Genomic DNA, 72,089 nt, shown 5'->3' with positions numbered 1-72,089 from the left:
GATAAGTTTGGTCCAAATGTGGGTATGGCAGTATCTCATAACTGAATAAATGGAGACTGCTAAGAAGGTTGTGAACTTGGTCTCTTCTGATCAGGGTATCTTTAACCGGAAAGTATGTGTGATTCCTGGACTCGTATTGAGACACACAGGAACAACTGTGAAATGGAGAGAGTGAATGATGAAGACAGGTAGTATTGCAGTTGAGGAAGTAGATAAGGGGCTTATAAGATCAGCCCCTGGCCTGGTGAAAAGGTTCAGGGATACTACAGAAAATTCCTTCTCTTGATCGCTGCTCTCCTGGCTATCAGGTAGGAGCCTGACAACAGTAAAACTATGAAAGTTCATCAGAACAAAGAAATGATGCAGAATCATTTAGAATAATTACAGGTCTGCTTCTGTGAGCCAGGTTTTGAAAGAAAATATAAGCTTCTTAGATTTGTTTTCGATTTTGATGAGAAGGTCTTTGGTTTGAATTCTAGTCAAAATTGATTAGATGTGTTTAAAATAACTTTCATCTTAATAATTTTGATTTAGATATTCTTCCTTATGCTGCTTTGACCGTATCAAACATTGTAATTTTGATTCATCTTTGTCAGAACACTCTTATTATTATCTCTTACTTTCAGTTATGGTTGAAGTGACATTTTCCACAGGAAACTCCTGCTTTCAGCATATCAGTAATTTCCAGAACAAGTAGATATTTCAGGGCTGGATTTTTTTAAAGTTTCATTAAAATAAATTTAAGTATTAAAATAAATTAAGTTCCAACAACATAGAGATAAATAAGTCCTCTAGGAGTTTTGTTACTGTTTTATAAGTCTTGTTTTGTCGTAACACATATACTCAACACTTCACAGTGAATTTAAGAGAAACATATATTTCAATTATTCCTCCTTTCTTCCAAAGCAAAACAAAACAAAGTAACTCCTACATTGTTTCTTTCTTTTTTTTTTTTAAAAAAAAAAAAGATTGATGGAATAATTTATTTAAATTCCAGTATATACCACAATTTTTGTGAGACTCAAAATCTGATTGATCCTTCTTTGAAGTGCCTTTGGCAATAACAAGTACTTATCTCTATTTCTTTCACCTAATTCAGAAAAGCAGTACCTGAAGTCTAAAGTCAGAATACCATTCCTGGATATTATAAGACAATTTTATTGATTGACTGATTTTTATCAAGCCAGATTAAGCAACCTCTGACTTTACATGGAGCTCCTGGTACTCTCCTCTTTCTCAGATTTTTTTTTTTCAGTTCAACCTGAACTTTGTCTTTTAAGAAAGCAGATCTGATATAACTTACTCTACATTCTAGAATGCCAGAGAATGAATCATCCTGAGAAGTCTCTGTGGACTAGTAAGCCCCTATCCTGAAGAAGAGGCAGACAAATCAGAATGGTTTGCCTTAGCAGACTGACAGCATCTGTGTCCCCATGCTTCCCTGGTTCAGCTGTATGTGTCCTTTTGAAGGGCAGCACAGTCAAGGCTGGGGACTTCCCTAAAATACCATATTACCGTATTACCATATTATCATAACTTTGGTGGTGAACATTTCCTTTAATTTATGATGTGTGAACTTGCAGAGAGGCTTATGTCCTTTAACAGATTAAAGCATAGAAATTTACCCACTCAAATTTACCAACAAACTAATCACACTCCAGTACAGATGCCATTAGCAACATATTATGAGAACTTCTCCAGGACGTACTAATTTTGCTTTCAAATCCACCTTGATTTCATGCTCTGTATTTACTGGAAGCTGGTCTGAAATCTAGATGTATGGTAAACTCACACTAAAGTATCAGTCAAAATCTCTTCAAATAGTTGTGCTGCTGAATAGTTAGTGGTTCCTACTGAGAGACAATAGCACGCTAATCTTCCCAGCATTTTCTTTATCACATATTGTTATTTCAATAAAAATCTGATGCTGAAATCAGGATTTGTCTCCAGTATATTGGATGCTGCAGACAGACAAAATCACAATGCCTAAAATCAAAAGCTTACATCCTTGGAAAACAAAACAAAACGCATATACACACACACATAACACAAAACAAAATCAAGAAATAACACAGAAAAAAAACCACAAAGGTTCAAGAAAGTTTCATGACATAATGATTTTTCTATCTTATGTTACAAAACACATATGTGCTCTGAAGCACATGTACCTCAAAGCTCAATTGCAATTGCATCTTTGTAGAATATACTCAGACATTTCCAAGAAATTTTTATTTTCCCTGGCATAAAGTGAGTTACAGCTTCCGTTCAGGCTCACTGTCCAGGCTACAATGTACATATTTACCCTCTGTGCCATTAATATATACCCCAATATCTAAGTGGTTCGGCCAATATCCTTTTCATTCAATATCAGACTCAGATTCAGCAGTATCAGGCTCTGTGATTTAGGTCAATAAAGGGCCTTGTTGCCTTATACCAACACCAAAACATGTTAGGCTTATTACTTTTTTGTTGTTTTTTTTGTTGTTGATTTTTTTTTTTTTTTTTTTTTCCCAGGAGACTGCGATTAATAAGGAATTTCTGAGGTCAAACAAACTAAAATAATGAATGGAGATGGTTATGACTGCTTCAGCTGCAAGCAGTTCTGTCCAGGGGTGGTTGTTGCACTTGACCTAAGTTTAAGGAAGTTGCCAATATTAATTAAATTGTTGAAGCTGAGATGATCTCAAGAGCTGTTCTCATTTGTTAGTTCATGTATTCTTTTATTGCCCTGCAGATCCAGATTTACCTTATGTCCATCTGAATAAATGTTCTAATACTTGTTCATATGCATATATGTCGTGACAGTGCTGGAAACCAGATATAGACACTCTCTATTTTCTTTGTGTTATATTTGGGATTGTTTTAAAATACAAAACATTATTGGAATTAATATGAAATGCCACCAATTACCAATATTTCTCAGATGAAACTAAAAGACTATAAAAATAATGTTCTGATGCTGACAGAAAACACCAAAAATGAATGGCAAATACTTTTGGTATTCAGGGTTGGTTTCTTGTTGTTTCTGCTTTATTATTCTACCACTAAGTGAAACATTTTTTGCATCTTCTCAGTCTCTAGGGATTGCTTCTTTACTTCTCCCACGAAAGGAAATATCTTTCAACAATTCTTACCTTATTTCCATCCAAATCTGTTCAGAGGAAACTGCATTTGAAATAATGAAGAATTAAAGATCATTCAGCATGCATGAAAATATAGAGAATTCCACAGAAGCTGTGTAGATATACGATAAATGTGATAATACTTTATTCAAAATGATAGTAGAGCTCTTTAGAGTTCACAAAACCAAAGCAGATTATCATAGTGGAACAAGGCGTGGAACATTATCATAGTGGAATAAAGTGAACATGGCTCAGGGCAAAATTAGAATATTTTCACAGCTAGATGCATGAGAAGAAAAAGTCTTCCCAAGGATGTGAAAACACACATGGCTAACGGAAGCTAACAAACAGGTTCTGCTAGGAACTGACTGGAAACTGGAAGTTCTTGAATGGAAACTCCGACTAAAAAAAATTAAATTATCCTAAAAAAGACAAGCAAAAAATATCTTTTATTCCCTTCCTCTATGGTATAGTGATTTTGAATTTTCTCTAAAAAAAAAAAAAAAAATTACTGAATTTTTTTACTAGTTTTTCAAGAGCCAGAGTAGACCATGAAGGCTGGAGGCTAGGAGTAAGGTTTTTCTAGAATTAGCAAAAAACTGAACATTTTGTGGACGCTGTCTTTCTGTGTCCCCCAAAAGAATATCCACTGATTTGAGAAAAACTATCAGACTCCACATTTTCTGGAGGAAAAAAAAAGAGAAAAGAATAATTTACTTTAATTTTTCAAATGTGTAGAAAATGAAATTTCCAGTGCAAAATAAATCTTAATCAAAGCTCACATGATCTCTGTCCTTGATATACCTCAAATGCTGAGTTTTACCTGCTTATACTGTAGATTCCTAATAAAATTCATTTCTCATGGGATATGTTCACTCTTGCCAGATCTTTTATATAGTTTGTGAGATTTTAAAATATTGTTCTCGTTCAAGTTAGGTAGAGACCACTACCTAATCCAACCTCAAATTACACAGACACCAAATCTTTGGTGAGATCTGTCGTAGACTCAGAAATAAACATGAACATCAATCCTAGCTGCTGACTACATTGCTAAAACATTTAGATGACTTCACAGTTGGTATTACATGGTGCTTCCAAATACTGAGAGGTTAAGGAAATATTTATTATGCTTAAATCATGTTGACATGCAAACTTCATTTACAGTCTTGTATTTCCTGTATCTTCCAATATTTCTTGTTTTCTGTGGAAAACTCAGGTCATCCACCTTCTGAATTTACATCATTTCAGAAGGTCTCTAGTGCAACCATCTGCTCTAAGCAGGGTCACTTCTGACCTCAGGCTAGGTTGACGAGGGCTTTTCCGTTTAGGTCTTGAAAACCTCCAGGGAAAGAGATTGAGCAGACTGTTCCACTGAATGACTTTGCTCATGATAATTTTTTTTTCTCCTTATGTCAAATCATAAGCTTCTCTGTTTCAGTTTATGATCCCCCATCTCTCATCCTCCTGCCATATGGAAAGATTTGTTCCATCTTCTCAACAACCTCCTCTTAGTTCACCAGATGGTTGGGGTTGTAAGGGATCTCTGGCAGCCAACTGGTCCAAACACTGACTAAGCAGGGCCACTAACAGGAGGTTGCCCAGCACCACATCCAGGCAGCTCTGAAGGTCTCTACTCACTGGGCAACCTGCATCAGTGCTTTGTCATCCACACTGCACAGAAGTGCTTTCTGATGCTCAGAGGGAACTTTCTGTTTTCTAGTTTGTGTCCACTGCCTCTTTTCCTGGCACTGAGCACCACTGGAAAGAGCCTGGCTCCATTTTTTTTTTGCACCCTGCCTTCAGGTAGGTATATACACTGATAAGATCTCCCCCAAGTCTCTTATTGCTGGAATACCATTCCTAAACCCCTCCCAGCCTCTTCTTCTCTAGTTTTCATGAGTTCTTGTGATTATTAACTCTCCTGCAAGACTTTTGACATCAGCTACCTATTAAGAAGCTGTTTTTCTAATTACACATGTAAACATGAAAAATCTGCCTTTAATAAATCCTTCAGATTTTACTGGTTTATTTTTCCTGTAAAATATTAGGAATAAGGAAAATCAAATAAGTACATCTCTACCTTATTTTTCATGCCTGAACTTGTAAAATGTAATGTGTCAATGAATAAAGAAATATCTATGAGTTTGTTTTAATGATGTAATTGATTTTCCTCCACAGTCCACTAAGAGTCTTATGCTATTTTTGGCATGAGAATACTTTCATTTATTTGTCACTACGCTTCTGTTATTTGCTTCTGCTAGACAGAGCCCAGACACAAAATTGTAGTCCTTCAGATGCTAGTAGGAGATCTGCTGCTGACAAAGGGAATCTCACAGCTGGCTTCACATTAATTTTTCAAACTATTGCATACTTTTACATATCAGAGTGCTATTTTTCTCTTCCTAAAGAATATGAAATCCCTGCAGGAAATGGTGCACTTTAAAACATTTAACTTGAAAAAATTACTATGCAGATAAACTTCAACTTGTAGATATTGTGCATTTGACCACGTGGAGCAAGATTTCATCAGCTTTTGCTAGATCTTCTATTTTTATATCCAGACACATAATTAGCAGGAAATAGTTGCCAAAGCTGATGTACTGATGAAAATAATACTGACAGGAATTCTGGGAAATGTTGCAAATGACACTTTTTGAAATACCATATGTGTGTTCACGAGTACACTTTTAATTTTCAGTCACACAGTGTAAAATATATAACTTAAGGAAAAGAAAATCTAGATGCATATTTTAAATTAAATAGGACAGACCTAATTGAGGAATGCTTAATATAGTGGAAGATACACATATATAATTTATTATAAATTATTATTTATAATATAAATATTTATGTAATATTTATATTATAAATATTTTCTCCTTACTCTATTTCTCAAGGATCTATCATAAAAATCCTATTTCCTTAGTTATATTGTTACTTTTTTGTTGTTCTTTTTATTTTTTCCTTTTAAGTCAAGCTGAACATTTATCAATAATAATTTATATTTTCTAGGTGTCAGCTGCATTACAAAGCTGATAGTGAATCCTTCTTGCCATTTGATATGCACTCATTCCTCTTCTCATTATTGCATCGCTAGACTATCCGATTTGTTTATTGTCCATTCACATAATTTATAAAGATAAGAAATTACGAAAGTCATTTAGATGCCTGCAGACACCCCATATGGTGGAGTCTCAAATGGATGTGGTCTTTTTCCTGTCAAATTAATGCACGCTATATATTCACTGCTTCTTTTGCAATCTTTGGTTTTATTTAGCCTCTCACTTATGGATGAGTCACTCACAGAGACCTTCATCAGTCAGTCAGTTATTCCACCATTAGTTATGTTCTGCTCTTCAAATGAGCATCTTTAGGCAAATAAAAACAAATCTGCAATTTCTGCAGATGATAAAAAGGGGGAAATAAATGGGTATGATTTAAAATGTGATTAAAATAGTTTCAGTAGATGACTTAAAATGAAATGAGACAGACTTATTAAAATGAACACACAATACAGATTCTACCATATCAAAGATTCTCAATGCCTCAGAGAACTGTGGTGGCATCTTTCTGCTTCCCATCAAGCCTTCCCATAATAAACACCCCACTGTAATACTTCTCAAGGTTGCTTGCAAATTGAAGACCGAAAATGATGGCCCAAGACTTAAAAGGCTCCTTAAAATCAACTGAAATACTTTGGCAAGCCAGTAGATTCTCAGGCAGCTTTGCTGTCTTAGAACTAAGCAGAAAGCAGGACATAGCAAAGCAATAATGAATAACTGCCATTCTCCTAATTAGAAGTCAAGTTTGAGTTTATTGCTCTAATTAGACTGTAAATAACGAAAGAGGCATGAAGAAGAGCCACAAATAGCTCTTGTGATGACACTTGTACAGATGGTTTGGGCACTGAGGATGGCGTATTTATACATATTTATGTGCATACTATCTCGATGTGAAGAATAAAATATTTCCTACACTTCAGTTTGCCAGTGAAATATTATATTGTCCATAGGAAAAGGATGAAATCAGGGAATGCTGCTAGAGGAGCAGCTGAACAGGGATCTCTCTGTGGAACCTCTCAGTCAATGACTCTACAGAGCAAATAGACTATTCTCTGTGAAGAATTTACTGACCTAATACCCAGGCATATCAGAGAAGATGGTTTAACAAGATGGTTTAGACAACATCAGAAGGGGAACATCATACTCAAGATGAACTGTTCAGAACAAACTTCTGACAGAAAGAAAAGCAGAGGCATATGTTTTCTTTCTAAGTCCACGCATGGAACTAATCTGGATCTACTGGGACTGAAGAAAAAAAAAAAGAAAATAGAAAAAAGAAATGAGGGAAATGCCATGTTTTACTGTTTTAATTAATTTTTTTAGACATCTTGTTCAAGCAGGCTAGAATGTTTTATGGATGAACAGATTGGGACGCTTTTAATCTCCTATCCCAAGTGGTCAAGCACCAATTGGATTAACAGAAGGGAGGAATTCTGGGACCAGTCCTGAACAAAAGCTTCTGTCAATGCCTGGGGCTCCACAGCGAGAGATCTTCATTCCTCAAGCACAACACTTCCCAAGGAGATGGCAACTCTGCAGTCAAATGAACAAGTTCTGGCCTAAAGAGCAAGTGAAGCACAAAAATTGGATGAATGTGACCTGACAAGTGTTGGGGGTACTGATGGAGGTCATATTGCCCCTGAAGTACTAAGAAAGCCAGGCTACAGAATGGCCATGTTTCCAAAAAGTACTTTCATGTCCCATTTCACTGAAATTCTGCAATTCCATTTGATATGCAAAAGGTCAAGATCATAGCCCACAGATTGGTATGTTCTTTCCTGAAGACTCAGAATGGCTAGTGGCACTACCTGACCTTAAATCAAGGAAGAAATAATTTTTAAACTTTCTCCTTCTCAAGGTTTTACATCACTCTGCAGATGCTTTCAATGAAATTGCAGTATACTGTTAAGTATTCAGGGACTGGCCATGTTTTCAGAGCAGTGGTGAACCCAGAACCATGCAGTGTTGCTCTATTTCAGAGGGAAATCTGGAAAACACAAACATTTACACAAGTAAAAGAATGTTTAGAGAAGATCAGAACATGGCACCTCATCCATATCTTTCTGTAGAAAGCAGCAGTCTCTTCTACTGTGTTCTGCAGTCTTTGTGTAGTCCTCTCATTCCCCCATCTCCTTCCATCTGGTGACTGCACACAGGACACTGCCCACCAGACTGCTTCATTTCTGGGCAATGCCAGAGCTTCTTCACCCTGAGTATCAACATCCAAAGCAAACATTTCAATTCTTCTTAATAACAGCTGTGGGAAAAGGAAGGGAATTTTGAATCAGAACTTAAGCAATAGTCCTGGCTTCTTTTCCAAGCAATTTAATTAATATAAAGGAAAATTTTAAAAGGTAGAATTTCTAAGGGGAGCATTTAAGGGAGTTAACATGTCTTTTATAGCTAACTACCACAGTGTAATACTAACTTCCCAGACAACTAAGAATGTTACGAAGAAGGTCAAATGAAATCTTATTTAAAAATTCTTATTAAACTGTCATGTTAATGATGTCCATCTCAACTCTTTCTGAAAACTGGTCAGTCCAATCCAGGGTTTTCTAAAAGCAATTTTTTTGTAGAAAAACATTTTGTCTCAATAAGCCATGCTACCTTTGGACATGCAAATATCCATGTCAGAGAGCTCTGAAATGAGGGTTTATGTTCGAAAGCTGTAGGCCCAGGAAATCCATTATTATGGAAACCTGTCTGTTAAAAGAGACACAAGTTAATGTTTTATGTGAGTCTCTTCATTGTAACCACGATGAACCAATAAAGTCTGTTTTTATAAGGATGGGCGTAAAGAAACATCTAATACAGATAGCGCTTTCTTTAAGCATGTTTGCGTGTGTTTGTGCATACAAAATAATAAATACCTATACGGTAGCAGATTCCATAAATTTATTCTTGCTGTAGCTTCACCTATCACCAGTTAACAGGCTTTCAGTGTTCAGAGCTTATTTAAATCTATCTAAAATTCTTGTTTGAAAGCAAAACTAGTACTGAGGAAAAGGTTTTACCCAAATGCTGTTTTTATGCAACTGTCCCTAACCAGCAAGGTTGCCTGCTGAATTGTAATTCCAGTTTTGGAGTATTATTCACAGCAACAAACTACAAAGTCAGTTTTCAGTGTGTCACTCATTGTTTGGTTAAACTAATGGAATTAAAGCTCATTTTACATCATGTTTTCCTTTGGTTTTCAACATTTACTAGTCACTAGACAATAACAATTGTTTAATAACATAATTAGTCAGGCATCGATTTACAAGACATGTGACTTGAAATCATATGATTTCCAGGATTTCAGTAATTATTTTTATTCAAGCTGTAAAAATTCCATGCCATATTAACCAGCAAGTCTGGGAAAGAAGCCAACAATGCAGTTTAACATTTTATGATTAAAAAAAATCTTCTTTTCCAAACTGCTTAATAGACAACTTTCTGTGAAGATATTTCTGTATTAAAGCTGTGAGGGCTAGTCACCCTGAAAATGAAACAGAAAATGGTGAGTAATGTCTAGACGGAACTTTCATGGACCATCTCCTCTATGGACCCAGTGTGAAATGTTTTAAAAGCTACCAGTTCCAGTGCAGCAACAGAAGGAACTCAGCAAAGCAAGGTATTGTAACCAATGGCTCAGTGAAAGCTTCTTTGAAAGAATTGGCTGAATTTCTGCAGACACAAACAAAATTAAGATTTGCTGAATTTTGTCTACTGCACTGCGAGGGCTCACGAGAATTCCTTTCTCAGATATAGTCCCCTTAGACTGTATGGACATACCTTCCTCACAAGGTTTGATTGCTCTTATTCTTACTGCTTCTCAGTCATTCAACTAAAAATACATATATATGTAATTATTCACATGAGTAGGGAAATGTTCAAAACCCAGGAGTGAACTTTTGTCAGATGTTTCTTCAGAATGTACAGATAAAAAAATCTTTATTTCAATTGATTCAAAGACAATTTTCAGAAAGCATTTCTCCTGTACAAGTCACAATTCATAAGCACTGAACTCATATATGACCCTGAGGAAGCAACTAGTCTAGCTATGCAGTAGTAGTGTGGTGGAAGAGTATTCAACTTGCTCTGTGGGATTTTCAGTGCTCAGAGACCCCAATTTCTTGCATAGAAAGAAAGTACTGCTTATGATACATCCTCAGTAATCAAATTTGTATGGAAAAAAAATCTCACAACCTTAACAAATGCCTTTTGAGGTACATGATTACTTTTTTAATGCTAAACTTGAAGAAAACAATATATGTTCTCAATAAGAACTATGCACATAGAGATATATCCTTATCAAAAGCATGGTGAATTCAATAAGTTCATGTGAAGCACATTGAAAGTTTGGATTTGAAAGCTGAACAGAATTCTACATATGAATGTATGATTTCCACCCATGACCACTCAGTTGCAATTTTTCAGAAATCACTCAATAGAAAAGTTAGCACGACAAAATTCTGTGTGAAAGAGAACTCAAGAAATAAAAAAATATTTACTTCAAAAATGTTTAAGCAAGTTGGTTTTATGTACTCATACTCACTCATCTGCTCCTAAGATTTATTCACTCACACACTCATATCTGCTTATGTACAAGCACCTACACATACACCATGTAGTTAACCCACAGAAGGGCAGGCAATGATGTCTGTCAAGAAGGTTTCTTGATAGGAAATGATAGGTTCCAAGGAGATGTAATAGTAGCCTTCCAGTACCAGAAGGGGGCCTACAGGAAAGCTGGGGAGGGACTTTTTATAAGGGCTGGTAGAGAGAGGACTAAGGGAAATGGCTGTAGCTGGAAAAGGGTAAATTTAGACTAGATGTTAGGAAGAATAATGAGTGTAGTGAGATATTGGAACAGGTTGCGCAGAGAGGTTGTGGATGCCCCCTCCCTGGAAGCATTCAAAGCCAGGCTGGATGGAACTTTGAGCAACCTGGTCTAGAGGGAGGTGTCCCTGCCTATTGCAGGGGGTTGGAACTACAAGGTCTTAAAGGTCCCTTCCAACCCAAACATTCTATGATTTTATGATGATCTTGGACAGACCTTTCATATTTTTCAGGAGATGTCGACTGTGAAGGGGGTCTTCATTAGTTCAAATTTTAATTTACTCCATAACTCTCAGACCATGCTGTGCCAACACATTGTCTGTTTTCTCTTGTTTGGACAATGTGTTTGAGATACTGACCTGCAGTTTATTTTCCTGTAGGGCTAGTGTGAAAAGAAAGTGTGAACAGGTTTTATTGCATCCTTGTTGCCAAGCATGAGGGTGTAGGGTCTCCTGATGGCAAGACATCTGTGCTATGATTTTATCAGAGTACAAGCCCTGTGATATTAACATAAGAATCTCATTCTCCAGTATTAGTACTTGGAGTGGGAGGATGGCAATAATGATCTGGGGTCATAAAAACAGAGGCCATTTTTTTCAGTCTTTCTATTTTTCTTCTGGTACTTCACGCACTTTCCTAATTCCATTCATAGTCATTCTAATTGTAATATTTCTCTTACAAATCTCTGTAGTCTGAAAGAATTGGCAAATATGGCTTATAAATCAAGGGGGTTTTCTCATGTACTTAACTCCTTTGAAATTCTGGCCAGCATCTGAAGTGTGAGTTTGTTGTTAGCTATCTGCGTTTCTAATTATAAGCATCTTGCAACAGGCTGAAACTACAAAATAATCATCTATTTTATATCTTACTGGAGTCTGCTTTTTAGTTCAAATTTAACAAACATCTTTAGATTAAAGACCTTACCTGTTATAGTCTGAATCGCTGATTTATAAATCATTTTTCATGAGTAAATAGATTTTAAATAGACATTAAATAAACAAAAATCTTTCTTTATTATTCCTATAACATAAATTTGAAAAATCCGTTAGGCAGACTTTGAACACGGTATTTTTCTATCTTACTTCCCTTGACCTCAGCCAGTTCAACTGTCTTTAACTTATTCTCTTTAATTTTTGTAAATGTGACAAGTCTTCATTTCTTAGCCAGTTTTAGATAGTACTTGCATATCACTTTTTTACTGTATTTGCTGAGCAGAATAGAATACACATACTTGAGTTTATACAAAAAAAATTGCAAAAGGTTTTGTAATAAAGTGTGTTATTTTATTAAGAATTGTAAAATTATCACTGTACATAAGTTTCACCATATAGCTTATTTTAAATGGGGCAGAATATTTTAATGGTCCAAGAAAAGACATATTTTATAACTTACAACTAGAGATATATCTGTAATTTTTTCCATAAAATATGCATGAATGATTTTCAGCTCCATTTAACTAATGTGTTTTGGAAAGTCTTTGCAATAGCAAATGCAACAAATCTCAGGCAAAGTGAGAAGTAATAAGTAAATGTGGTTAAGGGTAAATTTTCTTTTTGCAATTCAGATTTTGGATCAAGTATCTCTCTAGGTAGATTGCCTCAGCATTATTTTGGAATGTGACAGAGAGATCATCAGGTATAAAAATGCAATTTATGTCAGAAAATAAAAGCGTCCAGACATCGTACATTACTCACAATGCATTTGCTAATGGAAAAAGAAGTATATTCGCCTTTGCACTAACTAGAGATCTTCTGAGAACTATCAGCAGCTATATAAATAGGTGCAAAAGAAAGTGTTGAGTCTTGAGCTGAGAGCTACTGAATATAGAGTGACAGCAGAAGTCACTAAGAAAAAGCAGGTGAGAGTCTAAAAATCCATGAGATACCTACAACTGCAAGGGCACATTGCCCTCTGCCCTCCTCTCACACACCCACCATGAAATCGTGCTTTTTCTTTGATACTATCCAGACACAGTGAAGCAATGCCAGAAACTGCAGGGTTTTGAAATAGTAGGAATAAGCCTGATTCCTAAAACAGAATCAAGAGCAGCAAGTACAGTTTTGCAAATAATTGATGGACATATCAAAATCACTATAAAGATTCTAACAGTAATTGATCTAGTTAAAAAGGGAAAAATGTCTCACCAGAAGCAAATGGTCAGGATTTCAAACTGCAAACAGAATTCCCCATCACAATGTTAGTTATCTCTCTTTACTCAAAGGAATCAGCTCAGAAATGAATGCCTTCAATGTTTGCTTCTGATAAATAACTAGAGCTAATCACCTCCATATATATCTCTGTAGGTCATCTACAGACTTAATCTGCAGGAACTAGGTTTATCAGAAGAGAAATACTTTTTATAAGAGCACAGATAAAAAACAAACACAGTCACAAATAAAAGGGATAGAGGTACAGTTCTGGTCCCTCCCTAATGAATTCATATGCTGGTTTCACTATAATGGCAGGTAAACTGCACCACAATGCTCTTTCACTTTTCTGCCTTGAAGAAAAAAAGGGACAAATACGATGGAAAAGATCTCATGGGCAGAGATAAAAACTAGACAAGAACTACAGGGCATACTTTTGGCTACAGTAAGGTATACTAAAAAGAACATATTTTGGGGACATGAACCTTGGAGGTAGGCTTTTGCTGTAGGACGAATAATCAAGCCCATTAGTTATTCTTCAAATTTATTCTATGGCCAAATGGTACCCTTTTTTTTTTTTTTTTTTTTTTTTTTTTTAAAGAAAGGCTGTGGATTTAAAGAAAAGCCTCATGTAAGAGCTGCAAGGTTTAGTCCTCTGTTTGCCAGTCAGCAACATTTTTGCTATCAAATGCTGTGCGACTGCCTCACAAAAATTCTACATCTGCAAATGTTGTCAATATATGGATTGTTTTCTATGTTGGAAAGTCTATCTTGAAATATTCTGTTTTCAGATGTTATAACAAGAAATTAAGAAACACGACAAGACGGCTAATGTTATGTTTTACTTGATTGGTATTATTGAAGGGAAAACACAGTTACACCGTCTCTTACTTCATTTAAAAAACCCAAGCAATACTATTTATGGAAAGGTGGGATTGAAAATACAGCAAATGGAAATCCAGATAGTAGAAAAAGTATAATACGTGCAGTATCAATATATTATTTATTATGTGCTAAACTGCACCATTAACATAACTTCTGACCTTCAAATATCACTGTAAAGACAGAATAATAGTTCTACCTCAATGATGGCTTGATTTTTGCATTTTATATGGAAAATGACAAGATATCTGGGTTATCTGTCCATTTTAAGACTATCTGTTGCAACTCCTTGTAATGAACACACATTTAGCTTAATCTTTAGGTAAGTAATATGCAAAACAAGGTCAGCTAAACAATATTTGAGCAAACATAGTCTGGAGATTGATCTAAAATTCACTTTTAGGACAAGAAAAATATCTGAGAATTGGCTTTAAATTTGACATGCATTTTGAATGTGTCACCTCTATGCACAACAGGAGTTTAAGATCCAAAAAAGCAAAAGTCAGCACTTCCTGGAACACAGGATTTATGTATGCTTCCATGTACATGTAGCAAATCAAGCCACATTTTCCTCAGGAAAAACAATCCACACATGCATTTGTTTTTCTGTCTCTACTATAAATAATAATTGAGCTCCATTCCATCTACTTTCTAATTAATCCTGCATTGCTCAACTTAGTATTTAGAATTTATCTAAGAATGATGTCAACAATGTTTAATATTTCAGTGCTATGACCGTAAAGAAATGAATGGAATAAAATCATGGTAATCTTTTGCAGCTAGTAATTAATTTAATACCATGGATGATGAATATTGATGAATAATGTGGACAATTTCTTTTTTCTTTCCTCTCCATAGAAAGTCAAAAAACAAGACTCACCAAAGGAAAAATTAACTTCAAGAAGTTAGGTGCAGTACATGACGACAACTGGGATGGAGCCAAGGCAAATGTTCTTAGGCATATTGCCTGGATATATTCAGATTTCAAGGAGGTAGTGTCAACTTCAGTAAGTACTTGGGCAGATGCTCGTGATATGTTAACGGCTTATTGAGATCAAAATCCTGTGTGGCAGACCCTGACCTAATGTCCCTTCTTCCCAGTAAAAACTATTAGCAAAAACTTCTGTTTTATATAAAAATAATTAAAAAAAAGCTCTTGCACAAAGTTTTGCAGCATCAGTATTACAAGATAAAGTTTCAATCGAACTCCCAATTTGATATTCCAAAGACCTTATGTGAGTATGTTTATTCTCATATTTTGTGGGGGAGAGAAAGACTGTGTGTTCCTGCCTGTATATAAAATAAGATAGTACATACAAGGTAGAACACGAAGGTTTAAAAAATAGTAACATTGTACTATCAATTTGAAACTGAAATAAATATAACGTATAAAAATGTCTTTGATACCTCAGGAGTAATAATATTTTATTCTGGACCAAAAAGACACATAAAGCAATGCTACCAACAATTAAATGTGAACTGTATTCCCTCTCTATCACAAGAGAATTGCATAACTTTTTGCTAAGGAATATATTAGAAGGGGTCACGATACAGTTTGCAAATTATACTTTAGAAGATATTTTCATAGTGAGACTGAAAGGTATTAAATACATTAATTATCCACAGATTAAGTTATGGATTTATAGAGGATATAGATCAATTTGGTGAGAGAATGTGAGGCAAGAGTTGTAGGATATGTATCTTAAATTACCTTTATTTTTTTTTTTGCTATCTTACATATGGTTCTAACATATGAGAATTATAATTATTTTATAATATGAGATTGGTATGTCATCCCTTTTCTAAACTGAAATACTGAGCTTCACTGAAGTCCAGGAGAATTTTTATTTCTAATTTAACTAAATGATCACTTCACCTTTGGCTTTTCTAACTCAGATACATCTGATCTAGACAGTTATTACAAGTAGTATCCTTTTCAGTTAGCATACATGTTAAAAAGTTAATTGAATATATCAGACTAAAATTATTCATATTGTTCTCTTCCCCTTATGTCCTCTACGACGTTCAAAAACTTTGTTATTCATATGAAACACACTTGAATATGAGTAGCTTCATTCTTTCTCTACTCACACCCCAGATCTAAGAAGGCATAAGTTGTTCACAAACTCTTGACATACAATCACAACAATTAATGTAAAGTTGGGATTCATGAGGTACCCTGATATTTGCATGAAGTAGAAATATTTGCATATTCCTAAAAGTAATAGAAAAAGTATTTCAAAATAGTGAGGATGTGTTTGTTTATCATTACACTTTTACTCCTGCATACACCTCAACTGAAAGTATTTTATAACCACCATTATCACTATTCAAATTTCACATTCAGTGAAACTTCCTTTACAGAGGTTACGTATGTCATATGAATGGCAGTGTATAGGTGAGAATTCAAATGTGCACTCTTGAAAATTGGCTAGTCACTCTCCACAACACTTGCTTGCCTTGTAGCAGAAAAAAAAACAACATGATCTTTGATCGTGTTGCAATACGAATATGAATGTATAGGTAACTGGATGCATACAGATATACATACACACTGGTGGACTGATTCAAAAGTAATAACTCCTATTTTATTACTATTGGTCCATGAAGTCAAAGATGTGTTGGTGATGTGAAAGTAAAGGCTGAACTTTCCCATCAATTTTTCAATACATTTTGTTGCCATGTTGCAGATGGCAGCAGAGGGACAGTCAAATAAATGGCATAAGACGTGAAAGTATGGATGAAACAAAAGTGTGTCCATTCCTCCGTGAGAAAAAAATTGCAACCATTGACATTCACCTATGCTTGCCAAACTTTTATGAGAATCAAGTAGCAAATGGAACATTTTCATGCCAAAAGCACATTTGAAAATATCTTGGGATGTATTTTCCTCACAACTAGTTTTTCTAAACTGAAATTTATAGAATATTTAATAGTCTAATAGTAATGTTTTTCCATACTACATAAATTATATAAATCCTATCTTATTTCCTTTTAAATTTATAAGTAATATGCCTCTAGCAACCCTTCAAGAAATCATAGGCAACAGTCGTTTCATTCTTTCATCATTTAGGCTTCAAATTTAGGAAAGAATCTTCAGTACAGGCATGACTTTCTTTTTACTAATAATGAACATTTTCACAGAACATTTTATCTAATTTATATAATATATATGAGCATGATTATGATCTCCTTTTGGCGAAGAAATAGAATACACAGAAAATACCAGAACCACCTCTGGTTCTGCAGAGATGTTCCATGGTAGTGAAATGGCTCTGTCACTTCCTACATTCCTTAAACTTTTGTTGTTTAAGCATTCTGCCTCCCAGGAATCGTTTGCCAGAGGTGAGATACATACTGTGCATCTCTGTGTATGCAAGGATTGTTTTTATTGATATTTCTCAGAACAATTTTTTTTATTTAAGAAAAAACATGAATGCATTAGTCAAAGAGTGCCATTGGGTTGTCTTCAAAGGGTGCTTCAAGATAAGCAATATCACCGAATCCCTTCCTAGTTCATTTAATAATTTCAATGAGATAACTCTAACCATCCACTTTCATTAGTAGTGTAAAAGGAGATGTGAATTTTGTTTGAGAAATCAACTTATTACAGGCTGAGCACAACACGAGCCATGTTATGTGCTGAGTTTAGAGCTTTGGGATCAAATATTCCATACTATATCTTAATATGCTTTAAACTCCTGGTAACTAATATTTCATTATAAACAGTCTACTTTATTTATGGTTTTTATCTCAACAAAAAATTACTGACAAATTCCCTCAAAAAGTTAAGCTGGTCACCTACTGGCTGGTTAAATCTAGTAGGAGAGCAGGCAGGAGGCATAAAGGGAACAGTTGTGTATTCTATTTCTGAGGAAAACTAGCTAGGATCATTGAAAAGTTACAGGCAGGACACACTGTAAAATTGCAGTACAACAGCTGCTGTACAATACAAACTCTTATATTTCATCATCATCTTATGTTATTGTGCTCCTCATTATAGAGTAAAAAAGCAGTTAATAATTAAGGCAGGTGCTGAATGCATTGCCATAAATTCTGAGGCAAAACTAACCACTAGCATGTCAATAAAGATCCTCATGGCTGTGTAAAGAGAAGAAATTTGTCTGTCTCTCGCAAGTATTTTTCTTACACACTTTGTGATTATTCTTTAACGTTTTCAGATTGATTTTATTATTTTATTTAGTATTCGCCCTTAGACAGGTTGTAGTAACAACTACCAGGCACAATATGGCCATAAAATATTTCACAACATTTCTTTAATTAGGTTATCCATTAAGATCAATATGATGTATTCTATTTTCTCTATCATAAGCAGAACAGGGATGGCAAACCCTATAATACACTAGCTTATACTACTTAGGTATATATGTAAGAATTAATAAATTTTCCAAATAAATGACACATATTGAAATGTTACAATGTACAGATACAGAATACAGTAAAGATCCAGTATTTATTTTTTAAAGTATGCAAATTGTATGTTTGTCTCAAAAGACTACAAACAGATGGAGCGTTGTGTTCAGCGCATTTCTTCAGAGTTTCTATATCTGCCTGATGGGAATTCTGTTACCTGCACCAGCTGTACACCTGACCTCTCTGACTTCCACTTGCCAGACTCGGAATAAATGAGGCAGCACTGGCTTGTATTTAAAATAAAGTATATGTAAATATGGACATATCTGACATGTTGCTGCAGTGTCTATTTAAAATGTATGCTCTCTGGTATAACCCTTGCACTCATAACTATAAATTTTTTCCAACTGTCTATGCAATAAAATAATTTTATATATCTTTTATTTTTTGGTTACTCTGCTTTACTTTTTTTTTTTTTCCTTAATCAGAATTGGTTAAGATTTCTAATCTAAAAATCATTATTAATTGTAGATCTAATTTATTGCAGGAAAAAAAGAATATTTATTGGAAGTCTCTGAGATGTTAATAACACAGTTAATGTTTCACACACTTAGTTTCTACTCCATTTTCTTGGTGTTATGATTACTCCTTTCAAATAGTGGAAGGTTGCAATAAGGTCTCCCCAGAGCCAACTCTTCTCCAAACTAAAAAGGCCAGCTCCCTCAACCTTTCTTCATAAGAACTGTACATGCAGTACTTATAATTTATTCTCCTTGTTACATCTAAAAGTAGCTTTGTCCAGGTCCAGATCTGAATTTTTTTAGCAGTCCAGGGGTCAGTTATTCACAACCCTGAGGTGTCCAGTGCCAGTCTGTGCCCAAATATCATTTCAATATTCATGTACACCACAGTCTGTCTGAATTTCCCAGTGATTCTACTGTTTTACCTGCCTGGACTACATCACCTCGGCAGTCATAGGTAGCTCACTATATAAATAATAAACACTTAATTTTTGTATCTCAGTAAAACTATGATTGTACAAAGACAAAGAAAATAGAACATGAGCTACAACCACTTGGTTATTAGGAGAATTGTTGTTCAAGCTAGCCTCCATTCAGAGGCCTTGCAAACTCAGTTCAAAAGCTGTGTCCAAATACTATCAATGCTGTATTATAGGTCTATAAGACCACAGAGTTAAGTGCCTGTTTTGTAACAATAACTATATGTCATGAAAAAAACATCAGAGATTATTTTCATTTTGTGTAATGGCAGTCATCTTAAATCACTGCACACCATATCAAATTCCTCTGCTGAATTAATTTCTGGCAAACTTGCACACCCTGGATTTTAACAGAGCTCTATCTGATCAATGTTCAAAGCATACCCTGACCTAACACACCCCATTGCTGCCAAAAGTCCTCTTCTATTTTCTATCTCCAATACACAGTCTGAAAAACACTGCCTCCCTGCTGCAACATCAGCTGGGACTAGAAATTAGCTCAGGAAAGTGAAGAGAGGTATTTAAGGCAACCTTAGAAAAGAATTGAAAAGAAACTGATATGGAGCAGAAATAAAATGTGAAAAGTGAGTAAGCAGGTTTTAGGAATGGGCACTTGAATACAGAAAAGAGGTGGAAAGTTGAAGAGGTAATGAGCTTGAAAGCATTTCTGTGTCTGTATATATGAGAGAGAGAATTCATACTTGTAGAAGTGTCAACCTACAGTTTCACAAACCACATAATTGAGAGAAATATAGAGCATATTCTGTACCAGGTGCCTAATCTCCATGATGTGAAATTTACTGTCTATACTAACTGCAAGAAATTCTACAAATTGACCCAAAATCTGAAACATGATAGATTTCCTGTGGCTAGCACTAACCTTCCCTTTATATTTCTCAGTACTGGTGAATTTAAAAAATGTATTTACTTTCAATCTTAAAAATGTCAGCCAGTAATAATTCTAATCAAGATTTACAAGGATCTAGTAACTACTTATGGAAATATTCTATGGGCTTTGCAGAAACAGCTCATAGTTTACAATAGTATAACAAATGCAACAAGAGGCTGTGCTTGCAGGCCATAAAAATGGAGTAAAAACCTAAGATTGCTATTATGAATTTGAAATAGCCAGCCAATCTCAAGTCCAGTATCATCTCATCTAAAAAAATTGATTGTAACATTTTTATTATAAGGTCTGGATATAGCAGGTTTCAAAAAAAAAAAAAAAAAAAAAGCACACTTTCAAAAGTTTGACATTTGAAAGTGAAAAACATAATTCTTTAATTTACTTCAAAATGTGTTTATTTTACACTATGAAAAGCCAAAATGTGGAAGAGTTTACCTGCCTTTAAAAATAGCTTTGAGTAATAGTAGTTTAATCCCTTCTTAGATGGGGAACACTGATGCTACCTGAAAAACAAATTTCATTTTCCTCACATGACAACTCACTATAATGGAACCCAGGTGTTAGATTAATTTCTAATTTAACCATAAATGAAGAAAAGAGAAATATTAATCCTCAATGCAAGTTGTTGTGGTATTACAGAATCCATCATAATGAAGAAATGACCCCATTTTGCACAAAGGTTAACTGTACAAATGGTACTCTATTGACAAAAATGTTAATGAGTTTGTGTGGCAGCAGGTAAGCAAGAACTGGCAGAAGGAAGCTATTGTGATAGGCAGATAATTACAATGGAAGTCATGTCTTTGGTAATGACTAGGATTCACATCACATATTTTTCCAGTCACAGTACAATTTCACCAGTTCTGTTTATGGTAATCTACAGGATTATTTGACAGCAAGGTGACACCTTGACTTTGGAAAAAAAATTCCTTCATAGATAGCACAATTACTGATATTGTGACATTCAATTAGATATATCACTGCTGTATAATTTTGATTTTAGAAAATATACAATCATGAGGTACATTTTTCATCAGTACATGAAGTTCTTTGTTTCTCCATTTGAATCTCATTGTGCTTTGATTTTACTAATATGTGGGATTCAGGAGAAATTTAACAGCTGTGTATCTTTAACTGTTCAACTGTGGGTTTAATAAAGAAAAAGGATAAATGATACATTTTAAATACACTCTTTTCTAAAAGACAAGGAATATAAATTTTCAGGCAACGTTTGTTGATGGTGTAAACTCTACTATGTAGCAACAAATATGCAAATGCTTTTCAAAAGGGAATTCTTTGACAGTAGATATTAAATCACATGCCAGGCCAAATGCTCAGTTTCATTTACCTCAGTTTCACCAAGAACAGGAAAACAGTCATGTGAAAAATCAAATACATGCCACTCCTCCTACTCTTTATGTAAGCAATGTGAAATAGAGGAGAGAGGACAGGACTGACAGCAGAAGTTCCACAGTATCTTTGGTTCATGGGAATAAGCCGGATCTTATGGTGAACATTTCATTACAAGACCAAAGCCCACAGCATTCTGTCGGTACTTGGATGTAATTAAATAGTATTCAGCAGTCACAAATGAAAAAAGATGCACTCTGGCAAACAGACAGCAGATTTATAAAAAAAATGTTTTCTCTTTGAAATTTACCATGAAATGCTTTGTGCAAAAAAACCCCTTTGCTTCAGGGATGCTCGTGAACATTTTGTCCCTTTGCTTCATGCGCATGTTTCAGTGTCTGAACTTCTATGATCATTTACAGAAAGTGCATTATTTTTATTTAGTTCTTTCAGTGGCTGAACTAACCTTCGATAGCCATCTCATCTAAATCTATCTTGTTTCTTAATAGTGTATCTTCACAAATACAACATTCTAAGTAAGATTTTTTTTGCAAACAAAAATGAAAGAAATAGAAATAAGAATATAAAAAAGGATATGAATATATTAGAAACAAAGCTTGCTTAGAGAAAAAGCTTTCCTGCAGATACTTTATCTTATTGTTACCATGTCTCATCACAGTAGTGATTTTTCTTCACTTTGCTGTGGGTTTTGCAGTCTAGAGTTTGTGTTATCTGCCTTCTTTTTAACTCTGAACCTCTTTGAAAACTTCGTTATTTTAAGGCATGGGATCTAAGCATTAATCAATGAGCAGCATTAAGGTACGACAGTGACTCCTAATCTGCATGGAGTCTGCATCATTCTTCTATTGAATTCAAGTGTAAACTTTTATACTGAAATTGGATTAGAAAAGTTGGCTTAGGTAACTTATTGATAGTCATGATGTGGAAAAAAACAATTTGCTACCAGTATCCCATTATTTCCACTTCTGTTCAGTAATTTGTGACTTGAATTAATAAAATCTAAGGTTTTAATGGGACGAGGATGCTGCTAAGATTTGTTAGAGCAGTGACAGAGTAGAGAACATCATGCTTACTCTCTCCAAGGAGGCAGGCTGCAGTCATAATTACCTTACATTTGTATAGGGTATCTTCATGCCAAAGAACCCCTAGAAGCTTTAAAAATTTATAAATTATATATAAAAATCTTTTTGTTCACCACTGAACTTCAGAAGTCCTTGCTGCAAAAGACTTTAAACAATACACAGAAATGTCTCATTCACTTTAGGAAAAGATACAGCTACTATAAAGCAAGAAGATTCTGCATGCAGACAATAACACTTCAAATGGAAATGTAAAGACCACTGAAGGTAATTTAGTACTTAGGAAGTGTGGGACATTGGTTTAACAACCTTTTGTGTACTAAAAGGACCGCACATCCAATAACTCACTGAGCAAGTCCAAGGGCACTTGATGCACCTGGAGCACAGTTCTTTAAGGTGCCAAGCACTGTGGTTCACAAGAAAACAAACGTTTAGTCTGTAAATATGACATGAATAAATGTAAATAAGTGCCTAATTGATCAGAGCTTGCATTGTTGTATGAAAGAGCCAGTGTCTCTGAGAGCCTGAGGTTCATATCTGGAAGCAAGGATTCATGAAAAGAAACAGAAACAGTGAGAGGACTCAGTACTTTTCACTGGCGGAAATAGGTAATTCCCCTCAAAATCCTTTATTTCACTCATTCCTCAAGAATCTGCTTTATGAGCTACAGGTGAAAAGGACAAGATCTGTTTAAAAAAAAAAAAAAAAAAAAAAAAAAAAAAAAGACTAAAACCAATCAGAAAAAAATTAAATCAGAAAAAATGTCTACGTCTCTAAAAAATGTTTAAAATGTTTACAGTTATTAACCTAACTGTAGAGATACCTATTTCTACAAACATTTCCAGTGCTCTATTAAAGATTGTGCAAGGAAGAGGTCTACCATAAACACTGCTTTAAGAAGTATCTCAGATGGAGGCAAATATTCTTGAGGACAGATAGCTGCTGCAGCCACAGCAGTTGTACTTCTTTGGTAATGGACAGAGCTGGCAGCAGTCTGATGGGACTCCAGGACATGAGTAGTATATCTGAAGGTCTCAAAGAAGTAAGAGGGAGAGCTACCAGAAGGGAAGATGGTTTTGATAGGGAGGTCATTTATCTTAGTCTTCTCCTAAAGTTCACCCAAAGGTGCATCCGTCATCTTTAACAGCTTCGGATTGCTGATCCTCAGAGATCCCTAACCCCAAATCTGCAACCATATTTGCTGTCTTTTACATCAACGTTTGGGTTAGAGTTAGGTTTCCTGTGTTAAATGTATAATGAAAGGTGACCGTTACATGTCTCAAAAAGTACCCAGAAAGGCCAGCACAGCAAAATGAAAGCAACCTAAAGTTATAATGTTAAACTGCAGTACACCCTAGAGTGAAATCTAAAGAAAATGTTTAAAAGTGTTGTCACTGTTTTTTTCACAAGCCAAGACACATTTTCACATTTTTCAAGATTGTATGATAGCTCTCATTTCTTTGTTTTTCAGATACACAGACCCACTTCTGAAGTTAGTATACATACCCTGTCTTTCTATCAAAACTGAAATTGTAGACATACTTTCTTTTTAAAACAGTAGGAAGTAAAGGGAAATGAGCTGTTTTATAAAATACAGTTGTTAGATAACTCATCTACGTAACAGATGACTAAGTTCAAGTATCTGTACCCTAAGATACTGAACTTTTATCTATCATCTCACTAGAAGTCCTAACCAATAAGCTACAAAAGTAATGAAACTAAGCCACACTGCAATTCATTACTGACCAGTCCAAGGCTAAGGGAAGGAATCTCTGTAGATTACCCTGGGAAGGAGTGATCTGCACCCTGGTTTTGCCTTTTCTCTCCCTTCTTTTTCTTTTAACATTTCTATAGTAGATTCACAATAATATCAATAAGCTTTCAAAATATTGAAGACAAAATACCAAAGACTCAGACAAGCCTGGTAATTACTCCCTAAAATGGTTGTGTGAGTGAGTCTAGTACAAAGAAAAGTATAACGTGACTTCAAATACTTCAAACTCTAGAGAACACTTCAAATTTGCAGCCACTAGCAAAGTGTTTTATTTCATACTAACATTAGTTCTAAGGATATTGGTAAGACTTCTCCAGTAGACTTAGTTGCTAAATGGAGAAAAATGTGACATAAAGATCAAGTTACAAATGTCTATAGTGACTCAAGAGGGATTAGCATCCCAAATAGAGCTGAATATGCAGTAGGTGTCACACTTCAAAGTAAGGCAAGTAAGTTAACCACAGTGTGCAAGTTACATGCCTGACCTCTCTGGGAGATGTTAGTGAGTGACTAGAAAGTGTCATCAGAAAATCCCCCTCTCAGCCCAACAAAGGAGATCAAAAAGGTGCAGCCTCACCAGAGCTAATATAGAGGGATGATCACCTCTTTTCTCCCACTGACTGCACTATTTCTGATTCAAGCCAGGATGCTGTTGTCCTTCTCAGCCAACTGGGCACACTGCTGGCTTGTGTTCAGCCAAGCACTGACCAAGATCCCCAGATCCTTTTTCTCCACACAGGTTTCTCTAGCCACTCTGCCCCAAGCCTGTAGCATTGCATGGGGTTGTTGTGACCACAGTACAGGATCTGGTAATTGGTCTTGTTGAATCTCATACAACTGGCCTCAGCCTATCAATCTAGACTGTACGGGTTTCTCTGTAAAGGTTTTGACTATTAAAGATAGATGTAAAAAGGGCATTGGGAATCTCAACCTTTTACTTACCCTCAGCGGTCTTGTTCCCCACTGTATCCAGTAAAGAAGGGAGATTCTCCTTAGCGCTCCTCTTATTGTTAATATATTTGTAAAAATATATTTTGTTGTCCTTTATCACAGTGGCCAGGTTGATCTCGTGTTCGGCTTTAGCTTTTCTGATCTTCTCCCTAGATGGAAATATGTTTGTGAGCTTCTTCCATTACATCACTACAGGTCTAGTCTTCATATCAGATCTAAGGCAGCAAGAATGATATCTAAGAGAGACAGACATTCTCTGATACCCAGGCATACCCACAAAAGAATATTCAGCCCTATCAGGAGTTTGGCTCAGTGTCAGCATGATGTCTGACTGGTAACCCCCACTCCCTACCTTTGCTGAGGAAGCATATTTCCAAACAGATTCTCAGATGGATTCCAGCAGAATGACTAACCAAGAAAGTAAAGCCTGGCAGAGCATCAGCTGGCACCAGCAATGGTTCAGTATGGATGAGGGCAGCCAAGGATGTGAAGAAAGAGTCAGGAGCTGGGGGTTGAAGCAAGTGGGGCCAATGTAATCAGGGCATGTATATAAGCTGATATTTAAACATAGGCATATGACAAGAGTTAAGAGGGAAGCCCTATAAAAATTGTACTGAGGAAAGGGGATTTACCTCCTCCTGTACAGTCTGCTTCTGTGAATTGCCAGATTAGACCCAGCAGTCCAGTCTTCATTGGTCAGAGATGAATCCACTGTTGAGTTAGGAGATGGAAATTAAAAGGGAATATTGGGATGAAATAGCCCTCATGTTTGCACACATAGCAAAGTAGATAGGTTCCCCAAATATCGTTTCCTTTCTGTTCTGTGTGTGCACTGGAGAAGCACAGTGGAAGCAAGAGGAAGTAACTAGTAACAAGAGGAAAATCAAAAACAACATCCTCTATGTGCATACACACACACAGAAGGAAGTTGAGGAGGAAAGTGGAGTGAGTGTAATACCTTCATCAAGAAACAATCCTGAACAAGGAGAAAACAGCAAAAACAGAGATGAAGGAAAATCATTCAATTGTGAAACATAATGGGAAGACATAGACATAGTCCCTCTTGCAGAGGCTGCTTCACTTTGCTCTGATGGAGACAACTAACCAAAATTACAGGTTGACAAAAGCCCCTGCCCCCTCTGCAGCCATCACTGCCCAGGTTGTGTTGCAGCCCTGATTAATTTACTGCCTTTTTTTCGACTTATGCCTGTGAGTGGGAAGCACAAGCATAAATCCAGCAAGTGCTTCAATGCTTTTTACTTAACATTCAGTGGAGCAAGAGCTGAAAACAAGATCTCTTTTCATATATTTTTTCCTTAACTACTAGCACATTGAGTCCTCTGTGCACGCCCTTCTTCTTCTCTTTTTTCTTCTTTCCATCTTCTTTTCAAGAAAAGCAAGAGCGATGATTTCACTCACCCAAATTCTCAACGAGTATCTCACATCCTATTAAAGAACTATAATACAAAAAAACTATTGAATAAAAAGATGATAGAAAGCTGTTTTCTAGTTTTCTTTCTTAGCAAGTTCACAGGTAAGCTGGAGAAAGAATGCTTGTTAGTGAATTCAGGTGGAATTCTGGTGGATAATAAGCTCAGTGCTGAACAGTTCAGCTCTAGCAAGGGTTACTGCTTCCTGCATGTGTCTTGAAAACTTACAAACACCTCAGTAACATTTTATATAGATGATTTTTCTTCTTACTGATGATTTCTATAGTCTTCCCTTATAATTGTTACCATTCTCTATAGTAGTTTTGCAAAACTACAGTCAAGACATGTAGGCTCCTGTTCCAATTCTGGTGCATGTCCATGTAACTGAGGAGGAGATAACACAAACTTTAAAAGTAGCACACCTGCCAAGGAACTATTCTGTGAGATGTGTCATGGTTAGTGTATCTTCCCCAGGAAAAAAACAGTTAAAACCTGTTTATTAAATTACTCTTTTTTGTAAAATAAGTACTTTTTACTGTCTGGACAATGTCACTTTTTAAAATATGCATACATATTTTGCCCAGTTAGCACTGAAAAGCAGCTTGCGGGTATAAGCATCAGCACTTCTAATGATGTTAGAAGGCCTGGATGCTCAGTTGTCATTTGATACTTCCATGAATAGGACGTCACTAGAAATGTGGAATTAATGCAGAACCAGAATAGTACAGTCTTGAACAAAAACTTCCAAACCATTGAGAAATAAGAACAAAATGGAAATACCATGGTAATTCAGGCATGAAGAATAATGAGTGGAGATAATGTGATTTGCATGATCCTTATTACTGATTATGGGACTTCATAGCTTGAAGCTTTGCTCTACAACATGTACTCCAACCTACTCCAACCTATTAACTGTACCTGCAAACACTGTCACAGTGCAGAATGTCACGGATGGCAAAAGCATTTCCATATATGGCTTGAGATGATCCTCAAAAGGAATAATACGTTCTGCAGAGGTAGCAAATGCAGTTGAAATATGTATAATTTTAACCTGTTTTAACATTAGAGTTATGCAAATTTGATTAAAACATGCTTAAATAAAAACTGCACACTGAGCAACAGCAGCACGTGGGCTTCAGGTGGCTTTCTGCAGCACACGCTTTTCCACGCTCCTCCAGCTCCCTCTGGTGCTTAGTCTCTTCTCCTGTTTTTCATAATTGCAATGAGCTCTTGCTTTTTTTTTCTTTTTCTTTTTTGTTTTCCAAACCTCTGTTTTGATGAGAAAAAAATGATGCAGATTAAAATTGTGCCTAATGCAATGAAATGATCGCTTCAATTGATAAACAGTGTGTGAAAAGTTTCATATAATTATTTTCTTATTTTCTCACAAAATGACAAGAAGCCCATCAGATTCTTCTGATTGCTTTCTGGTGAATTGCTGTGCATATATTCTGCCATCTGAACTTCACTTAGTGTAACTGTAATGTATCTGTTGCTCAAGCTGACACATCCTCGTTATGCAATTTTATATTATACCAATCACTTTTTAAAAATAATTATGTTTACACATATCTCAGTGTACTCTTTATTACTAATGTCTCTTTCAAGCATCTCTGGAATACTTTATTTCCCAGATTTTTATGGTGTTAATCTATGAAAAGTGATAAAGAAAGGAAGCTGCAGTTTGTATTCTTGTACTCTATTCGTTATTACTCTTTCTTCATTTCTAAATAAAGTTGACAGAGTTTATCCGACAGCTGTAAATATACAACAAATATGCTGATCAAAAAGCAATATAAGTACAAAGCACTCTCACACACATTCATTAAAGTAGAATTTTGTTTTGTAAGATACAACGAAGGGAAGGAAATACTATCAGGAATGTATGTTGGAAGTATTATGAAACACTCAGCATCATGCTGACTGAAATGGAGATCTGAAAAACAGCAAAGGTTAAGGGAATATTAACATACAAGATTATGCTGTTCTAAGGCATCTCTGATCTGCAGGGGATTTTAGAAAACCCACAAGGTCTAGCTAGATTATGTAAAAGATGGGAAGCTTAGAATTCAATGTGCAATTTTCTCCATGGGTATGTAGGGTATTATATCCTCTTTTTTTTTTTTCCTTTTTTTTTTTCCTGTTTGGATATTCAGCCACGCAATTATGTCAGCCCCTGATAGAATCACCTTGAGAAAATAAGATTATGAAATCTTCATGCGAAATTCTTCAGAACTACTGAAAGTACAGGTTTCTGGAATCTTGGGCAAGATGCTACTTTCTCCAACCAAAGTCACAACCAAAGTGACTTTCTGAGGGATATATATTAATGGTCACCCCCAGAAGTAATGCTACCTGCAGGTATGTATCGTGTTACACCTGGGAATATGTGCAGTCCACCTAAATTCCACCACAAACAGCTTGGACAACTCAAGCTTGATCAAATATTGCAGACACTGTTTGGATATACTGCTTTCTCCTTTGTGAGGGCAGTGCTTACACACAAATATTTTCTATGTATTTATTTACTGTTCAGGAAGTGGTGACACATCACTCTCTTTCCAGGGCACAGTAGAAGTGGCTATCTTTGCTGTCATCTTCTTCGTGCAGCTTGCTATTGAGACACAGATGAGAACCCTAGAATTATAGAATCTTGAGAATTCAAAAGGACCCTTAGATGTCATCTAGCCCAACTCCTCTGGAGGAAACAGAGACACGCATAGCTAGATCAGGTTGCTCAGAACCCTGTCTAGCCTGACCTTGAATGTCTCTGAGGATGCGGTATTTATTCACTACTTCTCTGGGAAGCCTGTGAGGATAGGGTTCAATGGGCTTGAGACTAATTACATGATTGAATCCTTACCAGCAAAAATTATAGAATTACATTTAGATCCAAAGGTGTGTAAAATAAGTAGGTGGGCTGCAGAAGCCCAAAGCTGCAGTCAGAAAATAGTCCCTTCTGAGGCTGCCGAATTCTGGAGGTAGTGGGAGGATATTTCCCTTCCAGACTGAAAGCCTGTCAGGCACATGAAATCTTCTTCCCCTTGAGTCAGCTTTGCCACCATCACAGATCAGTTAAGTGTTGGACAGGCCACCCAGGCATCTTCATTCAGAACAGCAATAATAGCATAATGCTGTGCACTGGTGACCGAAAAGCACAGAACAGTGTCCAGCTGCTCAACTGCTTAAATCCAAAGCAAGCAACAGCTCTATCATGTGCATTTAATTAGGTCTTTATCTATTGTACTACACTGTTTATGGTCTACTCTCAAGCACTACTGCTCTGCTGACATGGTAAGTATGCATGCAGATGCCAGCCATTAGCAGCACTGTATGTTCTGTTGATGCTACATATTGTTATATGTAATATCTCCTACGCTGAGTGTCATGGGTGTCTGGTGTAGACTCTAGCTGGGCTTCTAATGGACTGTAAACAGTCTTGCTCCTAGTCTGGCATTTAACTGTGTCCCTATGCACACAATGCCCAGCTTATCATTCCTTCAGCGCAACTGCTACAGTGACTAATACCTCCTTTTTTCAGCCTTCAGAGTATTGCTTCAATCTCCATACTACAGAATAAGGAAAGAGAGTCATCCCTACCAAATTAACTGGGAGAAAGTTCCTTCCTGATAACAGGTTTGGTGATTAGTTTAATTGTGACCATGCAAGTAAAATACCCTTTTAGTGCCACTTGGGTTTAAGATCTAAAACTCATCATTTCATTCTAAATCACTTACTTATTAATATGGGTAAAAGAATTACTGCAGCCTCCCTAGTGCTGCAGGGGAAGACATAGAAAAACTGGAAATAAAAGTTATATATGAGGGCTGCTCCAAAAGTAATGCCTCCTATTTGATGATGTTGGTCCATGACATCAGGATCGGATGTTGATGGTATGGAAGTAAAGACTAAAGCTTCCTGCTGATATTTCATTACATTTTGTTGCCACGAGACAAAAGGGCAGTCTGGCAAAATAGCATCTGACATAGAAGCAAAGGTGTGTCATTGAATTCCTTCATGCAGAGAAAATTGCACCATTGACATTCGTCAACATTTGCTGAACATTTATAAAGATCAAATAATGGATGCAAGCACAGTGAGGCAGTGCATTTCAGCAGCTGTGACAGCAGGTCACCTCCACTGGTGCAGATTTTTACAGCCGCAACTTTCAGGCTCTTGTTCATTGCTGGCAAAAATGCATAGGTAATGGCGGCGGCTATACTGAAAACCAGTGTTTTGTAAACAATAATTTGTTCTTTTGTATAGTGTTATTGTGGCTTATTGCTTTCTGGGGAAATAAGTAGGAGGCTTTACTTTCAGAGCAACCTATTTTGGGATTTGAAGAAGAAAAACATAGGCAAAAAAAAAAAATCACAAATAATCAAATGCAATTCTAAAACATAGGATTACTGTATGTTGGTACTTGGAATCAGTGAAATTTTGTCTGCTAAGTTAGTTGTGATATCAGGCAAAGTGTCATTAGGAACATCAGTAATCACATATAGGGAAAAAGTTGACTCATCTAACTGGAGATAGGCTCCCTAGGTCTCAAACACTCCTTCTTAGAAAGTAGCCTCCACGCAGATGACAGTGTCTCTTCAGAGGCTAGCCCTTAAATGAGCCCAGGGAGGGGCAGATTCATGTTCATCCCTTCCAGTCACATGGGAAGTACAGGTAAATTGCTTGCACCTGTGCTTCCTGGGCCAGCCACCCTCTTTACCAGGCCCTCAATCATCAGTTCAGGCTGTGATATATCAATTCCCTTACATTGTACCAGAATAAATAAATAAATAAATAAATAAATGTGAATGCACAACAATCTGATTTTCCCTTAGCCTCAAGGATTCCTTACTCAAACGCTTAACATTTCTCATTCTGTGCTCAAGTCTTTCCCTATATTTTTCATTCCTGTATAAAAAATATACATTCCTTGTCCTCTACTCTATTTAGAATACCTTCAATCTTCATTTTCTAATTTTCTAATTAAATTAATGTTGGCCATTTCATAACCATTCTACCTTATAACATGACTTAAATTCTCTGTGATAATATATTTATAGTCATTACTTCCACTCTCATCCAGTTTTTCTGTTTCTTTCCAAACCTTGAGAGAGAACGAAAGCAAGCAAAATGCACATAGCCAAGGAAAGCATGAGCAGAACCACAACATTTTGACCACGTGATAGAGACATTCTCTTGAGAGTGGGTGAAGTGAGTGAACTTCAAATGTGTATGACCTTACATGTTGCCTAAGCACAGCCAGGAAGCAGGTGGCATTCTACTGCTATTTCTTGATAGCTTTAATTCAACAGGTAGTATGACAGAGAGTTGTTTGATTAGTTAGTTTTGTTTTGCTGGACTGAACTCACCGTGAAAAAAACACAACTGGAAAATTCTTGTGCTAAGAGCCCAAGTTCCAGGTACTTTCCAGCCCACACTTGTGCTTGGGATTCCTGTAACCCAGGTGCAGGGTCTTGCATTTGGCTTTGTTGAACTGCATGAAGTTCAGATGAGCCCACCTCCCAGGCTCATTAAGGTTGTCCCCCTGAATGGCAACTCTCTCCTCAGAAGCGTCAACATCATTCAGTTCAAGGAATTGAATTATGCTATTTACATTGAATTGAATTATGTTATTTACAGGTGTCTGGTTGATGATTACCCTGGTTACTTCCACGTTAGGGGCTGAATATTTGAAATACAGATGAAAAGACTTTGAACTTTATCACATATTGTTCCTTTGTTGATTCACATCTAGCCACTGCACAAAAAGACTAATCTGAAATCAGCTTTTAAAACTAAATTAGTACCTGTAGAGAAGTATCTTGTTAGGTGCTTAGATGAATAAAGGAATAATTTGGAGAATACAACAGTAATCTATCTGTACCACTCCATAACTTTAAGATGTCAGGGACTTTTTAGCAGTCCTGTATATACAAAGCACACTTATGAAGAATGAAGCTAAAAGATGAGGAATTAGATATCTGAATGTAGTTGCAGTGCAATGATTGTATTAGGGTCACAGAGATGTAGTGGAATAGCTCACGCAACAGGAGTGCTGATAGTCTCCTTGAGAAGAACAGGCTGAGACAGAGAAGTTATCCTTTACATGATAGGAACAAAGCACAAAAGCATGGCTAAAACTCTCAAACTTATAGAATGGCCTGGGTTAAAAGGCACCTCAAAGACAATCTAGTTTCTACCCCTCTGCCATGGGCAATTGCCACCAACTAAATCAGGCTGCCCACAGCCCTGTCCAACCTGGTCTTAAGCACTCCAGAGACAGGGTATCCACAACTTTTCTGAGCCACCTGTTCCAGTGACTCACCACTCTGAGTAAAGAATCTTTTCCTAACAGCTAAAATCATTTTCGCCTCTTTCAGTTTAAAGCCTTCAAGACAATAGATTTCAGCCTCATAAGGGATCTATTCAGATCTATTTAAAAGAAACAATGTCCTGAAGATGGGCCCATGAGAGCTAGATGACTTATAAGGATTGCATCCTCAAAATTAAAAAATGATCAATCTCTATATGCAAGCTAAGAAAAGATAGCAGACCTGCTTGGATGAATAAGGAGGTTGTGACAAAACTCAAGTGTGAAAAGGAAGCACAGTAGGTGGAAGCAGAGTTGAGTGATTCAGGAGGACTTACAAAAATGCTGTCTGAGCACGCAGGGAAAAGAGCACGCATTAGAAAGAGCAGAAAATAAATAAATAAATAAATAGATAGATAGATAGATAGATAGATAGATAGATAAGAAGTTGAACATGGCAAGGAACATAGAAAGCAACAACACAGGATACAGGAATATCAGCTAAAAAGGGAAGACTAAGAAAAATGTGAGCCCAGTGCTGAACGATGTAGTGGACTTGGTGACAAAGGACATGAAAAAGACTAAATGACTTCATTGACTCAGTATTTACTAGTAGGACGAGCTTTCAGAAATCCTAGGTCTCTAAGATCAGTGAGAAACAAAACACACTTATCCACAGCAGAGGAAGAACTATCTAAGTTTCTAAATATGTAGTTAATAGGCTCATTTTATGATTCTAAGGGTGGAAATAAAGACTGAGCCAGTCTTCTCAGTGGTGCCCAAGGATGAGAGGAAACGAGCAAAAACTGAAATAATGGTAATTCCATTTAAATATTCAATACACATCTACGTACCTACAAGCACTATTAAATACTGGAAAAGATTACTCTAAGTCTCCATCCATACACACATACAAACCCAACTAAACTTGCTCCTGAAAAACCTGACCTAGTTTACCCTGCTCTACACAGTGTGGTTGAAGATAGCCTCCATCAGTTTTCCAATCTCAGCAATTCCGTTGAGGAGAACTAATACTACCAGTATAAATAAATAAATAAATAAATAAATAAATAAACAAACAAACAAATCCACTCACTTCAAGTTGAAGGCCTAAGATATTTGGCAATCAGTATGAAACAATAATAATCAGAAGACTGTTTGATGCTTTAGGTCCCTAAGTATGACACTTCAGTCTTGACCCAGTAACTTGTAGCAGCTATACCAGCAAGCCCTTTGACTGAGGAGCCACATCTCCATTCTTTCAGTGAACTGTACTGTACTTGTGGTAGACTCTTATTTCAAGAAAAAGAAGAAAATGAGGCTTTCTAGGGTGCAAGACAATATAATACCCTGCATTTGGAAATAAAAGCAGAATGAGACAACTTCTCTAAGATTTAAGGTGAAGTTAGGATCTTCTGCCTTTCTCAGATGAAGAGATGAGCTTACCTGCCTTAGAGTAGGAAGTCACACAAACTTTTTGTGTAAGACTGGTTGGTGGAGACTCTTTTAATAATGCTTATCCAGGTTGTAGGTTTGATCTGGTAAGCCTGGTAATTTGACTGTTTTCAAATTTCTAATATGTAAAAGGGTTGTATGTTACAACTGACATCAGACAAGGTGGAATTCCAGTGATTTCAGAGATGCTCAAAGACTGACTAAGATATACACAGCAGATCATTTTGGATTTAGCTTCAGCTGTTAAATAGACATATAGAGCTGTAGTTACATACCCAATTTTTCAAACAGGATGATAACCATAATCAAATTTATGACTATGTATCAAAGATGTTGGAAAACTTTTATGAAACAATTTATTCAATAACTGAATTAAATGTGCACTGAAATACACAGATCATTATTTGCCAAGTAATTTGATATACTAAATGACCTTGCCTGAACAAGTGAGGAAAGACAGTATTTTTAGTCTAGTTCATTTACTTCATTTACCTCAACAGGAGATGGCTCCTGGAAAAAACTTACAAAATGAATTGATACATTCAAAAGAACTGCCCCTTTCCACCAGCACTGTGTGTGTAGACTGTAACTCCAGATGTTACAGAACTGCCAGTTATTAACATAGTTTTTCATGTTTTTCCTTTACAAATTAGCAGTGTAGCGATCTCGATTCAGGAAGTCTTTATAAGCACGTTTTGCATCTGTTTTACTGTGCGGGATTCTCCCAAATGGTTCCAGATCATTGAAGCAGGCATCAAAAACCTCATCCACAGCTTTTTCTGCAGTCTCTCTGCTAACTTTTCTTACAGCCAGAATGGAGCGAATTGCTCTGTCTCGCACACACGTCTAAAATGAAAATCAGATAAAGAAGATCTGTCATTACTTGAAAAAACAGAATACATTCTTTTTTCCTCAAAAAAGATTTTGTCAAGTACTAACTTATACTACACACACAATGATTATTATCACAGAAAAGTCAAGCAATGTCTCCACTAAGCATTAAAATACGTAGTTTTCAATTCTGTTTTGACTATGTATTTTAGTTTTCCATTGCGTACATAAACCTTCAGAAAAGAAAATGAAATTCCATTTAACAGGAAAAAATAAAATTTTAGATTTGCTGTGGGTATTGAATATGTGTATAATTTGACTTGCGCACAAAATATGTCAAAAATAAACAGACATAAATACCAATTAGTACTTTTCCAATTGAAATTCTCTAAAACATAAAAAGGAACGATTCCTCTATTAGCCTTTGTTTTGATATGTTTCTTTATGCCTACTTTTGCTTACACAGTTTGTATACTAAAGGATAAGAATAACATAAGCATCTCCAGCTACAAATGCTGGAGCCAGCATATTGCTGCTCTGGAGTAAACAAGACTAAGGACTTTGGGACAAAACCTGTAATCTTTATTATTAAAAAAATTAATTCCTTCAAGAAGCACTGGTGCAACTTTGCTCCCTAACCCTGGTAATATGGTTACTGTAACCAACAATATGGCAAACATTCACAATTGCAAGTAGGCTGGCCATGTACCACTCTTCCCCCTTATCTCTCCCCCTCTCTGGCATCACAGTGTGAGGATGTCCATTCACAGGGTAAAGTCCTTTTGCATTATCAAGGCCCAGGTGCTGGGTCACTATAAGGATGTGGTTACACCCCTCACATAATATGGAAGCACAAACAGCACTTGGATTTGGGACACAGAACTGGAAACTGTAAAATCAAGCAGCAGCAAGCACCAAGTGGGAGCCAAACCAGAACTGCTGCTGTAAGATCAAACCTATGACTCCTCTGGTGCCTCATCTTCATTTCAGAGGACTTAGTGAGTGGCTCACATTTGTTTAGTCAGAGTTTAGGTTATGATTAGTGCATTACATACTGATTAACAAGAATCTGACCCAATCTGCAGAGGGTCCAGGTGACTGAAAAAACCCATGTGACTAAGAATTCTAGAAACTGTATGTTAAGTGTAAGCTACACTAAGTGACAGAAATTGTAGATAACAACCAATGCTGACTGCTAACATTTTATGTAATTATAAATCTTTAATTATAATCAAAACCCTGTAACCAGCTGTCATTCTTCCAAAGATCTCTAAAACAATCTGCTTGTCCTCGGCAGCATTGGGTGACACGTGGTTATTTAAACCCATTGCAATATCTTTTCCTCCAATTTTCAAACCCTTAAAAGTTTTAACCCTTTGGAGTAGGTGAAGTAATCGTGTTACATTTCCTGTGAATCCTGTTTTTGTTTAGTTTTTATTAACCATCCACTATCAGTGGCAATGCTTTAGAATATGACAAAGTATTCTGGTACTTCACTCTAACAAAAATAATTAAGAAAGCGTTTTAAATTAATTATCTTGATGAGAGGATTGAGTGCACCCTCAATAAGTTTGCAGACAAGACCAAGTTGCTGTCTAAGAGAAGAAAGGCACTACAGAGGGACCTGGACAGACTGGATCAATAGGCCATGGCAAACTGCATGAGTTTCAATAGGGCCAAGTGTCAAGTCCTGCATTTTAGTCATAACAACCCCAAGCAACCCTACAGGCTTGGGGAGGAGTGGCTGGAAAGCTGCCTGATGAAAAGGGACCCTGGTCTACTGATGGACAGTCAGCTGAATATGAGCCAGCAGTGTGCCCAGGTGGCCAAAAAGGCCAGTGGCATCCTGCCTTGTATCAGGAATGGTGTGGTGAGCAGGACTAGGGAAGTCATCCTGCCCCTGCACTTGGCATTGGTGAGGCCTCACCTTGAGTACTGTGTTCAGTTTTGGGCACCTCAGTACAGAAAGGACATTGAGGTGCTGGAGCAGGTCCAAAGAAGGGCAACAAGGCTTGTGAAGGACTTGGAGAATATGCCCTGCGAGGAGTGACTGAAGAAACTGGGGCTGTTCAGTCCAGGGAAGAAGAGGCTGAGGGGAGACCTTATTGCTCTCTTATAATATCTGAAAGGTGCTTACAGCGAGAGCGGGGTTGGTCTCTTCTCACTAGTGACGGGACGAGGGGAAATGGCCTCAAGTTGTGCCAGGGTAAGTTTAGGCTGGATATCAGGAAACGCTTCTTTACAGAGAGGGTTGTTAAGCACAGGAATAGGATCCCCAGGGAGGTGGTTGAGTCACCATCCCTGGTTGTGTTTAAAAACTGTTTGGATGTGATGCTCAGGGACATGATTTAGTAGAGGGTTGTTAGTTAGGGTAGTATGGTTAGGTTGTGGTTGGACTTGATTCTCTTTGAGGTCTTTCCCAACCTGAGCAATTCTGTGATTCCGCAAACCAAAAAACAAACAAACAAAACTAACCATGAACCATTAAAAGTTAATTAAACAAATGTTAATTAAGCAGTAAAATCCATGGCATATGTAGGAGCATTGGTCCTGTAACACTACTGCTCTCCAAAAATGGAATTGCAGGGTAGTACAGAGGTATGAACAGTATTATAAAATGTGGATGAAAAATATCAGAAACCATCAAAAAAGAATGCTATTATTACATGCACATCGGCAGGTACAAGTGACCATGTAAACAGTGAAATTAAATTATAGACTAATGTTTCAGGACTGACTAGTACCTTACATCTGTAAAACAGCGGAAGGAACTAACAATAAACTTCCTCTAGGAAGTACAAAAGTAGGAGTAAGGAGGAGGAAGAATTAAAAATAATGCAGAAAGCTAAATATTAGGAGGCTGCTGCTTTGCAGAAAAACATTCAGTCACCTGCAAGAACGCAGGACAGGCCAGGAATGCGAATGCAGGTTCCTGGATAAACGAAGCAAGATTAAGCTCCTTATGCTTCCCCCCTCTCCAGCCTACCTGTTAAGAACATACTCCAGCTGGAGTAGTATGAGGAATATGCAGATTGTTTAGCTGCATTCTGCTCTCTTCTCACTAGCAGAGAGGTTTAAGAATGGGAAATACGCAAAGAATGCAAGCCAAGAACGAACAAGACTGCAGGAAATAGAGGAATGTGCACAACAACAAAGAAATAATAAGTGCAGCCTGGATATAGATGGTAGGCACAATTAACAGATCATGAAGTACACATCCAAGGGAAAAACTTACAGAGGAAAAAATAACAGGGGCCCTGAGGAAATTTCAGACATAAACAAGCACAAATTGAGGCTCAGCAATGGGAGAATAAAACGCAAAGAGGAAAATGAAGGGTACATGAAAGTTGAACAGAGGTATTAAGGATTGTCAGACATATCAAAGAATCACAGAATTGGAGAGGTTGAAAGGGACCTCTAGAGATCATTGAGACCAACCCCCCTGCCAAAGCAGGTTCCCTACACCATGTTGCACAGGTAGGTGTCCAGGCGAGTCTTGAATATCTCCAGAGAAGGAGACTCTACAACCTCCCTGGGCAGCCTGTTCCAGTGCTCCGTCACCCTCACCATAAACAAGTTCTTACACACATTCGTGCGGAACTTCCTGCGCTGCAGCTTATGTCTGTTTCCCCTTGTCCTGTTTCCATGTACCGCTGAAAAGAGTCTGGCCTCACCACTATGGCCCCCACACCTCAGATATTTATAAACCTGGATCAGGTCCCCTCTCAGTCGTCTTTTCTCAAGGCTGAACAGACCCAGTTCACTCAGCCTTTCCTCATAGGAGAGATGCTCCAGGCCCTTCACCATCTTTGTGGCCCTCCGCTGGACTCTTTCCAAGAGATCCCTGTCTTTTTTGTACTGGGGAGCCCAGAACTGGATGCAGTACTCCAGATGAGGCCTTACCAGGGCAGAGTAGAGGGGGAGGATCACCTCCCTCGACCTGCTGGCCACGCTCTTTTTAATGCATCCCAGGATGCCATTGGCCCTCTTGGCCACAAGGGCACACTGTTGGCTCATGGCCAACCTGTTGTCCACCAGGACACCCAGGTCCCTCTCTGCAGAGCTCCTCTCCAGCAGCTCATTCCCCAGCCTGTACTGATGCATGCAATTATTCCTTCCATCTACTTCTTTCTGTGACATTTTTAGCTACAAAAGGAGGCAGAGATCAAACTGCTAAAGAAGGCTCATTTGTTAATCAGAAGACATTAATATCTACAGTCTTTACCTGATGATGTCCTTTCAGTCCAAATTTAAACCTAGCTATTTCATTCATCAGTGTACAGTCTCCACTGAGATTAGCAGCTCGAATCTATTGAGGGAAACAAAAAAGCCACAAGATAAGAAAAGCGTGGAAGTACAAAATTTATAAAAAAGTAACTAATTTTTTTCTTCCTGGTGGCTGAGGGCAGAAAATATTCCTTTTCAATTTGCTAAGTACAGAATACCCTTTTTAACTGCTCATTCCACTCCATTGGATTACAAAGTAATACTATACAGCCTGCAGGTTTCACTGAGGATTAAAGTTCACCTATTCTCAATGCTTAAATGAATGAGCTGAAAACAAAAGTAGACTCCTAAAAGAAATTAAGTTAATCCTAAAAGCATCTATTTTAGAAACTGATGAAGGAGTCTGGAAGAAAAGCAGGCACCTTTGAATGACTACCACCTGCAATATCTAGCATAGCAGTAACCCAAGCTCTCTAGAAATAGACACATTTAAATGAGTACATCTTCTTTAGCTTGTTAACTCTCTTGTCCTATGCAGTACAATTTCTTCTGTCTGTCAACTGTTCCACACACTAACTCCTGAGTTAAAAAGCACAGACAAAACTAAATTGCCTAAAATTAAGTGAAAACAAATACAGAGAAAATATGAAATGGAAAAATTAAAATATTGACTAAATAAAACTTGGAAACACTATAATAATATAAAATAAGTATCAAAAGAACTGGAGAAAACAGTCTCAAAAAGAGCAAGATCAAGCCCAGTCATGTACCACATATAGGAATAAGCAGTTGTATATAAACAATACTGTACTATTGTATATACAGTGTAAAATGTGCAACTAGCAACATTACAATCAAAAACTGCATGCTATGGAAGACAAAAAGTCTAAATGAAAAGCAAGTTAGCATAGTTCTCAGCAAACAAAAAACTGCAGGAGAGGAAAAAAAAACAGTACAAATATTCAATTAAAATGTGAATGTATTCTAATCTCAAACTATTCTCATTTGGAAATAACCACGCCTTGTTACACTTCCACCCACAGGGACTACATTCTATTTAGCATAACACTGACTTACTACTATTTGTGAAAACAAAATGTTTGTTCTCTGTACGAAAACTGGTTAGGTTGACCAGATAGAAAGAATAAAATATCTCAAGAGCAATAACTAAATCAAATTAATATAACAGGATGTCTAATTGACCCTAGCGACAATCAGCAATGAATTCAATGATAACATCAGAATCATCTGAACTTACCTCTGAGCAGGCCAAATGTTTGACATTTTTGAACCAGTCAACATGAGCACGGCAATGATCAAAAGCATGTATCAATTCATGCGCAACCACTCGGTTCATATGGGACTGGTGGCGAATGTTGTTCTGACACAGAACAATCTGCAGAAGAAGAGATACAGGTAGCTTTTTCATCAAGTTTCAACATCTCCTTCACTTCTTAGAGATCCGCTGCATAAAATCTACAACATACAGACTCTTTAGGTCATCATTTTTCAACATTAGTCCCCATCAATATATTAGCAATGCAAGTTCAATACTGGAGAACAACTTTCACATGCCTTGTTTTCATGACCATAACTCAGATATCAGTACATTTTTTCATTAAGGAAGAAAACATTAAAAAACCTGTAGTCCTCTAAAAGGTCATAGAAAGGCTTGGTTTGGAAAGGAACCCTGCAGATCATCTAGTTCCAGCCACTGCTGCCGCAGGCAGGGTTGCCAGTCATTAAATCAGGTACTAGATCAGGTTCCCCAGAGCCCCATCCGATCAGGCTATAAACACCTCCAGGGAAGAGGCATCCAAGCTTCTCTGGGTAAATTTCTCCCCGACATCTAAACTAAATCTCCCTTCTCTTTGTTTAAAATAGTTCCCCCTTGTCCTATCACCATCCACCTGGGTAAAACGTTGATTTCCCTCCTGCTTGAATGCTCTGTATTGACAATATCTAGTTCAGTGCCTACCTGAGAAGTGGCAGAATCAAAACCTCCGCTGACACAGCCATCGCAGTTTTCACAAGAAAAGTGCCGATCGTTGAAAACAGTGCTAAAAGGTACAAAGTTTGAGAAGAACTTGAGAAAGCCTGCTAATCCCCTGCAATGAAGATGTAACTACACAGAACGGGATGAAGTAGTTTACATACCAGCCAGACTGCTTCATGGCCGCAATAAGCAGTTGGGCATACGGATCTAGAAAAACATTTCTGCAGTCAATATCACTAGACAAAAGTTTTGAAAGTCATCTACAATCAGAATACAAAGACCGTAATGACAGAAAGAATGCACTGCATACGCAAATTTTTGCTTTGCAGTATTCAACCTTCAGGCAATCACTGACACCTCAGTGCCAGAGCTCAGGCTATGCAAAGCAAAGCACTCAAAGCTACTGAGAAGTGAAGTCACCTCTGACTGTCATTTTATAAGTAGCAGGCATGAAGATAGCGGACAAGGTCTTTGCAGGCAACGTAACAGAGCGAGAATCAAGCCCTAAACGTGAACTCCCAAACCCCGCGGCTGCCGAGGCCCCATCCTGCCGCCGCAACTCTCCAGAGGGGCAGCGCCCGGCACCTGGCGGCGGGCAGCCCTGCGGGACGGCTGGAGACCTCGCGACCCAGGGGAGAGCTTACTCGTCTCCAGAGTCATCCTCAGCATCAACTGGCACCTGTTGTGGAAGGTGAAGAGGCTGCGAACCAGGAAGCTCTGCGGCTCCTTCTTGCGATCGGGGAAAAGCCGGTATCCGAAGTCATCCTCCTCCTCCCCACCGTCAGCACCAGGCGGCGAAGCAGACTCCCCGTCCTCCATGGCCGCTCACCACCCCCTCGCTCCTGCCAGCCACCGTCCTCGACTGCGGGGCAAAGGGCGGCTGTGCCGGCGGCGCCAATCGCTGGGCCCGCTTCCAGCCACGTGACGTGGGGGTGTGGCCAAGCGGTGTCCGCGGCTGCTGCCCAGAAGCGGAAATGAGGCGTCTTCTCGCGCGCGTGCGCTGTCCGTTGCTGCGGCGCCGTCGGAGCGCCGTCGCGCTGCAGCCTGGGAGGAGATTGGGCTGTGCAGCGGCAGGCGGTGCGGGTGAGGTTGAGGCGGGCAGCGGAGTGAAGGGCGGGCCGGGGTGAGACGAGCGGGGTCTCCTTTTGTGCGTGTAGGAGGTGTGGCGGTTGCTCCAGCCTGCTTTCGTGCGGTGGCGGCCTGTAGCCCGCCCGGCCGCGTCTCCTTGGCATCCGTGTGGGGATGGTGGGCAGTGTGAGGAGCGGGTGGGCGGCACCCGGTGCTGCTTCTCTGAGGAGGTGGGGAGATGGCGGCAGGCTGCAGAACCCAGAGCCGCTGTTCTCACGGGGCTCCTTCTGAGGCGTGCTGCTTTGTTCACTCGGTAACGGGACGGAGGTAGTGAGAGCCGCCTCGGGGTGGGAAAAAAAGTACTCGTGTTTAAGCGCGCTTATGTTGTCAGAAAGTGTGTTTCAGTGTTGGCTTGTCACGCGCGTTGTTTCTACTCGGGTATAAAGTCGTGTGTAGATCTGTAATCTGTAATTGAGTCTTAGTGTGAACACGTTGATTGTTTTCCTCGTTCTGTCTTCTGGGAAATGCTCCAGAAATTGCTTTAAACTAAGATGACTGCATCATCATTTCCTGGATTTTTCTTGACCTACTAAATCTCATAACTTATTCTTAAGTAGGAGTGCATTTAATCTAAATAATATATTGACTTCTTGTTTTCACAAACGTATTTAACTGTTTCTTGGTTTCTTTATATTTAAAGCTTTTGCCATGCTATTTGAGAAGCATGCCTACAGATTAAGTCAGATTTCTTTGTTTTGAAGTTGCTAGCTTCCTTCAGTACGTGCTTACAAATTCTCCTTAGGAAGATCTCTTGTATTTTGGTAGGTTACAATGACTGCATCAAATAAAGCATTGGAGCTTCAGCTGCAGATAAAGCAAAATGCTGAAGAACTGCAGGATTTTATGAGAGAATTGGAGAGCTGGGAAAAGGATATTAAAGAAGTTGATTCTGAATTGAGGAAACAGAGTGGTGTCCCAGAAGAGGTAAAATCAGTGGACTTGTGATTATAATTATTTATTTATTAGGTATGTCAGTGTTTGTGCTGTAAAAACATACTTGTTTTGCAGATGTCTTATTTCAGAGAACACAGTTAACTTCATCAAATTATGTTCTGAATTAAAATATGAGTAGATGGTAAGAGCTGATTTGTTCTTCATCTGAAGTAGATCAAGGATCCCGCTGCAAATTATTCTGCTAACTCAGCTTTGAATCCATAGCCTGGAGGTCATGAATGCTTGGGGCCAATAAATGTTTAATCAGTTCCTGATAGATCTAATACAGTATTTCTGTTAGCAGCATCAATATTATTTATCTATTTATTGTGCACTGTTAACGTATTAATGAGTGATACTTTGCAGAAAGTTGTCTTCTAAAACTCAGTATTATATCATGCATGTAATACTTGTTATTGCTATATATTGAAAGATTTATGCTCGCTATCTTTTTTTGTAGAATTTCTTGTAGAATTCCTGACAACAGCTTTCTTGATGGATTTATGAAGTAAAAGTAGGCAGTAGATGGGGATACCTATGTGTACATATAGGTACTACAGATTATTCAGTACAAGCAACTTTTGTATCTCTGTTTCTTTTATTATAAAGTACTTATTTCAATACAGAATTTACCACCCATTCGAAACAAAACTTTTAAGAAAAAGAAGAAAAGCAAAAGTAAAGTCCCATCAAAGACAACCACTGAGGAAAACAAGAAAAACAAGATCAAGTCTTATGATTATGAAGCTTGGGGAAAACTCGATGTGGTGAGTTAGAGTAATTGCTTGTTAACATGGTTTGCTTTCTTTTTTGTCCCTAGTTGATTTTGTTTTTAAGTCAGATTTTCTAATAGTGCTGAGAGTTACATTTAGAGGTCAGAATCCTACTCTACAGGAGTATTGTCCATTTTATGGACAAAGAAAATAGCTTTTTCCCTACAAAGGATTATGCATTGGAATAATGAGAAATGCTATAGTTCTTTCGCTCTCTGCTTTCATCCAGCAGATTGCATTTGACTTTCAGGGAGCAAAAATGTTTTAACAATAGGTCTATTAAAAAATTATAATTCTAGTATAATATGACACTAAACACTGCTGTTGGTGTTAGATGGTTTTTTTGTGGAGTGTGGAATACTTCTCAATGAAGAGGACTTTAGTGGTAGAGATTCTTAAACAGATGAAATTCATTTTCCTAAAGTTTTACCTGATTTATTTTGTGTTTTGAAGTTATTATAAAGATAATGGTTTATTTTATCTATTTTCAGGATAAAATACTGGAAGAACTTGATAAAGACGATAGTACTCATGATTCTGTATCTCCAGAATCAGACTCTGAAGAAGATGGAATTCATATAGATAAAGAAAAGGCTCTTGCAGAGAAGGAAAAGGTTAATACCAGTGTTTACTATCTACAAATTATCTATGAAAAAACAACTTAAACACAGGAGCTGTTATAATTGCTTCTTAAAGATTGCTCACTGAGATAAGACTGGAATCTGCCTGCTCTTCGGTTTTTTTTGAAGTCTTTTTTCTGGCCCATTGTTTCAGCGTTTAAAGTTCTGGCTGCATTTCTCTTATCATCACTGATGGCATGTTCTGCTTAATGTACAGTTAATAACAGTCAATATATTGGTGGTGTTCTTATATTAAGAAATTTGAATGCTTTATAGAATTCCTGCATGAATCAAACTGCTATTTTAGTTACAAGAATTATTTCATAGTAAAGCAATATTTTCTGAGAGATATTAAAAACATTCTAAAATACAAGTATTGACTTATATTTTTTTTTAATCAAGAATTAATATATCTGCAATAATTTGCTGAGATTACTCCTTTATTTCTATTCACAGGGTAACAAATACTTTAAACAAGGAAACTTTGATGAAGCTATAAAGTGCTACACTAAAGGGATGCATTCTGATCCATTCAATCCAGTACTGCCTACAAACAGAGCATCTGCTTTTTATAGAATGAAAAAGTAAGAATTTTATTGTGAAGTCATATTTTTTCTTTGACGTGCTACCCTCAGTTGTGTGGCTTTATCATCTAGTTTACCTTTCAGCTTCTATCAGCTCTGTTTCTAAGGCTCTAATTTCTTTTCAGAGAGGAAAGGGTATGAGGGAGTTGGTTATATTCTTTGTTGCAGTAGGTTGTCATCTTCTTTCCTTTCCTGATTTGATGTATTCTGAATCAGAAGTTGTTTGAACACTTGTGCTGTGTCCTTGAGAAGCCTGCAAGATTCTCACTTGAGAAAGAGCCTGTAAAGTTTCAAAGTGTCTTCCTAAGGTTGTGGGTTTTTTTATCTAAATGCGTGCAAACTAACTCATTCATGTCTTTGCTAGGTTTTCTGTTGCAGAATCTGATTGCAATTTAGCACTTGCTTTAGATAAAAATTATACAAAGGCTTATGCCAGAAGAGGGGCTGCTCGTTTTGCTTTGAAAAATTTTCAAGGTGCTAAAGAAGGTGGGTTTTCTTTAACATATTCCTTAAAAAAATTCTCAAAGGAATTTTATTTTGTGTTTTCGTTGCTAACCTCTTATTCCTACCTGAAGTATTGTTTTCTGATTTTCTGATAGATTATGAAAAAGTTTTAGAGCTGGATGCCAACAACTTTGAAGCAAAAAATGAACTGAAGAAAATAGAACAGGTAATACGATTGATATATTCTAACATAAATTAATTCATCCTGTTTACTTTATATCGTTATTAACTTAAACAAGAACCAAATTCAACAAAATTGCACAGGCTTTTTCTAACATTTGAAGATCACTGAGGTCGAAATTTGTAGCTGAATTACATCTAGTTTTGGAGTGCATGTGTAAGTTGTTGTAATGCTGGGTTGGCAGATTAGGACTGAGCTGTCACAGTGAGCTCTGTGGCTTTATCATCTTCCATTGGTGTTTTTTAAACCTCTTGTGTTAATGTTCTTGTTGTTTTTTCTTTTAAGTCATGCATAGCATTTTGGTACAAAGTAGCAGTACATATGAGAGACATTAGGTATCCTCCTGTCTATAGATTAAAGCCTAAGTGCCTATCCTGCCTATAGTTCCACTGTTTGCTGTGCCAAACTAGAAAGTGAGTTTAAGCCTAGTGGAACAGAATATTCTGCTCCCTCTTCGGTAAGAGGGAAAGAATGTTGATTGTGATGAACTTAGTAAAACAGAAGATGACCTAGCATTACCTCTTTAATTGTGGTCTTGAAAATTCTTTGAAAATTTCATTTCAAAATCAAGACCCAGAATCTCCAATAATTGAAGAAATAAGTGACATGTGAGTTTGGAATATGCCTCAGAAATTATATTCCTTTATTTACCAAGTAATATTCCTATTCAGAAGCCCACATAGAAATGCAATTTCAAGAACAGTTTAGAATGATCTCTTCAATTTGTGTTCTTACTGTAAGTTGAACTAGTGTTAAGATGCTTGGCTGACTTTTACAGTTTGGAAATACTCTAACTTCTGTTCTGAAAACGCATAAGTGAGGGAAATGCATACTGAAAAACAATGATACCTTTGCAGGCTCTATCATCTGAAAGCTCAAAACAAAAAGAGTTTGAAGAAGCAGCCAAATCAGAATTAACAGACAATGAGAGAAGGTGCATTGAAGAAGAGCAGCTCAAGCAGAAGGCTGTTATAGAAAAAGATTTGGTAAGTTGCATCTTCTGATTGGACAGATGAACTAGCAAAGTAAAATGTTGTAGTGTGCTATTAATCATACAAATGTGCAAATTTAAACTTGATTCTGTCCTGAATTTCCTAAATACAGGGTGGTTGGTATGCACTGTAGGAAAAAAAATCACAGCATACATTTTTGTAGGTAGGATAAAAAAAACAATGCCACAATGAAGAAATCATACAGTGGGTTAGGTTGGAAGAGACCTTAAAGATCATGTAGTTCCAACCCCTGCCTTGGGGTCAGGTTGCCCTGGGCCCCATCTGACCTGGCCTGGAGTGCATCCAGGGATGGGGCATCCACAACTTGTCCCAGCAGCCTTTTGCAGTGCCTCAACACCCTTTATGTTATTAACTTTCAGTAGGGAGTGGCTTGTACTGCTCATCAAGAGTAAAGAACTGTCATCTCTGCTACCATTCTTTTCACTATCAAAAAAAGGAAAGGTTGCAATTCAGACTTGACAAGTTCAGTGTTGCCAGTCACAGCCGGCAGTCATTCAACTCTGCTATGCTGCACTTCACTAAACTAAGATTTCTTTACTGTCACCTCTCTTTGTTCCTTTTATCTACCTAATGTATGCCCCTAATCACCTCAAACTGTACATGTAGCATTTTTGCTTTAGTCCTTGAAGTACTGGAAAAGTAGATTTTTGTAGTCTGTCTGCACAGATTGTATAAGAGTAAGCAGACCATAAATGTCTGCTTTAACCTGTGTACTGTTTGTCATCTTGATATTGTGACCTTGTCTAAGAAAAGCCAATTGCACTACATCTTGCTCAACGTTACTTTTTCTTCTAAATATAACAGGGTAATGGTTATTTCAAAGAAGGAAAGTATGAGGCTGCTATAGAGTGTTATACACGTGGTATAGCAGCAGATGGCACCAATGCACTTCTGCCAGCTAACAGAGCCATGGCCTATCTCAAGATACAGAAGTAAGTAGGATTGTATGCACCATACTGTTGCTTTTTTCTGTGAATCAGAAGAAATAATGATTTTCACCAAAGTTTCATTACAGTCACTCCAAATCTTCCTATTATTCAGTCTAAATCATGCTGAAAGCAGTAAAGGATTTTTTTTAAAGAAGACAACTGAATGTGTGATCTTCAAATGTATCTCACAGGAAAGAAGTTCTGAGAAAATAAAACGTCATCCGTTTGAAATTACAGCAAAAACTAAATGACTTTTAATTTTTTTTTCATTCTTTCACATGTAAAATTCTACATATTTATCTTCTTCCAAGAGCATACCCCTAGCTTAGTCTTTACTGATTATTTAAAAAAAAAACACAAAAGTCAGCTACTAAATATTGCACTGAATAAATAAGTAGGTTCTAACTTGGTTGAATAGGAGCTTTTTCAGAGAAGAGTCATCTTTTAAAATATTTCTCTAATGCTAGTAATGAAGACATGTACATACAGTGTATTTAATTTTAATTACTCTTTACTGAAATAATCCATTAACAGTAGGAAATGCTTTATACCAAATGAGAGAAATTCCATATCATCATTTTTAAAATTGTCAAATACTACTTTTTTTGTTTTCACTTTCTCTCTCATCTCATTTGAGATGAAAGTGTAGTCCTTTTAAACTGATAGCATGGAAAGTGGTAGATCTGAATATTTTGTTGGTGATCTCTTCTGATGTGATACGGCTGACTGTGTAGAGATAATGTGCTGATATCAAATTCTATGTTATAAAATAAGTTACACACTATTTCTGTGATATAAGATTTGCAATTCAGGGTTAAGGCTGTGGAAGACATTACAGTGCAAATAATGTCAGTGAATTAGAGAAAATAATACTTTAACTGAATGACCAAGCAGAAAAACTGACTTTTTAAGATATCAGAGTGTCATGGGTCTTCGCATTTTGAAATGAGGACCCAGGAAATGCAACAAAAGCTTGTTGATACTCTCAAAAATGTCTACAATTGATGAGAAATGCGGAAAATACTATTTCCACAAATTTAATGATAAATTGAAAGAGGAGAGGGGAGGAATAAATGAAAATAATATGCATGTAATGATGTCATAGTCAAACATAACTGTAATGAGGAAATTTTATCTTACAACAAAAGCAAATGACCATAATAGAAGGCTATACTAAATTATTCTTAATGGTATCAAAAATCATATGCCCCTTATTACTTGGTTTGTTTTTGTTTTGCATTTTGTCCTAGTGATTTGTATTTATCTGTGTATAGATAATTAGGGTCTTCATGTTTTCACTGTTTTGAATAACTGTCTTTTCTGCTGAAACTGATAGCTGCTTTTGAAGCTGATTATTAATTTTGTACTGTTCTTTTGCTGAGATATGAAGAGGCAGAAAATGACTGTACACAAGCTCTTCTGTTAGATGCATCATACTCTAAAGCTTTTGCTAGAAGAGGAGCTGCAAGAGTTGCTCTTGGAAAGCTAAAAGAAGCTATGCAAGGTATGACTTTGAATTAGCCCGAGTGTGATGGGTAGGTGGAGATAAGAAGATGATGTAGATAAATAGAACGAGATTGAGTGTTTTTTGTTTGTTTGTTTGTTTTTTAATCTTCTGATAGCAGTTACCATTTCTGACTAATTGAGGTTATCAGTACAAAAGTTGAGATGGATGGTTGTTTGTTTTTTTTTTTAAAATTGAGTATGTATACAACTTTAGTGTTCTGATATTTACATGATAGGAAAACAGGTTTGTGTGAAATTGCAACTATTGCTATTTATAAATAGTAAGAAATAGTTTCAAAAATGTGTTTGAAGCAAAATTATGGTATAAATGTTGGGATTACTTACCTGTCTTTAATTTATGGTCATAAAAAGAAACAGAAGGCTTAATAATTTGCCAGGAGTACTTTGTAAATTGCCTGGAGTTTTCGCTCAGATTATTGTTATTTTTTCCTCAGATTTTGAAGCTGTTTTGAAGCTGGAACCTGGAAATAAACAAGCAATAAATGAACTCACTAAAATAAGGAATGTATGTATACCAGTAAACCTAGAATAAGTGCTTTCATTCTTCATTATGTAAATTTTAGCATAATTCTTTCTGATTTTTTTTTTTTTTAATTTAAACTTCGTGGACTACTTACTGTGCATTTTGGTTGTTTGTTTGTTTGTTTTTCCCCAGGAATTAGCTGAGAAAGAACAGTCATGTCATGAAGAATATCCTCCAGAATTGATAAAAGAATCCGAAATAAAAAATGTAGTGAAACTCATTCATAATCCATTAAATCAGAGATCAACAGTAAGTTAGGTGTTTTTTGATGGTGTTTTGTTTTGTTTGTTTGTTTTTGCTTTTGTGAATTGCTGTCTATAATGATGGGAAAAGTAGAGTTTAAGTTAAAATATAGTTTTTGCTTTTGTATGTCTTCTCGTAGATATGTTGTGCGTGTGGACAGCTTAAAGTTCAAAGATTGACTTTTTTTGATATTTTTATCAAAAATGTAATTTCTGCAGTTCTGTGTGTGTGTTCAGTAGTAGCCACAATGTAAAAAGTGCTGCACAGGAAGCATGGTGTATGCATATATCAGTAATATGAAATGGGGAGGCAACCTCACAACCTTCTCCTGGATTTATATCTAACATCGTAGTTAGCAGAGTGAAGGGGAAGTAGTTGAGTCTCACGTTTAATTGCAGACTTGAGAAAGCTCCAGATAAACTTCTTCCTTTTCAACAGCTGTATTCAGTTCCTATAGCAATAGGGTATATTACCTACTTGTCTCATATGTTGATATCACACGGGGTTACTACAGTAAGTTTGAGCCACCAGTTTCATCCTCATATACTGTGATATATCTGGATGCTATTTTTGAAGAAACAGTATTTCTAAAGTATGAATTATCAATGGTTATATTCAGATTAATGAGTTACGTATGACAATATGATATAGGCACATAGTCTGTGTTTTTAAGTAAATACAAAACGTGTTCAAAGTATGCGGTTAGTTTTGATAGCAAATGTATAATTATTGTGGTACCTTTCTTTGATATACGCTCTCTGTAGTCAGATACTTTTATCCTTAGAAACCCAGAAGAATTTATTACGTACCAGCTGAAATACAGTAAGTGATTTTATGAAGTTATCAGTTTGTCTGCTAAATTAAGAGGCAATACCAGGTTGCTTTTTTTTCTTTCCAGTTCTGTTAAGGTAGAACAGGTACAGATCAATCATCTGTGTTCTTTGTACTCCCCACAGAAGAAATATAACTTCTTATCTCATATCCAGTGGACACTTGTACAATTTGCTTTGACAATAGGCCATCTCATAATTGGGCAACAGACAACTTACATGACTTGTAGCAGTTTGCAAACTGCTAGGAAGGCTTGCAGTGTTATTGTTTTAGAAATGGATGGAAACCTGACGTTTATGGAAGCCTAAATTGCTGAATGTTTAACTGTGTATGTTTGCACCTATATTTGTAGAACAATTTAGACTATATATTCAGCTCAGTAATTCCAAAGTTCCATTAATTAGTGACTCATAGGATTTATGAATGTGGTGTTAGGTGGTGCTCAGAAATTATGGCGATCATGCAGAGATGAAACAAGCTGAAGCAGTTTATTTACTTGGAATACCCTCCAGTGGTAGGATTAACTGCCTTGTAATGTATACAACTTGGTATGCCAGGAGGCCTGAGTTAGTAATATTTATAATCTCAAAATTTTATGTTGAGAGTTAAGGTTTATGTTGATGGTTGCTTCTTTGTTCAGCTAAATTGCAAAGTTTGATCACATCGTTGGTCAATATACAAGCTATCCTGGCTAGTTCAACCTTCTTAATGGGAGGTGGCTGTCACCATAATGGGTATGGTTTTGTTGTTTGTTTGTATTTTTTTATTGGAGAGACAGTGCAGATTCTGAGATTCTCTAGAGTAAGGGTACATTGGTTTTACTGAGGGAGAAATGGTCATATAATACTTTGTACACACTGAAGCTTTCTTTTTTTGAAGGAAATTTATCTTTATTGAAAGTCTTCCATGTGTACCAACGCAGATGAAATTGATTGTCATGGGATTGTTTAAAATTAGACCTAGCAGTTTATCCAGGCCTCTGTTTGCACTGATGTAAATTCTATGCATGTGATATCAAGTATGTGTTCTGTTTAGAAGCCTTTGCGGAGAATAGCCATTGAAGAAGTTGATGATGACATGCTGAGTAGTGATTTCTCCAGCTCTTCTTCTTTAGTTCATAACTGGAAGAATTCAGTGAATATTGAAACAACAGAGAATCTAGATCAGGACAATCAGTTAACTTCAGTGGACATTCCAAAAGCAAAGCAATTGAAAATCGAAGAAATCACAGATGTGTCGTCACCACAGTAAGTATAAAATTTCTGATCCTCCTTTAAAAAGGTAAATGTAGTTGAAATATAATCTTCATTGTGAGATTTCTACGTGTGATGAGTATAGAATGTAATTTGGAGAATTGGAATTTAAAAAACGTTAAAAGAAACATGCAGTTCTTACACATCTGCCTCATTGATTGCATAGTAATTGAAACAAATACGACCTGTGCAGTGTCAGATGAACGACTGGTAAGTGTTCCTTTTTTTTTTATTATTTTTATTTTTTTAGAATATGAATACCTTTATAGTATTTTCCTTTATGCTGTATTTTCTTCCATGTGTGCTTTCTTTCCTAACAATGATTTATATTTTAACAATTCAAAGTGTATTCTTAAGTAGAGTTGCAACGTTCTTTGCAAGCCAGTTGATTGAGAGAAAAGGAGCGGGAGATGGTGTCCTTTCTTCCTCTTAGCAGACAGCTGATAACTTGGCTTTGCTCATGGTTCCTGTGTTTCATTGTGTTAGATAGACAGTCTGGCTGAAGCCTAGAGACAGCTATCCCTACTAAGTGTTGAAACTCTGCTTGTCTGCTTAAGAAAAGTGCACATGCACCATTGTTATCTCATTGCATTAATATTTTTTTACGGAATACTGATTGAAGATTTCTGTGAGAACCATTTCCCATTGCCTTTTCAGCTGGGTCAGATTGATTTACTGTGAGGTGTTGAAGGAAAAAGTGAATTGCTGAAAATACAGATTTACTTACCTGACAAAATATGGGATAAAAATATATCTTCACATATATCCTTTTGGCTGGTTTGGGTCAATTGTCCTTGCTGTGTTTTCTCCAGCTCCTTGTGCACCTCCACCCTCCTCACTGGCAGGACAGCACATGCTGAAAAGTTTTCAGCGCTGTACAACTGGAACATTAGTGTATTATTGTTTTTACCCTAAATATGTTTTAGCACTGTATCAGCTGCTGCGAAGAAAATTAACTATTCCTGCCAGAGCCAAGACATACAGATATTATTTTGCATTATGAAATTGCAGAAAATGTAGTATTTTCTGCAGCTGTGTTTGCATTTTTTATGTTATAGAATTCTATCAGTAATTACAAAAAAAATAGGGAACTGCTGAGTATATTTGTGTTTGAAAAGATTAAATGAGTGTAAATCTTTTGTATATTGAATGTTGTTTTTTTCTTATAGGTGTTTTATTTTATGTTACTTTAATTTTTACTTTTATAGCTTTTTTTCATCTTAATTTTACAGATTAACGTATCGCAGATCTTTCAAGATTTCAAAGGTCTCCAGTTAGGTTGCACTTCAAAAACTTCTGTAAATGTTTTATAGATTACATATTTCAACATCTTTCTGCAGGCTTCCTGCTGGTGTCAAAGGAATTTCATCAGTATTGCATCCATCTGTGAACAAGCAGATAGATAGAGAAAGCAAAACATCATTTAGATCTGCATCTCCAGTCCCTGCCATTCCTGCAAATTCTTTCCAGCTTGAATCTGATTTCAGGAAGTTGAAAGAGTGCCCAGAAAAAATGTACTTGTACCTGAAGGTATGAACTGTAGTATTGAGTGGCAGTTTCTTTAACATTGAGGCAACGGTGCAGGCATAGGTGAAATGGGTAGCAATGTTAGATTGTCTGAATGAGGTGCAGTAATCCCTTTCTCTAAGTATGTTTACATAATAGATATCGTGGTCCAGTTTTGAATAGTTCTTGTGTGCCTGCCCTTTCATTTGCCTCAGAGCACAGTCTCTGTATATAACCTGTCTTGTTTCAAGCATAGGTTTTAAGTCTATACGCTCTTGAATACATTAGTAGCCATGTTAAATTTTTATGTCTCAAATTAATGCTTCTAGGTTAATTAGAGCGATACTGTTTTTAAAGTGAACAAATATGTGAATTAACGTTTGTTTCTGCTTATATATATTTTGGTTTAAAAAAATTGCTTAAAATCCTTTTTTAAAGAATTTAGCAATAATTTCTCAAGATAAAATAAAGACATGCAAAAGTAATGTTGAAAGTCAAAATATACAACAGTAATTTTTTAATTTATTTTTCCCATGTATGCACTTCTGACATTGCCCAAAACATCCAAAAGACTCTCATTTCTTATTCTCATGACTGAACTGCTGTGTTTTCTTTTTTCCTTAACATGACACCTTTTTTATTTTTCCAAAGCAAATAGAGCCTTCGATTTATCCAAAACTGTTCCAGAAATCCCTAGATCCAGACTTGTTCAACCAGATAATGAGAATTCTACATGACTTCTACATTGAGTAAGCTTGATTTCTCCTTTGTCTTTCATTTCTTTCTACTCTATGTTGTTTTTTTGTTTGCTTGTTTTCTCCCTTCTCCTTACATTTGCTCTTGCAGGGTTATTTCTCTTTGGGAGTTGGAATGATTTAATTGTTTCTTAATAAGAAATTAAACGTATGTTGAAAATTCAGAAAAGAGTTAAAGAAATAAATAGCCTGTATTGAACCTAGTCTTTCGAAAAGTTCTGCTGTGTAGCACTAGCAAATGTTTATTAGACATGTACAAAGTAATTTTTTGTATGTGTGTTCCATTATCACATACAGTTGCACAATGTCAACTTTTTATATATAAGAAATGCAGGCAGTCATTTTTCTGTGCTAAGCTTGTGATACGTTGTGAGTTTTAATTGCTTCCTTGGACCTAGATGTTCTGGTAAGAAAGGAGGTGGCAATTATTTTTGAAATTACTATCCAGTTTGATTTCCTAAAGTTGATTTTTGTCTATTGGAGACAGTGTGCCACTCCTCTTAAACTCTGAGATCCCACATACAAAATATTTTCAGGTCGTTTTATGGAGAAAAGCAATTATAAATAAAGAGTAGGATTTCCTTCAATTTCTTTGAAAATATATGTGTAATATGTGTGAAACATGACATTTTTAAGAGTTATGGTCCTGTGTTTGTTATACGATTTATAAAGGTTAGGAAGCTTAAATTGTTTGCAGTGAGGTTAAAGGTTTTTCTTCTGGAGGGAGAAAGACAAGTCATGAAAGAAAAATACTTGTTAGTATTTGTAGTGAAGACAGTGACTGCTTACTACTACTTGTTATGCAGAAGAATGTAAAATTCACACTGTCTAAGAATTTACTGTATGGGAACAAATGACAGTAACTAATGTCATGCTTCTTGGGGCAAGATGTAAGCATTAAATCATAAAACTGTTCTGTGCCTCAAGAGCAATCTGTTTGCATCAGTCCATTACTTTCTTTTTCTGTATTTCTCTTTTCTTGCTCTGTGTTATAACTGCGTGAAAATTTCTGAGTGTCTCTTTGCTTAGTCAGTGGAAGAATGAACAAGAAAGATGAGAAGCAAAGATCCTTTCATTTCTTGTTGCTGACATCTTTAATATTGCTTGCAGCTACTGAATCTTTCTAATGAGCAGTAGTTATTTTTATGTTTCTAATAATTTTCTCCAGGAAAGAGGAGCCATCACTCATCCTTGAAATCCTCCAAAGGCTATCTGAATTAAAAAGATTTGATATGGCAGTAATGTTTATGTCAGAATCAGAGAAGAAAAGTAAGTAATTCAGCACTATTATTTTAAACATAGGCCACGATACTGCCAAATTTAGCAAAAGAACTGTAAAATACAGTGCTTCTCCTGTTGTTTATTCCATTAAATAATCTATTAAAGATTAGTTACTTGTCTTGTTCAATGTTTTAATTGTTCTAGGGGTTAATGTGGGAAGCGTTATTATTTTTCTTAATCTTTTGGTTAAGACTCAAAAAGCTACAGCTAAATTCTCCATAGTTTTGTCAATTATACCAGCTCCTTTTAATCTGATAAAATAGCCCTCACTAGCATTTCAGCTTGTCATTCCATAGTGCTACAAGTTTATGGATTTGTATGAAGTCTTAGATTTGAGGTCTAGGTGTACCAGCTAACATTTCACAATTTAAGACCATTTCGTGGCAATTATGACTTGCTTCATTTTTGCTACTTTCTAAACCTCTGAGTCTGCGTCTCTTGTTCTCAAGACACTGCTAAGATTGGTTTATGATTTAGGTGGGCATTGGCTTGAGTTCCTGCTTTCTAAAACTGGCTTTTTTTTTCCTCTCATGTTTCCAGTCTGTCTGTAACAATGAGACACTTAAAAACCAAACCTTTATCTAGGACCAAGTAATGCTAATTTTGCTATCTACAACTAAGTTTTGCTTATAACCATTATGCTTTCCAAATATTATGTGTCTCTAGTTAAAATAAGATTACTTATTTGACTCACTGAAGTGCAAGTAAATTCCACTTACGAATTGCCTTAACACCATAACCTGAAGTAAGTTTTATTTGCCATCTGGCATTAACTTTTACCTTTGCAGTTAATGCTGTAGTGCCAAGATAGTAAAATAAAATCTGTGTTGTCAGGATTGTATAGCTGTTTGAAGAAGTGTTGTTAGCCAATTCATGAGTATCAAAACGGAGCAAGGTTTTCACTACTTTTCTTCACCCTCTCAATAATCATGAAAACATACTCATATTTCAGCTATGTAGTACTACTACTCTCAGTGGAAAGATCTGGACTAATGTACATTATGACTGTCAGTCACAGAAATAACAGTTTACACTGGGATTTTCTTTTCACAGTTACACAGGTACTATTCAGTCATGTGAAACACATGGGATTGAAAGATGCTTCTGTTGAAGAACTGGAGAAGAAATACGCCGTATTCTCTTAGTGAGTTTCCTGACAACTACACGTGTGAATTGCTCTGTTTCCATGCTTCCGTCATGTTGAACTCAGCTGAAGAATCCTATAAAGACTGGAGTTTGGTTGCTTTTGTATATGTGGTTAGATTCTTAAAGTTAATTCATCCAAATGGCCAGTGCCTGGAGAGAGAATTTCTTAGTTCTGCAGACACATTTACTTTCCAGCACCTGAAACAATACAGATTTACTTATCTTCAGTGGAATCTGTTAAAAAATGATGAATAGTGTTCCAGATTGCAACTGCAGATGGAGATCTTTATTAAAAAGAAAAAAATTATATTTATGAACATTCTTTTGGTAAGAATCAAATGATGTGTAAGATTTTTTTTTTTTATTTCAGAAAATAAAATAAATGTTGAGCTAAAATATCATGTCAGTTGTATTTTTTATTTTTTTTTAAATAAGCATAGACCACACCAATATGTATAATTTGCAAAGTGAAACTAAGGGACAGTGGCCAAACATTGCACAATTCCTTTACTTATGTTCATCCAAAAGCACTGACATGTGAGATGTTCCTGTGAACTTCAGATATAATTGCAGAATAAAAGCAAGCCAAATACCATGAAATAAAAGAAGTGTAGGGAAAACAGTTAGTTTGTCTTTGGAGAGTACTTTTAAAGTAATCTTAAATTTATCTTTGGGATCTTTTGTTCCTAACCAGCTAAAGCTCTCAAGAAGGCTCAGAAAGCAAATCAGTATAAAGAAGAGAAAGGCATGGTATCACATTAAATTCTTAGATAAGAAATAACATCAGGCAAAGCCATTGTAGATTTTTCATACTGTTCACATAAACAGAGGATGAAAGTAACATCTCTTACAAAGGGTACTTTAATTCTTGAGTAGTAATTACATATTACTTTCAAAAATTTTCCTGTTTTCTATGCTTGACCAATACTTTTTTCATCCTTTTGATATGTTCTGTTCCAAAAAAAAAAAAAAGGGTTCAAACTTCCAAGAACACACAATCGCCAAGGTTGGAAAAGACCTACAAGATCATCCAGTCCAACCATCCAGCTATCACCAATAGTTCTCACTAAACCATATTCCTCAACACAACATCCAGACGTTCATAGAACACCTCCAGGGTCAGTGACTCCACCACCTCCCTGGGCAGCCCATTCCAGTGCCTGACCACTTTTTCAGAGAAGTAGTATTTCCTAACGTCCAGCCTGAATCTCTCTAGCCCTACCCCTGATCTTTACCCATAGGGATTTGACCTTATCATCCCCACCCACAAGCTCAGTAACATCAAAGCATTCTCTAATATGGAGAGCCATGCTGCCACACCTCCTTCCTTGCCTATGCTTCCAGAAGAGCCAACCAGCCATTGCAGCACTCTAGTCATGGAAGCAGTCCCACCGTGTTTCCATAATGGAACAATTGGGTCAAAGCCTGCTGCACAATGGCTTCCAACTATTCTTGTTTGATGCCCATGCTGCATGCATTGGCATAGATGCACTTCAGCTGAGCCCTTCGCCTCACCCCTAATCCCATTACCGCTCCCCCAAACTAATTATCTGTAGTGGGCCTAGTTTTATCCCTTTCCCCCTTCATATCTAGTTTAAAGCCTTCTCTACAAGACCTGCCAGCCTCCTGGGCAAGGATCTGTTTCCCCCTTTGGGATAGGTGATACCCATTGGCAGACCTCATGCCAGGTGCCGAGTAGACCGCCCCATGATCAAAGAGCCCCAAATTCTTGCATTTGCACCAGCCTCTCAGCCATGTGTTTATAAGGTGGGTTTTCCTGCTCCTCTCAGTATCCTTCCCTGCCACTGTAAGAATACAGGCACATGTTACTTGTACGCCTGCTCCAAGGTGAATTAATAGGGAGAAGTATGAATGTTATTTTCTGTTTAGTTGTTATTAGAAGAATAATTTTAAAGCATTAACAGCTGTGTAGTGTTTCATATATATTCTGGGGATTGTATACAGGCAGAGCCTGTGTAGCTGAAACAAGTGGAGCACTTGATTCATAAGGTAGCTTTAAATTTATTCTGAAACAGAACTAGAACAAGGACAACAGCCAGCGTTGTTAAGGAAATGGATGAGCCTTTGTATAATGCAGTTTGCAGCCTACCTACAACACAGACTCTTGTTACCAGGTGTGACCCCAATTACTTGGTAAGTAGCTGTTTTTCTCCCCACTGTAAATCATTACTGATAATGTGTCATGAATGTTGCTTGTTAATAATAGCAATATATATGTATATTTAAATAGCTATTAATATTTAAATTGTTATAGAAGAAACTTTTATGTGCCTTTGTAGGTATAGAATATTCACTAATGGACTGATATTCTTGTCATGTGAGCTGTTCAATGATCTAGGAACACAGATGCCTACCTGACTAGGGTATGCTCATAGAGCATTTGCTGTGTTCTCAGAAACTCTTGCTTGAAGGCTGTTGAGAAAAACAAGTAATGGATCTACTGATGCTTAACAGTGAAAACAAAATGATACTGGAAAGATTTGAAAACTGTAGGTCAGGAATCCCACAGCTCCATTCAGTCTGCTGTGCATTTAATGAGAACAAAGTGTTGTGTTTGGTTTCTGGTCCCTCTTCCACTTTTATGTAGGTGGATCTTCGATATTCATATGATGATAAGGAGGGCTGATTGAAAAGAATCTGTTCACATGTAGAATTTGTTGGGGTGGATGGGAAGACCTGGTTCGTGTTGCTACTGACTTTGGGCTAGAGAATGTATATTGCAGATTGCACTCTACTCCAGTTTTTGTTGGCATTTCTGAATGCAGTGCCTGATAGTAACCTGCTAAGTGCCTGAGGTTGCGTGGAAATGCTAGATAGACAGCAGAATGCATTCAGAGATCTGCAAGATTGGCTTTCTCCAGGAGATGGCAGTATTTTTTTTACCTTCTAAATTGCTAAAGTTATTCCTAAATCTCTGAATGGAAAAGTTAAATGAAACATGGAAAAAAAAAAAAAAAAAAAAAAAAAAAACAGAGATCTGAAATAAATCAAGTAAAGAATTATTTTTGGAGGGAGAGAGTATTTATTTATTAATTAATCCTCTCAGTGGTTGCTTTCTGCTGGTAGAGGAAAATGCCTAATGCAGCTAAAGAAAACTAAATTCTGTGGAATAGCTTATAGCCTTGTGCTATGCTAGAATGCTGTAGTATCCAATGTGTCAAAAATTTGGGGTCTTATCCATTGCAGTAGCTGATTCAGACTTAAATTTTGAGGCCTACAGTGTGAGCTTAGCATTTAATGCTGATAAGTAAAAAGAATATTTTTCTAGACTTCTTATTGCAAACATTTTTATATTGAATATTGTTCTCCAGTAAGTCTGGGAGACATCCAAATTCCATTTTTCTATTTATTTTGTCACCTAGGCACTGAGTGAGAATTGGAAGTGATCCTAGAAAATATTTTTGCATTACATCTTTCCAGCTTTCTCTTTTGACAGTAGACTGTTGTTTTTCTTATTTCTGATAATTTGCATTCATATAGTAGTAGTTTAATCTGAGTTCTGTTTCCCTGTCTTGCTTATAAGAACGTCCTGAGATAGCCGGACATCAAAGTATTTTATCTAGTACTAGCCTTAGATTACTATTGGAAAAATATAACTTTAATGTAAGTTGGTTTTGGACAACTGATGTCAGTTACTGTTGAGAAACTGTTTGAGTGTTTGTTCAAAAGTATCTTTTAGAATTAAAAATTGAAGGTCTCAAACTCTGCTCTTGAAGTCCTCAATGCTTCTCCCTTGTCTTTCTGTTTAAAAACAGACGTTGACTGTGTGCCAGTTTTCAAATACAACTGTTAATACTGCTATAGAGCCTGCCTCAGCTGATTTTTAAGGTATCTTATTGTAAAGTCTGATTGATGGAACTTATGTAGCAGCTGACGATCTCGTATGTTTCTTTCTCTGATCTTACGTGTTTACATGATCTTTTGATCACATCCTCAATGTGTATTTCTCAGTTGAAAAATTTACCAAGCAAAAGCCACTGCTATTGATTATTCTTGAGCAGAAAACTACCCTGACTCCTCAGAAACGTATTGTATGTTTAAACCTAGTCTTCATTCAACATTAATGTGAGTAACAAGTCTGCTAAAGGTCCTGGAGCTGCATGAGTGCTTAGTCTGTCTTTACCTGCTTTTTTGGTTATGATAAGGGAAAGTGAAACTTTTGGAATAAAAGGTGAAATTGATTTTCACTGTTGTAATCTCTCTTAAGCACTTGGTTTGGTCAGATTGAAACAGTGAAGATGTGTTTTCTATATATGTCTATTCCTTTTTCTGTCCTGAGTTTTTTTCCATTGCATGTCACACTGTGCTGAATCTGTCTCTGAATTTGTGTTGGTTTTCAGTCAGGTTCAGAACATTGTCATTTCTGCTGCCTTCCCTCTTTTGCAATTGGTTTCAAGCAGCTTAACCCCTACAGGTATCATTTGAAGTCTCGCTTTCTACTGTATGCTGAAGGTGTTGTGTAACACTGTGCAGAACATGAGCCTTGAGGGCTCCAGTCCTGTCCCTGGAGTTGGGATTTCTTAGTATTTTGTGATTGGATTCCTGTAGTTGTGAAAATTAGGCTGTCACAGGGTTACACTGTATTAAATAACTAATGCAATATTGTCAAGAAAACAGGGTATATTTCCTTATAATCTGTAGCAATGAAAAGGCATAAAATAAATTCTTAATCCTCAGGTATCTGGTAAATTCTTTTCCTCTGTTTTATGCTTCATTCTTCTATAGACAAGCATGTGTGAGTGGTAAAGCTGGCATCTGTCACCCAAAAATCTGCAAGCATTGGTTGAACTAAGGGAGAACTTCATGCGCAGTATTACAAGTGAAAACATGCCTGTCACATATCATGCTTTGCTAACTGAAGCACTGTTTTTGGTCACTTCACTCTCCTCTAATAAGATGCCTGTATTTCCTGCACTGGGAATATGACAGCTCTCTATTTTTGGGTTTCAGGCTCCTTTAGCTGGTCACGTAACTGAGCCCAGAGCACAGGACAGCCAAGCAGCAGAAATAGTGAGACTCTGAAAGAAAGGAACAGCACACTGCAGCAGCATCCCTGTGCCCTTAGCATTGCATGCACTGCCTGGCCCATTGCAATCTCATTTTCTCCTGACAAGAGCCAGGTTCTGTCAGATGATGTAAGTATCTGCAGCACTGGGATTCAGCTAGCTTTTGAAATCTGAATTACTTTTTCAGCAGTGTTGAGTATAAGGCCACAATGTGTTTGAACTCTAAAATTAAAAGCAGGAACTAGAAGATTCACTCCTTGAACAGTTTTGAAGCTTCAAGCTCTATTGATCTTATGAGAGGGCCTCTGCTCTGTCTCTCACCTGCAGCTGTACTTGAAAGAGTGCTGCTGAAAATGGATACAGATGACAGCAAGTGAGGGTTTACTTACCTAGAGCTTTTCTGAGAATCATAGAAATGTATGGGTTGGAAGGGACCCTTAAAGGTCATCTAGTCCAACTAGACTGCAATGAACAGGGACATCTTCAGCTAGATCAGGTTGCTTCAAGTCCTTTGCGAATGTCTCAAAGGACAGAGCATCCACCGCTTCTCTTGACAACCTGCTCCAGTGTCTCACTACCTTTGATTATAAAGAACTTTCTTATGTCCAAACTACATCTCCTCTTTTTTCTCCTCATCCTATCATTACAGACCCCGTGAAGATTCTGTCCCCTTCTTTCTTAAGTCACACCTTTAGATACTGAAAGGCTGCTCTCAGGTAGGCTAGGAAGCTAAAGGAAGCTAAAGCCTCCTCTTCTCCAGGCTGAACAGCCCAGCTCTCTCAGCCTGTTCTCATAGTGCAGATGTTCCATCCCTTGAATCAATTCTGTGGCCCTTCTCTGGACACGCTCCAGCAGGTCTGTGTCTCTCTGTACTGAGCACTCCACATCTGGGCACTACTCCACGTGAGATCTCACTGAGGGGCAGCATCATTCTCCCTTGTGCTACTGGCCATGCTTCTTTTGATGCAGCCCAGGATACAGTTAGCTTTCTGGGCTTCAAGGACACATTGCTGGCTCATGTCCAGCTTGCCATCCACCAGCACCCGCAAGTCCTTTATGGTCAGGGCTGTGCTCCATCTTTACATCCCCCAGCTCATACTAATAAGGTTGCCACAACCCAGGCGCAAGGTCTTGCACTTAGATTTATTGAACCTTGTAATGTTCTCTGGGCCCATTGCTCAAGCCTGTCTGGGTCTCTGGATGTCATCCATCCCTCAGGCATGTCAACTGCACTACAAAGCTTGGGAGTATCATCTGCTTCGTTTCTGTCTACAATTCCAAATACAATTTCTGGCTAAAACACATACTTTGGAGCTTGATTTGCATGCTTTGTTCAAACTAACAACATTGCATGCTTTGAAGTAGAAAACTCACTTTTTGATTGTCTTTCTGGCTTTTACAGCTAGGTGAAGCTGATGCCTTTTTCCTGAAGTGGACTGAAAAGGTCTCATCTAAGAGGGAGGAAGAGATTGTATATGTTTGAGCTGTCATGGAGACAAGGCTGTCAGCTGGCACTGCACATCATGTAGGAAACAGAAGAGATGCATGGTACTTGTGTGAGTGCTTGTTCTCTGCATAATGTAGGAGCTCAGTGTCAGGCTGAAAAATGAGAGATGTGAAATTCCATTTCAGGATTCACAATGAGCATTTTTTTTTTTTTTAATCTTCTGATATTTTAGTCTCAACCTCAATATTCAACACATCTATTTCAATAAAATTAAACTTTAAAAAAATTTATTTGATTAATTATTTTCTATACAAAATCTGGAGAAGCTGGAAACTGAATGTACCCTATCAGCCCACTTTGAACCCACAGTCTATTTTAATAAGTTCAGCCAGTATTCCTCTCAGAATTACTCTTTGTACTTTGTTCTTTCATGCTTTTGCCTTTTATGTATCAGGTTTATATGAAGCCATCTGTATTAAGCATGGATTCCTGCCGTCAGTGTTCCCATTATCAGATTTAGTCAGAAAAATTCTGCTGCTTCAGAAGCAATGAAGAAATTTGTCTTGATCAGGATACCTGCGTGCTGCATATAAAACAGCCAAGGAGTCTTCAGCTGCTCTACAACAGGGTTTGCACTAATAGAAACTGGAACCCACTTTACCATGCAGCCAGAGATCCTATCTCAAATTATTTAATAAGGCTTAGTTCTCCAGCTACAGCAATACTGATGCAAAATGGTGTTGGAGGGATCAGCTTTGAAATCCACTGTGTTCAGATACTATGGACCCTGTTGTTATTCAGCTTCCAGGTATGACAACGTGGGGTTCTTCATCCTAAGACTCTAAAACCTTAGAGCTAGATAAAAGAAGTGTATTTATCATTTCCAGTTGCCTAATGCATGGAACAGAGCTTGTTCTAATCCTTATTCCCTTCTTCCCTGCTGATTTACTCTGGGCTAATGCTTTCCATCCTCCAGAGTGCTTGCTCTTATTGCCAGTTCCTGCCTGAATATAGCCCATGTGCCTGTCAGAGCATGACTTTAAGGACATTTTGAATTCAGCAAATTAATTCTGAACAATAGACCAAAGCAGCATTTTCACACGCCTCAATGTCTTCCACCTCCCAGTGTTGAGAATGCCCCAGGTACAGAAACTGCACACAGACAAATTCCAAAGCTTAATGAGATGAGCATCTGTCTGGAGGTTGTTAAAGAAACAAGTGACAATTAAACATAATTTGCCTCTGAATATCAGGGAAGAAAAAGACTCTGCAGCAGAAGATCTCCCTATAAGAAATTAGCCATCACCTTCCTGCCTTACTACCTACAAAATCTTGTTCAGTGAACTAATTTACAATATTCTGAACTGATAGTGAATATTTGTTGTTTTAATGTAAACATTCTGTTTTCTCTATCCAGTGTCTCAGTCCAAAAATAAAGCAAGAAAATTTCCACATGTTATCTATGAGCTGAGACATTCAGAGAGAACTTTATTTTCCTTCAGGAAATATTCTTCAGGTAATTGTGGCTGAAGTTAGACTCATGGGTGACTTTGCTGTGTTTCTTTCTACTTTCTTATAAATACTCTTCCTTGGAAAAAGGAGAATTAATACTTCCATAAATATTCTCTTCTCTCTAATAGTTCTTTTGCAGCCTGTCTCCCACCTCCTCCATGTATGTTGCCATTCTTCCCTGGAGCTTACTTGCTTAAACTCATCACCTCCAGACATACCCAGTTATCTTCCTTAATATTGCAATCTCGAATTTAAGTCTTCAGATTAGGTTCCAGGTTAAGGGCATCAAGCTGATGTGAAGCTCCTGTCACTTCTTGTGAACCCTTCTCTCGCATTCCCTCATTCATGTGCTGTCAGTCACTGCTGTCTATGAAATAAACTGCTAAAGTGTGAAATTGCAGAGCAGCGTGGAGCTGGAGTGTCTACACTATCCAGGAGGTGGAGCATCAGAGTCTTTTCAGAGGTAGTTAGGAAAATTTACTGTAGCAGAAAGATGAGATTGTCTTCACCTGTAGCAAAATATTTTATCCTACTAGAGAAGGCAGCTCTAGGTTTGTAGGAGAGTCAGGGCAGGGAGAAGTGCACGGCAGCTCTTGGGAGGACAGGAGATTCTTGTAAAAGATGGATGAAAACTGAGACTTAGGAGTGAAAAAAGCCTAACAGCAACTTCTAGGCTCATGTTGCAGCTACTCATTGAAGATTGTGTTTGATGAAATTTGCATGAAATATCCTTTTCCTGTTCATAATTACAGAGCTGGAATAATGATTTGATAATATGCACAGACTATTCATAAAGTGAATTTTGTGAAGGGAAAGCTATGAACTGTATTTGATTTGTTTAATTTATTTGACAAGCTTTGAATCTGACCCAGCTTGAGGGCAGAGAAATGCTGGAAGGGAAAGAGAGCACAAGGCCTTTATCTCTGCTGAATTATTTCTGCTGGCAAAGAAATCCTTCAGGTCTTCAATTATTTTGGCCCCAGCTTGAAGTTCACCTCCTGTATCCCAGACCTGGATCATCTGAGCTGTCATACAGGATCATGGCTGCTTTTCTCTTGTCAGCCTAATGCTAACAATGAGTTCTGTTCTCCTTCTTACCCGACAGTCTGCTGATGAGGTGAGTTTTGACAGGAAGTTTTGGAACTACACAGAATTGCCACAAAATCCAGTATCTGGGGTAAAATGATAACCACTGACAGCTAGCGCCCAAACTGGAAATAGTCTTCCAGGCTAACATGTTTTGGTACATTGCTGTTGCTATAAAAAGAGTAGCACAAGACCTCTAGGCGCACAGAGAGGGTGTGAAAATCCAATATAAACAGATAGAAAGAGACAGCAGTAGCCAACCCTTGGCTCAGGGCAGCTTCTCTCCTCTGAAATGACTCACTAGCACTATCCGGAGTCAAAGGAAATAAAAAAGTCATGACCTTCTGCTCTGACAGAAATAGCAAAGTTTGCCACAACTCCTTGCTTTTTCTGGGCTCATTTGTCCTGCATGTGTTGAGATGGCATGATAGCTCATTTGAAGATTTCTTCTGCTTGTTGATTCATTCTCATTGAAAGCATAAAGTGTGTGTATTGATTGGTAAATAGTATTCATTGACTGTGCTAAGCCAGCTGGACCATTTGTGTTTACAATCACAGAAACAGCTCTCTGTCATAAAAACAGTAAATGTAGAATCACAAAGCCAAGAAAACAGAAGGCATAAAAAGTTAATTATGCCCTAAGTGATACTTAACCTTTATTCAGCTCATGTGTTTTTCAGACTGTGCTGTAATCTTTAATTACATGCTACACCCAACTGCTTACCTTCTTGCATCAAGGCCCTGAAGCCCTGAATATATTTATCTTCCAGTAGTCAGGGCATTTACTGAAAGTTGATAGGTTTGCTCCTAAAAGGCTTCTGGTGCCCATAGTTAGCTGTCAAGAGGGCAGCCAGTCACTTCCTCAGCACAGTTTATGCTTTTCAGCTTTTCTCAGCGTAGCTGTGAAAAATATCTAAAGATAAGCTGCAGCCACAGGAAGGTAAGCAAAGCAAGACATGTAGCTTTGATTCAGCTGGTTATTAAAAATTTCATGATAGCGTAGGTGGCAAACAGACACATGGTTATTCTGTTTCCCTGTTGTTTTTGTCTTTGGTTTCCTGGCTATGTGGTTCCAGAAAAGCATCCATATGACCAGAAGGTACAGGCCTGTATGTTCTGGTGCAACTGGACCTCATGCCACACAGCATTTGCTTTAAGTTGGAGAGACAGGCAATGAAAAATAATGACAAAATCTACAGCATCAATAAACATGTTATTAATATTTCAGGCTGGATATTAGGAAAAATTTCTTCTCTGAAAGAGTGGTCAGGAGCTGGAACGGGCTGCCCAGGGAGGTGGTTGGGTCACCATCCCTGGAGATGTTCAAGAAATGTTTAGGTGTTGTACTAAGGGACATGGTTTAGTGAGGAAATATTGGTGGTAGGTGGACAGTTGGGCTGGATGATCTTGTAGGTCTTTTCCAACACTGATGATTCTGTGATTCTATTTCAAGTGTTTTCTTGCGGAATCTTACTATTTTTCTTCCATTTAATTTTGTTATTTCTCCTCCTACACTTTTTTTTTTTTATTAATGAGAACTAATTAACTGTGCCTATGAGCTACAATCCTTTGCTAATGAATGAGCCCTGAGCTTTATGAAAGCACCTCAAAAGACATGGGAAGAACTACTTTCAGCTGAGCCAAATCCAGCACATCTGCTATTAGGCAGACAGGGAGAGAGTCTCCATCTAACAGCCTTTGAGGAATTGTGGATGCTGAGCAATTAGAGAAAGCCTGAGAGTAGTGAGAGCTTTGGAACTTGGCTGTAGCAGAGTCATAGGGGTACATGCCTTGCTGTGAGCTGCATGGATGGGACCGTTGAGGACCTGAAGACCTTCAATCTTGTCTTAAAATGCATGACTTGCCAGAAAGGAGAATAATATCTGAGTGCAAAGTGTAAGGAAAATACTGCAGAGAGCAGCCAGCACAACAGGAATGTGTGGAGTTAGTGCAATTGAAGGTGTGTGTGAGTACTTTCAGAGGAAGCTTTTAAATGGAGAGGGAGGCTTAATTCTTTTCTGGGAAAAGGCTGAATGGGAGAAATTTGTCTATCCACCACCGCCACAATGACCACAAGTAAGATGGCTCTGTCTCCATCTCTACTTCTGGAAGTACAGTCACAAACAAAATAGCATCGTGCTCTTCAGCATTTTTACATTCTTCAGGATAATGGCAAAAAAAAAAAAAATGGCATTGGGAAGAAATCATCTGGTTCACACTTCTTCCTTTTCTTTATGAACTGCCCTGTTTTGGACTGTTGTTACAATATTAACATAAATAAAAGTAACAGCAAAGAGAAACAGAAATGGACTTCAGTCTTGAAGAAATTATAATATTTTAATATAATACCAAATAAAATTGTTGTTATGAATAATTCTGTAACAGAGAGAAAAAGAAAGACTTTTTGATTTAGAGAACTTTTTGTCTACCATTAATGGCAAATGAAGTAAGCGCAGTTTTATTGCATGAAGGAACAGTCTTCAACTGACTCCAACCATTGCACACTGTACTTAGCCCAGAGGCTAAATGAAACAAGCAGAATGAATGTAAAATATCTAAAATAGGCACAGGTTAAGAGAAAGCTACGGGATGAAAGATTCATAGAAGGTGAAAAACGGCTTACCTAAATTTCTCCATTCTCCTCTGCCCGCAGAACTGAGCTCAGAGGAAACCCAGGTACACCATTTCTCAGGGACAGCCTAGTGCATGTGTTGAGATGCAGCAAGAAGGAAGGGTATGCTGGTGGGGTACAAGCCCTGTGTTTGCTGTCTCACCATTGTCTGGCTTCCCCACACTTGTTGAAATCACAGCAGTTTTCAGTGTAAAAAAGTGAGTTTGCTGAACACAAAGAATGAATGAAAAATCCTGCTTTCAGTCGTAGAGCTGCATGTCACACATTCACTAGCTGAGAGTATCCAATAGCATATGCAACATAAATTTCCCTTCTATGATTTTAGAACAGCTTTTCCTCAGTTAAATCTACTTTGTTAAAGCATGACAAGTATGAATCTTTCATGATTCTCCAGCACTTCTTTGGACTTCACACTACAGTTTTATTGTTCATGACATGAAGTAAAACAAGGTTACAGTAATACTGCTTTTCCTCATAAACTTTCTTTATCAGTGAACATAAATGGAAAAAAAAGAAAAGTAATGAATTTCTTTATAGAATATCTTGCATCAAAAGGTGTCTTCGTTGCAGAGAAAAAAGAGGAATATAGTTAATAGAGTGTGTGCTCACAGTGACTTTCTGTTTGATTACTAGGCTGCTGCAAAAGGCAGCACTGAGCCTGATTTAGAAAAACGGTCAGGAGCATCTAGTCAGGAGAATCTGACTGCCAGTTTTGTGAATATGTTTGTAGCCCCTGGTTTGTTTCATTGATTGTTTCATTTCTAAATCATCTTTAAGATCACTAGATATACAAACTCTATTACGCCAAATAAAATGGGGGAGAAAACACCCACAGAAGAAATTGACACCAGGAAAATAGCAACAAAGATAATAAATCAGGCTGAGCACAGTGCAGTGTGCCCAAAAGCTCAGGTTTTGAAAGTAAATTAGGTTACAAATAAAGTGTAATTTTCCTTTTTCAAGCTATTCTACCCTTGGCCTTTTTGATTTCTTCAACTTGCCCTTGTGAGATATGATGTACTCAACAGTTATTGCTTTTGCATATTCTCATTTAAGAGAGCTGTATATCACAATGCATTAAAATTTCAGTATTCCTGCTAGAGGTTCTCAAATAATTTTGTAATTCTATTGTTTAATTATTGAAATAATTGCAATGTACATTCAATAAGTGCAGCAGTGCAGTGGTGATGTGAACGGTGTGATACACATGTATTATCAGTGGTAGAGGAAGCCTACATTGTCATCAGCCATGATGACACACTCCTCTACACAAAGTAATTATGGAGAGACAGGGTTTTTGGAGAGGTAGCAGCCAAATAGTAACATTTCTTCAGCAAACCAATTTCTCCTACAGAATTTCTGCAGACATCCTTAGTTTCTTGCAAGTGGGTACCTGCAGAGCCTGAGCAGCAAAGAGGGATGCAAGACAAATGTGCTGAAACCAGGTGGGGGCACTTTCTCCCCTGCAGATAAAGCCCGATCCTTTAGCTGAACCATGCCTTAAGAGAAAAACTTGATGCTTCTGTACACTCCCTATGATCCCAATGGATGAGCATTCAAATGGGAAATTCTGGTCCAAGTATGTCTCCATCCTTATAGCTCAAGCCAGTGCCTTGAGCATCCTGAGGCTCCAAAATCCCTCTGAAAATTCTACAAAGGTATTTTTTCTTAATACTATTTAATTACTTATACTGTTCCAGGTATGTTTTCCCTTACTGTTGTCTTATTTATTACATCAGAAGATGTCCTACTCTAATGGAATTCTTTTTAGACAAAGAAACATCTCTTATGACGAGTTTGTTTCCATAGGCATCAAGCAAGCAAACAATGATAGCAGATCCTGGTTAGAAACAAGAACTTCAATCAAGTGAAATGGGGACAGTGCTGTCTTCAAATAAGTACTTCTTTCTATACTTTTTAATAATCATTTTTCAAGGTTTTCTTCTCTTGCTATCCAGACAGGAAACACACTGATCTATACTCATGTACTAAACAGCAGAGAAAAGACTGCCTACATGTGGAAATTGTGCATTACAATTAACTCTTACAAGAAAATGGGAATACCAGTCACCTCAAGCACTTGCTTACATAGATTTTTGTCTATTATGAAAATATGTAAAAAAAGCTTGGCAGAATATCAAGATTTATGATTTTAAGCTGCTATAAGAAGATTTCATAACTAGTTCATAACTATGTACATACTGAATTGACTGCTGGAGCAGCAATCTCCAGCGTGTAGGCTAGACGTATATGAAGTCCTGTGCTCAAATTGAGACTGCAGATGGATAAATGCCACGCTGTTATCTGTACAACATTAGCTTCGCAGTATAAGGCGTACCTGCAAAAGACAGTCTTGGTGTGCACTCTTTTTCTGGCTTGGGCTTGTATCATACCCTCTTCCCTTCCTATTTTACTCCTTCTTTCTCCTGTGCAATGGAAACTCAAGTCAGGTTCACGGCAAAAGGAACATACAGTGGATTTCAGGTAGTTCCCTATTCTGGATGGTCTAATCCCAGAATTAGGTTGTGGTGATCTGCTGTTTGACATGGGGGAGACTCTTAAGCTAATAAAATAAGTTACATGTTAAGGGATACCACTGAGTTCTCCACCCGTGTTGTAGCAGAAAGACCAGATTCCCGGGGTAGACACTCACATTTAGCTCTGATAATATAATAAGAAAAACATTGATGGAAAAGGGATAGTGTGCTGAGGACACCACCCATTGTGTTGCCCAATCTGTTTTTTAGGCAGTAGGAAACCATGCTCTGACATAGATTATCAGATAAAAAAAAACACCATAGCATCAGTGCTATGATGAATGCATGGAAGAGTCTCAACACCAGCTCTAATATAGCACAGCAAGCATATTTTCTTACTACAGTAAGCATACTTAGACCTCACTGTATTCACAGC

General features: G+C 37.2%; 2 protein-coding genes across 4 annotated transcripts; one reads left to right on the top strand and one right to left on the bottom strand.

Annotated features, from left to right (window-relative positions):
* Window positions 1-35,021: 35,021 nt before the first annotated feature.
* ATP23 (ATP23 metallopeptidase and ATP synthase assembly factor homolog) lies at window positions 35,022-42,619 on the bottom strand. Its single transcript, XM_042872561.1, has 6 exons — window positions 42,387-42,619; window positions 41,904-41,949; window positions 41,725-41,806; window positions 41,005-41,142; window positions 39,745-39,828; window positions 35,022-35,534 (listed from the first exon to the last, which is right to left on the bottom strand). The coding sequence occupies exons 1-6, from the start codon at window positions 42,559-42,561 to the stop codon at window positions 35,331-35,333; spliced, it is 729 nt and encodes a 242-aa protein (XP_042728495.1). The 5' UTR covers window positions 42,562-42,619; the 3' UTR covers window positions 35,022-35,330.
* Window positions 42,620-42,746: 127 nt separating this feature from the next.
* Window positions 42,747-57,873, top strand: RPAP3 (RNA polymerase II associated protein 3). Of its 3 annotated transcripts, none has more exons than XM_042872557.1 (17): window positions 42,747-42,825; window positions 43,636-43,794; window positions 44,430-44,570; window positions 45,068-45,190; window positions 45,653-45,780; window positions 46,145-46,266; window positions 46,380-46,450; window positions 47,323-47,451; window positions 48,283-48,410; window positions 49,790-49,911; window positions 50,369-50,439; window positions 50,590-50,706; window positions 52,567-52,778; window positions 54,125-54,314; window positions 54,942-55,039; window positions 56,214-56,314; window positions 57,380-57,873. In XM_042872557.1, the coding sequence occupies exons 2-17, from the start codon at window positions 43,642-43,644 to the stop codon at window positions 57,469-57,471; spliced, it is 1,998 nt and encodes a 665-aa protein (XP_042728491.1). In that variant the 5' UTR covers window positions 42,747-42,825; window positions 43,636-43,641; the 3' UTR covers window positions 57,472-57,873. The 3 variants fall into 3 exon arrangements, with proteins under 3 accessions (XP_042728491.1, XP_042728494.1, XP_042728492.1); XM_042872558.1 differs by lacking the exon at window positions 42,747-42,825 and adding an exon at window positions 43,117-43,137; XM_042872560.1 differs by lacking the exon at window positions 57,380-57,873 and having other exon boundaries at window positions 56,183-56,262.
* The last annotated feature ends 14,216 nt before the right edge of the window (window positions 57,874-72,089 follow it).

Source organism: Lagopus leucura, unplaced genomic scaffold, assembly GCF_019238085.1.
Source record: "Lagopus leucura isolate 7727_CA_CO unplaced genomic scaffold, USGS_WTPT01 Super-Scaffold_100008, whole genome shotgun sequence".
Classification (NCBI taxonomy): Eukaryota; Metazoa; Chordata; class Aves; order Galliformes; family Phasianidae; genus Lagopus; species Lagopus leucura.
The sequence above is the reverse complement of the archived record's forward strand: the minus strand, read 5'-3'. Positions and strand labels throughout refer to the sequence as shown.

What these genes read in the sequence shown, in the direction of transcription:
- ATP23 (XM_042872561.1), bottom strand. Translation starts at nt 42,561, where the DNA reads ATGGAGGACGGGGAGTCTGCTTCGCCGCCTGGTGCTGACGGTGGGGAG. An exon ending in TTGATTCTGCCACTTCTCAG is followed by an intron (nt 41,143 to 41,724) that starts GTAGGCACTGAA and finishes CTTCTTCTGCAG; the next exon opens with ATTGTTCTGTGTCAGAACAA. An exon ending in AACATTTGGCCTGCTCAGAG is followed by an intron (nt 39,829 to 41,004) that starts GTAAGTTCAGAT and finishes TTCCCTCAATAG; the next exon opens with ATTCGAGCTGCTAATCTCAG.
- RPAP3 (XM_042872557.1), top strand. Translation starts at nt 43,642, where the DNA reads ATGACTGCATCAAATAAAGCATTGGAGCTTCAGCTGCAGATAAAGCAA. An exon ending in CATTAAATCAGAGATCAACA is followed by an intron (nt 50,707 to 52,566) that starts GTAAGTTAGGTG and finishes TGTTCTGTTTAG; the next exon opens with AAGCCTTTGCGGAGAATAGC. An exon ending in CTACATGACTTCTACATTGA is followed by an intron (nt 55,040 to 56,213) that starts GTAAGCTTGATT and finishes AATTTTCTCCAG; the next exon opens with GAAAGAGGAGCCATCACTCA.